Source organism: Neopsephotus bourkii, unplaced genomic scaffold (assembly GCF_033783945.1).
Source record: "Neopsephotus bourkii isolate Nb327-2 ecotype Australia unplaced genomic scaffold, CSIRO-AGI_Nbou_v1 NB_107, whole genome shotgun sequence".
NCBI lineage: Eukaryota > Metazoa > Chordata > Aves > Psittaciformes > Psittacidae > Neopsephotus > Neopsephotus bourkii.
This window is the reverse complement of record NW_026900624.1, coordinates 15,495,372-15,566,967: the sequence shown is the minus strand read 5'-3', so window position 1 is coordinate 15,566,967 and position 71,596 is coordinate 15,495,372. Positions and strand designations below refer to the sequence as shown.

General features: G+C 44.6%; 2 protein-coding genes across 3 annotated transcripts in view; one reads left to right on the top strand and one right to left on the bottom strand.

Moving 5' to 3' along the window:
• The window catches only part of SGSM3 (small G protein signaling modulator 3), a 20,689-nt gene extending 9,285 nt beyond the window's left edge, over positions 1-11,404 (top strand). Inside the window, exons 11-21 of the mRNA XM_061364345.1 lie at positions 3,863-3,990; positions 4,290-4,445; positions 4,980-5,034; positions 5,500-5,549; positions 6,793-6,945; positions 7,043-7,113; positions 7,454-7,502; positions 7,809-7,894; positions 8,241-8,363; positions 9,783-9,843; positions 10,193-11,404. Coding sequence (XP_061220329.1) covers positions 3,863-3,990; positions 4,290-4,445; positions 4,980-5,034; positions 5,500-5,549; positions 6,793-6,945; positions 7,043-7,113; positions 7,454-7,502; positions 7,809-7,894; positions 8,241-8,363; positions 9,783-9,843; positions 10,193-10,276 — 1,016 coding nt within the window. The 3' untranslated portion in view covers positions 10,277-11,404. The remainder of the gene's footprint in view (positions 1-3,862; positions 3,991-4,289; positions 4,446-4,979; positions 5,035-5,499; positions 5,550-6,792; positions 6,946-7,042; positions 7,114-7,453; positions 7,503-7,808; positions 7,895-8,240; positions 8,364-9,782; positions 9,844-10,192) is intronic.
• A 2,399-nt stretch (positions 11,405-13,803) lies between these two features.
• On the bottom strand, positions 13,804-61,063 carry MRTFA (myocardin related transcription factor A). Of its 2 annotated transcripts, none has more exons than XM_061364253.1 (14): positions 60,420-61,063; positions 42,847-42,912; positions 28,513-28,568; positions 26,906-26,981; positions 26,088-26,249; positions 24,498-24,673; positions 23,876-24,031; positions 23,159-23,409; positions 22,661-22,832; positions 21,269-22,384; positions 19,994-20,125; positions 17,518-17,691; positions 17,054-17,114; positions 13,804-16,599 (listed from the first exon to the last, which is right to left on the bottom strand). In XM_061364253.1, exons 1-14 carry the CDS (start codon positions 60,544-60,546, stop codon positions 16,100-16,102), a joined length of 3,225 nt encoding a protein of 1,074 aa, XP_061220237.1. In that variant the 5' UTR covers positions 60,547-61,063; the 3' UTR covers positions 13,804-16,099. The 2 variants fall into 2 exon arrangements, with proteins under 2 accessions (XP_061220237.1, XP_061220242.1); XM_061364258.1 differs by lacking the exon at positions 60,420-61,063 and adding an exon at positions 43,047-43,067.
• Positions 61,064-71,596: the final 10,533 nt, after the last annotated feature.

Sequence of the window (71,596 nt, the reverse complement as noted above, 5' to 3'; positions counted from 1 at the left end):
TCCTCTACCTATCATGTGGTGTTGATGGGGGTAGCAGCCTAGGAACAAGAGAGCAAGCAAAGCAGGGAAGCACTGGGGCAGAAGAAGAGGATAGAAGGGAGCCAGAACTGAAGGAGGAGAGTGAAGAAATGCAGATTTCTAGGTGCTTGCTTTGGTCTGAGCTCAGAAAGTAAATTTGAGGTTGCACGGTTAGTCCTTGAATGGTGACTAAGAGTGAGCTGCAGCTCAGCCCAGCTGTGATGTCCTTTTTGCACCGACCAACAGGTCAAAAGCATTTTCTGGCAGACTGTATGCAGTCCACAGGCTGGCAGTTATTCTCTCCCAATCTTACTCTGGAGCATCTCTGCAGATCTGAGACAGGGGAAGATGGTCTAGTGTGTCACCATCGGAATTTATAAATGCAAACATCACTGGTGTTCCCCCTTACTTTCTTTGAGAATTCAATGTTATGAACATTTTTGAGGCTTAATTTTCTTTGCTTATGAGCTAAGCCATCATATATTCAAAAGGCACAAAGCCAGAATAGGTTTTGCATGGGTTTAATAGCAACTTGCCTCTTTGACTCCATAATAACCCTTTCTATTTCAGCCCTCACTGTCATCACCTTCCTTGCAACTGGTTAGTGTTCTTGAAATTGCCACATTTCACCACAGAAATTCTTTTTCCAGAGGAAGGCACCATACTGAATTTACAGGGTTCAGATAGTGTTCCTGTTGTGGTTGAAATAGCCTGACTAAATCTAAAACTTGGCTTACTGGTATTTCCAGAGAATAGCTTTTCTGATGTTCTCCAGGAATGTGATCTATTGTCACAGGCTTGCTACAAGCACATACAGCATTACATATAAAAGTTATGGTAGAAGACTAGCGATGCTGTAAAGTCAAGCTGCAGAAGTGAAGAAATGCAAGGAAGTTGCTTGTGCAACCTGATCTCAGGCCTCCTGTATGTAATGTTATCATACACCCAGGACAGATTGAACCGGCAGGGAACTGAACTGCCAGATGCATCTTTCTTGTGTCTCAGATAGTCTCCTTGACCAAGTTTGAGTAGCTTTATGAAGGTGATAGTGAGTTGTACCACACACAAAGATAAAAGTTAAGTTCAAGCTTCAAAATGTATCAGTGGTAGAAGTGAGATGATTGATAGTGCTTTCTCATTCTAGTGGGGTTTCTAAACAGTGACTGGTATGTTTTTTACATAGTATTCTCCTTGGTATTTAAAATCTTGGTTAGAATAGAGAAGATGCAGCAGATAACCAGAATGGAAAACTTCAGCCTAAGAGAGGGGAAGGAAAGCTGGGATGTGATAAATTCACCTTATACTAGAACTATCAACCTTAAGGGTAGAGTCTGCTGCCTGTGATAGTTACTGTGTAGAGCTGGTATATAGACCTCATCTGGGTGGAAATAACAGCTTCCCCAGAACTTGGTTGTTCTTTCTTAGAGGGAGTGCAGATGCTAGTAGGGTCTTGGACAGGAGTCGTAGAATCACAGAGCACTGCTTGGGAGGGACCTCTAGGAGCCTGTGGTGCAACCTCTCCTGCTCAAGGCCAGTGTCTTGCTCATGCTACGTGAGTTTGGCTAGGGCTTTCTCTAGCTGATAAGCAAGCAGTTGGACCAGATTTCTAATGGAGGAATAGAAAGAAGAAACAGGGAAAGGTAGTTTGGCAGAGAACATGATGTGCAGTTTTGCCCTGTTCCTGTTGGATGGTCACTGCAACAAGGAAATGCAGGACAGCTAGTCCTCCTCTGCACAACTGTGCAGCTAATCAGTCTCTGCAGACTCAAAATAGAGCCTTCTCACACACTGCTGATCCCACACTGGTTTCCTGTTTTGGAAATGTACATGCAGTCGTGTCAGGTGCAGTGAGGTGAATCTGGAGGAAACCTTTCTTGTCTGTGATGTATATTCTGAGGTAGGAGGGTGTGGAACTTTGCTTCCCGTATCTCCTGCTTGTGTTTGGGTGGGATTGACCTGAGTACAGGTGGAGGAGCACAGTATTTTGGCCAGAACAGACTGAATGAGTACAGAAACAATCAGTGATCTATGTAAGTGAGGGCAGCCCATGGAGCTACTGCGGCTGTGGTTGAGGTTTCTTCTTTAGTCACAGTCTGTTTTAGCAACATGCAGTTTCTGGAAATCCCCACTGTCTGCATGATCACCTATGTGTTTACAAGCTTTGTATATCTGAATCTGTCGTGAGGCTTCTTACAAGCTCTGTTTCTTACCCCTGGCCGCTGAGGAGGAGGTTTTGTTAATTTTCATTGCTTGGACTGGAAGTAAGTCCAGTGCCTGCAATGCCCTGCAATTTTTCTAGCCAGAAACAAAGTTCTGTTTTCTCTTAAGCTTTGAGCATCTGATTCTCAAGTCATTTGATTTAATAAATAGAAAACAATTACGAAAAATTATTTTAAATCTAATTTTGGGCTTCTATTTGTATTCTTAAAAGTTTGGGTCTATTTAATTAAGATCACTTATGATTAAAAGATAACATTAATCACTTTTCAGTAGGCAGAAGCTTCGTGTGTACATAGCTGTTGCAGTAGCTGTATGGCTCGGGCCACAGTATTCATTTTGGTTTCTACAGTGCTGTTAGAGGATAAGCAGAGTACTAATTTGCTAGCCAATGGTTTACTTGGGTCTTGCATTAAAGCTGTGTTTGTATAAGAATTAGACATTGTTTAAATGTTGATTTTGTTACTCAAGCTACCACATCTTCAGTATATTAGAGAGAGAGAGAAAAAACAGATGTATGAAAACACATTTTTGAGTTTAAGCAAAACGTCATGTACCAAACATCATGTACCCAGTTTTCAAGGCATTCAGGTACATCAACTGTCTGTAAAGAATCCATCCCATTAGGTATCTATCTGCATAAATTAATAGAGGCAGGCTGTGAAAGCTCCTGGGGGAAATTAGTGACTGTTGAAAGATGCTTTGGTAATTTTTACTCTGTACTCACATCCATTTCTATATGCCCAAACCCTTTTGAAATCTGGGTATTAGGGAGGTTAAGGTCTTAAGTAGGTGACAGCTTTTCTCTTGTGGCTCTGGCTGCTAGGCTGACTCAGCAAAGTGGGCTGGTTTGGCTTTTCACGTGTTTTTTGAGACTTGGGGAAGAGAATGCTCTCAGCCTGTGAGGTGTACAGAAATCAGAAGCAGTTCAACTAAAGTGACGAGACAATTTCAGTTGAAGAGAATTTTTGAAAGTTCCCAAGTTTTGTGTCACATCATGCAGCTCCCTACAGAGAAATGTCTACCCAGTATAAAGGAGGTACGCAGCACGCAGCTCCTCGGTGTACTGAGTTGCCCAGATGACAAGAGATGACATCTCTATGCATGGAGACCTCATAGCAGCCTTCCAGTATCTGAAGGGGGCCTATAGGGATGCTGGGGAGGGACTCTTCATTAGGGACTGTAGTGATAGGACAAGGGGTAATGGGTTCAAACTTAAACAGGGGAAGTTGAGATTGGATATAAGGAAGAAGTTCTTTAAGGGTGGTGAGGCACTGGAATGGGTTGCCCAGGGAAGTTGTAAATGCTGCATCCATGGCAGGGGGGTTGGAACTGGATGATCTTAAGGTCCTTTCCAACCCTAATTATTCTATGATTCTATGACATCTTCCAGTTCCAGATTTATTTTTTAATACCAGCTCCTTAAAATTTGAGACAGTCAAATTGGCATAAGCTCTTTACATCATGGGATAGATTGGCAGTAAGTACCTGCCTTAGTGCAGGCACTTTTAATGTCAGACTTTTTTGATTTCTACAGAATTGATGATTTCTAATGTTAACAAAAAAATAAATGCCTTTTGCTTGACTTCTTGCCTTGCCTTCCCTCTGGCTGTGTGGGCTCCGCTAGGGGATGATGATCTGGAGGCACTGAAAGCCAAGAACATCAAGCAGACGGAGCTGGTGGCTGACCTGCGTGAGGCCATTCTCCAGGTGGCACGGCACTTCCAGTGTGTGGATCCCAAGAACTGCAGCATTGTGAGTGGGAACAGTTGGGTCTGCACTGCTGTGTGTTCCAGGCATGAGCGTTGGGTGTCCACCACAGGCTGTTCACATGCTCCTGGAGCTAGGCTCAAGGAAGAACATGCCAGGTGTAATGGGTGGAGAGGGAAGGTTGCTCAACCTATCCCTGGTGGAGGAAGGCTGTGTGGGGAGGTTGTCTTCCAGGTCGGAGCAGGAAAAGCTTTGGGAAGAGAGGCATGCAGGCCTTGGCCCATCAGCTGGGAGTCATCTGTTGCTTTTCGTTCCTTTTTGCTCTTCACCCACACGTGTGCTAGGATCTGACTCCAGACTACAGCATGGAGAGCCACCAGCGGGACCACGAGAACTACGTGGCCTGTTCCCGCAACCGCCGCCGGCGAGCCAAGGCGCTGCTGGACTTTGAGCGACACGATGACGATGAGCTGGGCTTCCGCAAGAACGACATCATCACGGTACCTCAGCCCACGAGACAGGGACCAGGGCAGGACCGACTTGTTGGGGTGCTGCACTGCCTCTTCTGCAGGGAAAGAAGGGAGGAGATCAGCTTAGAGCCCAGTTAGGAGCCCGAGGGAAGCAGTTGGTGTTCCTGGGAGCTGCCAGGGGATGAGGCAGTGTGTTCCCGTGAGTGTTGGCTTGTGGGTCATTCTCAATGCAAACACAAAGTCCCTTTCCTGGCTGCCATGCAGCTGAGTAGAAGATTGATTTGGTCCAGCCTAAGTCCGAGTTTAACACTACACACTGAGCTGTGGTAAGGCTGTAAAAGAATGCATTTGCATTTTAGCTGTGGGTGTCCCATCCAAAACTGGGGAGAAAAGGGGTAATGTAGTGTTTGCAGTACCTTTTCAATCTTGAAGGCCATGTGTGAGAACAGAACATTGACAAAACAGCTAAGAAAGCAGTTCCTCATTGTGCACACGTAGCCAGGTAGCTGTAGCCCTCCAGGCACTGCACTCTTTAACCAGTGTTTTCCACTCTCTGTTTTTCAGATCATTTCCCAGAAGGATGAGCACTGTTGGGTGGGAGAGCTGAACGGACTGAGAGGTGAGAGCAGGATGGGTTGCACTGGGGAGAGTGGGACTGGATGCAGAGCATCCTTTCATCCACAGCAACTGCTCTGGCACATTTGTAACAAAGGCTGTGCTGATTACCCAGAGCATCTGGCAGGGACAAGGGAAATGTTAACGCAGGGTATGAGAGCGGTGGTGCAGCTGCCTGCCTACTTCTTGCAAACAGCAACTTTAGGCTCCATCCTCCTGGCACAAGGTGGTTGGGTGCGTGTCATCTCTGCTGCTTGCAGTGTCCTATAGTTGGCTTCTTTGTGCAGTTGCCTTAAATCTTGTGATTTTTAGGATGCTCATGACTTTCTTTGGGATGGACCCTTCTTTTGGGATTGGACCCTTTGGGTTTGAACTCTGATTTATTCTCAGCTTCCACTGGGCTCTGATCTTGTCTGTGTAAGGTTTTTCAGTGTCTATGTCAGGCTCACCTCTTTGTCACTCTTTGTAGGTTGGTTTCCTGCAAAATTTGTGGAGATCTTGGATGAGCGGAGTAAAGAGGTAATTAAAAAGAGACACCACCTGTAATGTCATAACTGAAAAACAGTTGAAAAGAGCTGTCTGTTTCCCTTCCTCAGTCTGTTTGCTCTCTGACTGTTGAGCACTTGATGATGTGATCAGGCAGCTTATCTCCCTAAACCTCTTTGCACAACTTCTTCAAGCTGAATGGTTGGAGAATGAGGGCCCCACAGGGCTGCAGGGCATAGCTGAGTATGATGCCTGGGCTTGCAAGGGCCCTAGAGGTGAACTTTGGGCAAGCTGAGAAAGCAGCAGGCAGGTGTGCAGGAGAATCCTGTGGGCAGTGTTTCTACTGGCTCCCCGCTGCCTGTGCTCTCTTCCTTCCTCCTTTGAGGCTGTGCCTGTGGATCCTGCTCATCATGCTCTGTGTTCACTACAGTGAATTCACCCTGAGCTGCTGTGCCCAAGGGGCAATGTCTCAGTTCCTCACCACCTGTCTAGAATGGATACTTCAGTATGGCCCCAAGACTGGGGTAATGGACAGGAAGCAAACATCATTGGCTGTTGGCCTGGCCAATTTTCAGGGGAAGTGGAGAAAGCCCTGTTCTTCCTTCTCCTCAGCATTTGGAGAGTGAAGAAGGGCTTAAAGGGTGACTTGAGAGCCGCAGGAGACACCCCTAGAGAGTTCACTATTGACATTTCACTTGCTACCTCGCTCCCTTTTCAGGGCTAGTTCCTTAGATGCAGATCACTTCTGTGTATATAAACACACCCTGTATTGCTGAGCAGTTCTCCTCCCAGCTGTGGAAATTGGATCTCTCTCATCCTAATTTTGGAATATCTTTCATGGAACAGTGTGTCAGGGTGATACCTTGAAGTGAGGTACCAGCTGACCAGGGAATTCCTATTTTAGCCCCCTTTGCCTTGTTTTAAAATGTCCCAGAGACCCTCAGTGCAAGTCAAATCCCTCACCTTAGCTCAGTCAGCATTACACCAAACCACAACAGTTGCTACATGCTGAATGCTGCCAGCATGGTGCTGCGGTCACCTGTGTGGTCTCCTGGGCACCACAGGCACAAAGGTCCTGGTGTCCCAGCAAATACCCAGGGACTAGCACTGAATGTGGTGCCTTATGCCAGAGCCAGCAAGAGCATAAGGGGTTAAGGGAGGAGGGGCTGGTGGGCACCTGAAGTGGAAGAGCTCTGTGCACAGAAGCTGTAGGTGAGTGGCACCTCCATGCTCTGCCCCTCGGCAGCATGCTGAGCTGCTTCTTGATGTTCCTCAGTACTCCATCGCTGGAGATGACTCGGTCACAGAAGGGGTGACGGACTTGGTGCGAGGAACACTCTGTCCAGCCTTGAAGTCCATACTTGAACATGGATTGAAGAAGCCATCCTTGCTGGGGGGGCCCTGCCACCCTTGGCTGTTCATTGAAGAGGTGAGATGTCTCAGTTCCCTTTGTGGCAGTGTTGCCAGAGGGCTGGGATGAGGGGGCTGTGGGGCAGAGCTTGCTGACTGTCCCTTCACTCCACTAGGCTGCAAGCCGAGAAGTGGAACGTGACTTTGATTCTGTGTATTCTCGCCTTGTGCTCTGCAAGACTTACAGGTAAGGCCACTTTAGTCACACAAAGTAGCTGGGTCTGTGCCCTGCTCCTGCATCCTCATCAAACTACTGCTGTTCTCCACTTCGGGAAGGCTCATGGGCTGCCTCATCCTCCTGTGGGTATAGTATCATTAGGCTGCTGTGCCTGTGCTGACTTGGGGTAGGCAGTGGCTCTCATCCCCTTCTCTGGACTCCTGTGTTTGCTTCTGGATCTGTATCCTGCTCTTTCATGGCTGCAGGATCACCTGTGGGCTTAGCAGTAGAAAGAAAGCTGTTGGGGTACAGAAGAAAAAGGCCTGCATGAGCTCCAGAGCTAGCTAGGTCTCTCCTGTGATCTTTGCAGGCTTGATGAAGATGGCAAAGTCCTCACCCCAGAGGAGCTGCTTTACCGGGTAAGTGCTGCCCTCAGCCCAGGCAGAGCCCAGCTCCTAATATGAGGAAGTTCCCCATGGAGGCTGCTGAATGCCCATCTCTAGGGAGATGCTCCACAGTCTCCCAGACCTTCTCTGATAGGGAGCAGAGACTCCAGGTGTGCTGGGGGGGGGGAAGCAGAAAGTGAAGCCGTTGGGAGGGCTCAGCTCCCCTGGTGCTAGCTGGTGGCACTGGGTAAGGGTGGGCAGCTGCACTGCTCAAGTGGCTGCCCTGCCCAGCCTAAGGTTCAGCTGAGGAGGTGGTAACCACATCTTCCCTCCCTGCAGGCGGTTCAGGCTGTGAACATGACACACGATGCTGCACATGCACAGATGGATGTGAAGCTTCGCTCCCTCATCTGTGTGGGACTCAAGTGAGTCATCCGGTCCTGATACCCTCAGCATGGTGGGTGCAAGGAGCTTGGGGCAGAGTGGGCTAAAGGGCAGAAGCTATTTCAATCTACCTTAGGCCACAGGGTCTTTATCTCACTGCAGCCAAAGAGTGAGATCTACTCCTTGTTCATCATGCTGGTCTCGCTCTTGGCTGGAAGAAGTAGCTCTTATTGCATGAAGTGGCTCACACAAGTTTAATTGGGTTATCCAGTCCCACTGGGACTGTTGGTTGGGGTCAAGACTTGGGCTGAAAACAGCTTGTCCCAAAGGGATGGGGCTTCTTTCCCTCCTTCAGCTTAGTAATACCCCTCCACCCCATTGCTGCAGTGAGCAGGTGCTGCATTTGTGGCTGGAGGTGCTGTGCTCAAGCCTGCAGACCGTGGAGAAGTGGTTCCATCCCTGGTCATTCCTGCGCAGTCCCGGCTGGGTGCAGATCAAATGTGAGCTGAGGTAAGGCCTCACCAGGGTCTGGCATGGATCTCCCCCTCCCCTGCAGGAGGTGGCCCTCTCCAGTGAGTAGCAGCTTGTGCTCCCCAGACATCCCTGCTGCAGAGATTTCCTTCTGTGTGCTGAGGCAGCAGCAACTGTCTAGACAGTTTAATGCGATGCAGGGTGCCTGCCTAATCCAACGGCTTGGCTTTTGCGTAGCTGTCTTGACAAGCAGGGAGCCCCTGCCTGCCAGCGACCTCCTGCTGTGCCCTGCACCTACTCTGATGGAGAGACTGCCTTTTCTACCTGTTGCTCTCCAGGTCCTCTACCAGCCTCTGTGAGTGCAAGCAGGCAACAGGGAATGTGCAGGGGAGACAGTGGTTGTCACTGACCAGGAAGGTGTCAAGTCACTGGCTCACTCCTGGTTAAGCGGGGGAGCGATGTCAGGGGCTGAATGTGGCTTGAGTGCCTGAGCTTGCATAAAGCACATCACATGGAGCCCAGGGCACATGTCACATGGGATGCTCCTGGCCCTCCTGCGCCTGCAGAGCCACATCCAGTCCCAGGGAGCCACAGAGCACCCACCATTCCATCCCTGTTACTGCTGCCGTCCTGCGGGAGCTGTCTCTTGTCCTCACCACCGTCTGGCCCCAGTGGAAGCATCCGTAGCCAGGATGTGCACACCTCAGGGTGCTGTGTCCTCCCTGTGCTGCTGCTGAATGGGGGGACACCCCTCCACCTCTGTGCTGTGGACATCCTGGGGCTGCCTTCCCGCAGCATGGGGGCAGTGCTAGTTCAGCACAGCCAAAGGATCGAGTGGGATTGATTCATGGCTGGGCTTGGGTTTGTGTGGAGCTGGAGCAGAGGCTGATACTGCATTGCTCCCAGCCAGCTTCCTGTGGAGAGCCTCGGCTCCACCGCTGCTGCAGGAGTCACAGGAGACCCCCACACAAGATTTCACCTGAGCTGAAAGGACCGATGTGCTTGTTGCCAAGAGGTCTGAGCTCTGCATCCATGTCCTGAGGACAGGGTTAAGGCTGTGCCTGCAGCCCCTGCTTAGAGCTGGGGCCAGCGAGAGACAGAGAGGGGACTGCATGAACTCCTAAGTGCTACTGGCAGCGGTCTGCTTTCTGGAGAGGAACCCGCCACCCCTTTTGCCAGCTGAGTGCAGCGTAGCAGCATCCGAGCCTGCCCATGCCTCCCTGCACTGCTGCATCAGGCTCTGTAGGGGTTGCACTTGAGTCACATCTTCCGGCTTCTCTTCCCAGCCTGGGCCTGGCAGGATGTGGAGCCCAAAGAGGAGGGGGAAACAGGGAATGAATGGCTGGTGATGCCTTTTCAACACCAGCAAACATGCCTGGGGGCAGCAGCTGTAGGCCCAGGCTGGGAGTATGATCTGGGGTTTGTGCGTGTGTTACCATCACTCTCTTCCCATTGCAGAGTCCTCTGCAAATTCGCCTTCAGCCTCTCTCAGGACTGGGAGCTGCCGGTAAAGAGGGAGGTGAGTAGGTGGCGTCTCTCATTCTTTCCTTTAGCCGAGGGTTTCACTTTCTGCCTCTTCCAGCTCTGTGCTCCAGCCTGTCCTGTGCCTCCTCTTGGCCCCGCACAGAGGCTGCTTTCCCTGCCAGGGCAGGCTCTGCCTGTGATGCTGGCAGCAGGGACAATGGGAAGTGGGGCAATGCAGACTCCTCCCTTCCCCAGAACCCTCCAAACCGCAGGGCCTCTCCCTGTTACAGCCCTGCGGAGGTGGGAAGAGCAGGAGGCTGCTCTGTCTGGGTGCCGCAGACACAGCCTCCCTTTTCTGGGCGCAGAGCACTGACCTGGGTCTCTGTCTCTGTGTTGCCCTGCAGGAGAAGGAGAAGAAGCCACTGAAGGAAGGGGTGCAGGACATGCTCGTGAAGCACCATCTCTTCAGCTGGGACATAGATGGGTGACCCCCGCCCTGCCCCATGCTGGGGAACCTTCTCAATGGCGCACACTCCTCTCCCCCCTCCCCATCATCTCACCCCCTGCCCTCCCCAACCCCCCCACTTGTATCTGTGACAGAATCCTCCTCGGAGGGCTGCCAGGCCACTGGGACAGGTGGCAGCAGCACCGAGAGGCTGAGCTGCAGACCTGAGGGAGGTGATGGTCAAGGGCAATGCTGCAAAGGGACAAGTGCGTTCTGGCCACAAAAACAAGTGTCCCCTCTCTCCCTCCCTCTCAGCCTTCCCCATCTCTGACACCCCTCATCTCATGTTTGCCTCAGCCCTGCCTCCCCCCAGTGCCTGGGGAGCAGCCTGGCTCAAGGGCCCCTTATGCACTGCCCCATGGGCTTACAGCCATGGGGAAGAGACACAGCCCTTGTGGGGTGGCTTTGGTCCATGAGAGCTGGTGCCGTTGGCAGGTGGCACTGCGGTTGCAGGTGGATTTGGGCTGGTGAAAGACTCATGGCTCTATGGGAGCAGGGGTGGCAAATCCCCCTCGTGCCAGTCAAGAGCTTGTCTTTGCTAGGGAGAGGGATGGCAAATCCTGAAGCACTTGGACAAGTTCCTCTGATCTGCAGCCAGGGTTGAGAAGGGACAACCAGCATCACCCTCATCCCACCTCCCTGGCACTGGTGTGTGGGGTGTTGACAAGAGGTGCCCGATGGCACTGGCCTGTTACCAGTGTGACAGCCTTAGGGGATGGGCTGTGTCTCCTCTGGGAGCAGACAAAAAACCACCTCTCCCCTAAACAAGTGTTTCTTGCTGTCATTTTAGTCTCTAGGTGATTTTTACTGTTAACCAAAAAGCTGTACATGAACTCCAGGAATGTGTGTATATTTGGCACCATTGTAGCTCAGGATGAGGTTCAGGTTGGAGCTGGCTCAGGGAGATGTAACTCGTCCTCCTCGCCCTGCGGTGGCAGCGGGGACGCAGGTCGGGAGTGGAGAATTGCTGCTTTGTGGTGGTGGCTCTGGATATGGAGTCTGTGACTTTCTACTGAAAGCGGTTGTCTGTGAGCACAAACTACTCATGGAATGACACTAGATTCTTACTCTATTTGGTGGGTTTGTAAATAAACTGCATCTTGGGAGAGTGCTGGGCTCTGGCTTTCGTTTTTTGACAGGGCCAGGGTGAGATTTAATTCTTCGTTTCTGCTCTTTGATAATTAGGACCCCATTTCTGTGCTGGCTGCCCTTAGCATCAAGTGGAGGTCTCCATTCAGCCTGCACTGGCACTCTGGGGGGCTCCTCACCAGCCTTGCATCAGACCAGCAGCTGGGGCAGGAGCAGTTGTGCTGCCAGCAGTGGCCTCTCTGCCACCCGTCCTCCCTGACGTGCAGCACCAAAGCACAAGTAGAGGGTGTAGGGACACTGCAGGAGGAGGGCCCAGAGGGAAGGGAGCGGGGCTGGCAGGAACCAGGATGGGCAGTGGTGGGTAGCAGCATTGTCTGTACAACAGCTAAAACAGTCTTGGCTGCACCGTGGGATGGTAATGACACAGGGCCTGGGAGAACTGTGGGCAGAAGGCTATGGGAAGGTGGAAGTTGCAGCATGTTTATTGATGTGAAAATGAGTGGTTTCAGTCAAGGTAATTGGATTTGATGGATGGACCACTCACTGGATAAGGAATTGCCTCGAGGAGTCCAAGTGGAGACTAGTGAAGAGTGGTGTCCCTCAGGAGCTGGTACGGGGGGCAGTGCTGTTCATCAGTGACATAGACAGTGGGATTGAGTGCACCCCAGGCATGACTGTGTGGTGGAGTTGACAAGCTGGAGGGAAGGGATGCCATCCAGAGGATCCTGGACAGGTTGGAGAAGTGGGCCAGATAATGGATGCTCAGAGGGCTGGAGCACACCTCTCGTGTGAAGGCAGACTGAGAGCTGGGCTTGTTCTGCCTGGAGAAGAGAAGGCTCCAGGGAGACCTTAGAGCAGCTTCCAGTGCCTAAAGGGGCTACAAGAAGGGTTTTTTCACAAGAGAAGGTAGTGACAGGACAGGGGTGATGGCTTTAAACTGACAAGAAGGGAGATTTAGATTAGACGCTGGGAAGAAGTTCTTCATTATGGGGGTGGTGAGGCACTGGCACAGGGTGCCCAGAGAAGCTGTGGCTGCCCCATCCCTGGCAGTGCTCAAAGCCAGGTTGGACGGGGCTTGGAGCAATCTGCTCTAGTGGAAGGTGCCCCTGCTTGTGGCAGGGGGTTGGAACTGGATGAGCTCTAAGGTCCCTTCCAACCCAGACCGTTCTATGACTCCGTGGTAATTCCAGTTCGCCATGTGGCCAAGGAAGACTGCGGCATCACCTCACCACCACAGCAGCTGTGGTCCAGACCAGCCTGCTGGGCTGGGGTGGAGGCTGTACCAGCTGCCCATACTTCTAGTTGTAGGGTGGGTAATTTCCATGCATGGGGGGAATCTCCCTGGAGCTGAGAAGGGATGAGGCACCACCACTCAAGCATGTTCTTCTTCAGGATTGAGAAAGGCCTGGAGAGTTCATCCCCCCTTATCTGGAAAAGGCAGAGTGGCCCCAAGTTGTGTCCTCCCCGAAGGCAGAGCAGAGACACCTCTGAGCATGTGGCTGTTTGGAATTTTTTTAATAAAATGGATTTTTTTTTTTTTTCAAATATCTGTAACTGAAAAAATAATTCAATTTAAAGATCCATTCTCTCCCCCATTAACTTGTCACTTTGAGCCTTTTCCAGTTGAACACTCGCTCTGGATCTGATGCCCCAGCACCACCTGTCTCCAGCGGTGCTGACCACCCCTCGCCGCGTGCTGCTGCATAGTGGAAGGGAGAGTGCGCACTACTCAAATACACGTTACAAACAAGTAGTGGTTACAGCAGAAAGATTCAGGATTACATTCAAGGTAGAGGCAGAACATCAGACTTTGTGGGTTTTCTTTCCCAATGGGTGCAAAAATGTACGTCCGGGGGAACACCTCTTCCGACAAGGAACTATTCAACTATTATTCAAACAAATAATAGTAAGAAAGCAGAGAACTGGGCTGGCCTGCACTGGGCACTGCCTGGGGAAAAGGCTTTCTAATCTTTCCTGGGCTGAGGTACCGTCTGCCCCTCTGCCCCGGGGCACAGGGTTAGCGCTCGCTCCCCTGGCAGAAGCCCCTTGTGCAGAGGGGCTCTGGCAGGTCGGCTGGGATCCTCAGGAGGTGAGGGTCAGGGTGCTTCTGTGTCTTCTGGGTTCCCTGGGGGCTCTTCAGCCCATCAGCCAATTTCAAGTAATTAAACTGGGGTCATTAAATCCCTACGGCGTTTCACAAATGACAGTGGGTGAGTGAAGGTGAGTGTGAGCAGCTGGGAGCTCAGCCTGGCCCCAGCAGCCCTGGGCAGGGCTGCATCAGTGACAGGCACTGGCACCTCTGCCACAGGCCAAGAGCAGGCTGGGAGTGCACTCTCTGCCTCTAGGAGCTCATTGCACTTGGGTTAAGTTCATTCTTTGTTTACTGGTTGCAGCTTTGTGTTTGTACAAAGAAAGCCCGCAGCTGGGTGGTGGGGGGGCTGTGGCTCACTGTGGGCTACAGAAGCAGCTGATTTCGCATGAGTTCGTAGCCTCCCTTTTCCCCCTTAGCATTTGAAAGAGTCCTCCCACTACTTTCCTCCTTAAGCAACCGATTACCTCCTTCGCTCACCTGGAACCAGGGCTGGGCAGATGCCCTGGGGAAAGCTCTGTAAGGCAATTGCCAATGCACCTACTGCTCCCAGGGAACACCAGAAGAGAACTGAGGGAAGGCTCAGAGAGGGCTCAAGGGGGTGTCCACCAGTCCCAGTTATTCTGTCTTTAGGACATGACACTGTAGCTTGGACAAAAGAAAGCAGGCAGTGTTCCCCGGACAGAGGGAGGCAGATAAGAGGCTCTGCCTTGCTTACAGCTGGGGAGAGAAGGGAGCAGAGGGGGGCAGAAAGGAAGGAAGCTGCCATCAGGCTCCCCCTGCAAATGATTAAGAAAGTGGCTCCCCATGCAGTTAACAAGCAAATAGGGCTCAGGAAAGCAGGAGTTTCTCCCAGGCAAGGCCTCCCCCTAAGAAGAGTGCCAGGTACCAAAGGTGCAAGGGTGCAGCATGTGCCTGCTCACACCTACTCCTCCACAGCAGGGAAAGGTGGGGACAGTCAGCATCCTCAAGGACACATTAAAAAGGATGGCAGTTTATCCTTCCATTGCCTGAGCAGGGTCAGCAACTTAGGCTGTATGATTTCAATAGCCACCACCTCCAGCTTCACCCTCCCCAGCTCCCCCAGCCTGGGCCCAGCTCAGGGCCCAAGCAGGGACAGCTGCCTGGTGAGGCAAAGCTAGGCTCTGTCTCCCCTGGTGAACGTGGCAGTGAGTTATTCCTAACCAACACAGGAATTCCAAAGGGACAGGTGTAACAGCATGAGAGAGAGCCAGAGGTCTGGGTTTCCAATGCAAAATCCTGCACAAGGACTAGCATCACCATGGCTCTGGACACTCTGGAGTACTCAGCTGCCCTCACGGCAGTCGGCAGCTGCCCTGAGGCACCAGCCCAGGGCCCTCCATGGCAGCAGCTCACAGTAAACAGCCATTTGCTCTTGCCTTTTCCCCTCTGTGGGGCTGGAGGGAAGGAACAGCAGAGGTCAGCTGCCCGTTACCTGCTCCCACTTCTCCCCCAAAAGGGGCCCTCACAGTTGCACCACTAAGCCAGGACTCTCATGCCACACAACAGCCCTTTTGCAGCACCACTTTCCCTTCCTTGTCCATCAGGGCTGACATCCCCAGCTGTCTCTTTCCACTGGGGCACCTGCTGTAGGGAGGGAACAGCACAACTGAAGGCAGGAGAGATTGCACATGGCCCCTAATGATATGTTGCTCGTTGCCAGCTGTGCCCCATGCACCACAACAGGATACTGGGATGCTTTTTTGTCCCTAACCCCCACCATGAGTGCTGTGGACGCTAGGGGTAGCAGGGTGCCTGTAGACTGTGCACAGCCAGAGGTCTGGGGCAGCAAAGGACAGATTTAATATGTAAGGACCTGGATTTTAGCACCTTAAAAATCTGCTTTGCAGCCCAAAGCGAGTGAAGCAAGCAGGTGTGCCTCTGCCAAGCTCAGCAGGGTTTGGGAAACCAGCTCAGACACTACCAGGTTGTTGTGGAACCCCAGTTCCCTTTGGCTACATTTGGAAAAGGTGCCTGTTCTGCCCAGCTCCTCACAGCCCCGCGGCAGATCAGACCCTCCCTGACAGCCAGCCAGTGGTGCAGAGGGCAGCCACTGCAGCCAGCACTCCTGCCTTTGTGTCCTGTTCCAGAGGTAGAATCCCCTTCTGCAACCGTTAAACCCACCGTGCAGGGGCAGCACAACCCCCTTTATCTGCCCATCCAGCAAGGTGAGGGGTGCTTGCTTCTGGAAACAGCTCATCTTGGTCATGCCCTGTCCCGCTGCAAGGTGTGAGGGAATGCTTGCCCAGCAACACTGGGCTCCATGTGCTGCCATCACTGTTCCTGCCTGGAGGAAGAGGGGCTGCCGGCTCCCTTCTCACCCCGGCTGTGTCAGGCTGCACAGAGCAGGTAGGAGGCCACCAGCCCCACAGCTCCTACAGCCTCTTCTGCCCCCAGCAGCCGCTGTCCCTACTCTGGTCTGGCTGTGACTTGAGCAGCAGATTTGTCTTTGCCACCATTGATGGCTCCGTGCAGGAAGGACACTGTTGGGGGAGGAGTACAAATACTCGGAGCTCATCTCTTTTTTTTCTTTTTGGTTGAGAGGCCTCTTCCCCCTGCATGCCCCTGCCCTCCCATTCCCATTCCCTTCAGTCTCTGCTCACACAGTTACAGGCAAGAATCCCAGTGCAGCTGCAGATCGTGTCCATCAAGGAAGTCTGTGGAAAAGAGACTGGGAGCCGCAGTGCTAAGGGGAGCCAGGCTCATGACGGGCCCCCCTGGCAATTCCAGCCAGTCCATGCTGTCCAAATTAGCCTCAGCCAGGTCCAGGGCTATGCCCCCAGATGGCTCGTGAGCAAAGTGCAATTCTGAGGTGTCCATAGGTGAAGGCGGGTGGTCCAGGATGGCCGAGCTGCTCAGCATCTCACTGTGGAGGTCATCAATCAGGGACAGGGGCTCCGGCCCATCGTGGCCTGCTGTCAGCAGTGGGAGGCCGGTGCTGCTCTCCAGGAAGTCCTCCAGCCGGCCCACAGGCACCGGCTGCCCCAGGGACACTGGCACCGCCAGCTCTGAGGAATGGTGGCTGCTGGGTGGTGGGGAGCAGGCTGGAGCCACCGGTGGGTCTTTCCCAGCGGGGGATGACTGATCCTTGAAGTCAGCAGAAATCTCTACAGGAAACAAACAGGCAGGCTGGGGTGAGGAAAAGCCTGGCCAAACACCAGAAGGATCAGTCCCTCCCTCCCTTCTTCCCTTCCACCGACCACAGCAACAGGGACCTCCCAGACTGAGCCATCACTGACCACCAACTGCAGTAAGGAAACTCCTCCTGTACCCAAGCTTGGCTTGCTATGGGGAGTTTTCAGCCTGCCTTCGGGGAATTCAAGCTCTGTCCAGTACCGCAGAAGAGATGTGCCCAGATCTGATGTAGAAGAGCCATTGAGCAGCTTTATATCATACCAATGCCTGACTGACATTTCCCTCAGTGCCTTACTGACGGACAGTGCTGAAGGCACTGGCAAGGACACAACAGCAAAGACCTAGGTCATGACAGACTCCCCTCAGTGCTCTATAATCCCCAGGCTCAAACGCAGTCTCTGGGAAATGCTGGCTTTGCCTTCTTACCTCCACTTTCAATGAGAATGTCGAACAGGTCATCCATCTGCTGGCTGGAACAGCCGTTCTCCTGGGGAGAGCGAGTGCAGGGTTAGCTTCCTATTTACCAGGGGAGCTTCCACCTCCTGCAACACCCTCAGCTGCTGGCTCTCCTCCCTCACCACGAGATGGGTCTGTTAGCTAATAAGAATCAGCACATGGAGGCACCACCATAATCCTCTGTAGCCTCAGGCTGTTTCTGGATGGGAAGGTAAAGTCAGCATCTGCTGTACTACCACTCACCAGACAGTGAGTGGCTGGGGAACTACCTACGGTTTAGGGTCTGCCCCAAACCCTTCAGAAGGAACTCAGCTAGGAACCTGCAGTTGTGTCTCCATTCTCTGTCACTGGCCCAGATCAGGAATCTAAGCAGATTCACAACAGCAATGTTTCACCTGCTCTCCAAAGAAACCAAGGAGAAGAACTGCTCTGACCTGGGATTTTGGCTGTTGTTTCATGGCCTCCTCGTAGCCTGGTGGCTCTTTCATTGGGACCGAGGGAACAGAGAGAGGAGATGGAGAAGTTCCAAAAAGCGACGTGTGCTGTTGCTGCTCCAGGTCCATCTGGGATGGAGAAAGGGCAACAGGAGAGCCGGGCTGTGATGAGGCCTGTTTAGAAAGAAGGCAGAGGGAGAGATCAGGGGAAAGACCACACCAGCTCCTGTCTCACAGCTGCTTTGATAGACTATCATCCTTTCTCTTGGTGAGTGCTGCCAAGAGGTCTGCACTGCTCTGCTCTGCTCTGCACCGAGCAGTGTGGCTTCTTCTGTGTACTCTATGCACTATGGCTGCAGGGGTGGAAGACAGATTTCCCCTCCAACTCACAGCTGGAAATCTTTTGCTGAGGTTTCTAACGCTAACGCAATGCCACAAACCGCCACGGGGCTGCTCCTGGATGGGGAAAGCCTCATCTGTCCAAGTGGGGAATTCCTCTAGCACTTTGGAGAGAGAGGGCACTTCCCCTTTTGTGTTCAGCCTACTCTGCACAATATATCCAGGACTCCTTTTACCCACCTCCTCCTGCAGTGCCTGCTTTGGGGGCACAAGCCAGCTTCACTAGCAGCCAAGTTTCACAGCCTGATGGTGGGTGGAGGGCCCCAGAGCACTCAGCAGCACCAGGGACCTCCAAAGGAAACCCCAAGTGTTGCAGGAAGTGGTGCTCGTGACTCAGCTTTACCAGATGAATCAGCACACAACTGCCCATAAGAAAAGTTAAAACAGGGATCAGGTCTTTGCCTCTACAGCAGCTATGTGTGATCCGCAGTGAAGCTTGCTCCCTGGAGAGTGATCCCCAGGTATTAGATGAACGCCAGTTCCAACACTCATACATGTTAATGCTCTTCCCCCTCCTGTTTTCCCTGGAAAGCTGATCATCTGTTCCGTGATCTGCAGGTAGAGGAGTGACCGCAAGCCCTGGCTGGTAGAGCTGTTCTGGGGTCTGCTCTCTTCCTGGGAGGGGCTGGAAGCTGGTGTTGTGGCACAGGCCCCTGGAACGTGCTGGGAGGGTAACTTTTTCCACACACACTCCTTTGCCAGGAGCACCAATTTTCAGGGACCGTTTGTGGAAACCACTGGGGAAGAAGGGCTGTTGGTTTGGAGGTGCTGAGAAAGACAGTATGAATATGGTGTGAGACGGCTGCCCTGTGACCACCTGCAGGCCTGACTTCTGACCCTGCAGGGAGGCAAAAGGATTAGGAGAGTGCCACTGATCACCTTTGCATCTCCTCAAAGGTCTCAAAGCAAACCAAGGCACTGGCTCTTTGCAAAGTGGATATCCCACTCTAACCACACTAGAAACTACTCCTGTCATAGAATGGTTTGGGTTGGAAAGGACCTTAAGATCATCTAGTTCCAACGAGCCTGCCATCTGCAGGGACACCTCATAGTATACCATGTTACCCAAGGCTCTGTCCAACCTGGCCTTGAACACTACCAGGAATGGAGCATTCACAACTTCTGTGGAGAACATGTTCCAGTGCCTCACCACCCTCACAGTAAATAACTTCTTCCTTATATCTAACCTGAACTTCCCGTTTTAGTTGTCATATTCTTTCCAAGATCTGACACAGAAATGATCCTAACAAGCTCTAAAAACTGTTCATAATATTTCTGTATTTTGATTACATGTTACAGAGACAGCTAAATCGGCTAGAAAGGGAGGAGATGCACAACCATCCCCTGGAGAAGGGATAAAGCCAGAAGTGCTCTCTTTCCTGAACTAGCATTGCACTTCACAAAGAGATGATTAACAGATGTGCTCAAGGTACATACAGGAATGGAAACCACAGCATGTTCATCAATACCAGAGAGTAATAGGTCCCATCCTTTCATCCCTGTCAAAGCTCAGATGTCACCTTCAGCAGCAGACATACTGCCCACACCACCCTCTATGTAATCACCTTTTCAGTTCAGTAGCAGTCCTCAAGAAGAAGGAACACCACTGTGAACCAATTCTGGCCTCTCACCATTTTTAACTGATAGACAATGCTCGTTTGAAACACCAGCTGGTATTCTGCCCAAATGTAAGACCAAAGGGCAGAAGCTAGGAAATTGTCACAGTTTAGCCCAAAGCTCTTTGCTGTAAAGCCTCCACAACTCTTCCAAGCATCCCCATGGACACTCAGTGTTCCTGAAACCTCATGTCTGAGGAGCAATCTCCCTTACAGCTAGTGCGGGAGGAGGAGGGTGAATGGAGAGGCTGTGCCAGACACCCTTTCTGCTGCCATGTTCAAACTCAAAACCAAACACCTCATGCAGCTGCAAGCTGTGGCAGAAGCTGCTGTGAGATCTCACCTGCTGTGATGATGGTATCTGACCAGGATTGTGCACGTGTTCCCTTCCCGGCACTGCTACAAACCCTGGCAGCAGGCAAAGAAAAACAAGGCAGAAAAGGGAGCAAGGAGTGAGCTACCTTTCTGACAGGCTGGTTTAGTCCTCTGGGCTGCTGTGGCTGCTTCTGCTGCTGTGTGGGCTGCTGAGGGGTGCTCGCAGGTAGCTGACACGGTGGTTGGCTGGAAGTTTTAGCGGGCGATGATTGTACTTTCTGGAAAAAAAGGGTATCCATGAGAAGGGTATCCATTCCCCGACACAACGTGGAGCAATGCTTGTGTTTCTCAAAGGATTTATGAAGTTTGGTTTTCCCCCACTCGCTATTCTTTAGGGAATTCAGTGATTCGTTCTGTTCCACCAAGCAGAGAAATCAGACTGGGATGGGATTCAGAGTCCCAGAAGAGGAGGTAGCACCAGTCTAAATCCCTGGGCTCCCCATGACATCCCTTGAGGGCTAGCAGACCTGACACAGGACCTGGGCCCTTCTGGAGGAGTGGCTGGAGTTCAGGTGAGATACCCCAGGGTATCAAGAGTGACACTGGATGCTGGTATTTAGACAGCTGCCAGCTACACAGCAAATGCTTACTGCCTGTCCCTGGTGGCAGACACTGCCACTTGCTCTTGCAGAAGGTGCAAGAAATGTAGCAGCACAGAATGGAAATCATCTCTGCCATGAAAGATGCTGGGGGTTGACTTATGCCATAAAACCTAAGCATATTTATTCCTTCCTGGAAGAAATGCTGGGAACAATTCTGGTAAGTGCTGAGCTCATGCCAGCCAGGGAATAGTAGATCATCTCTGATGAAAGACTCTGTTAACACTGAAATACTGACATGCATTAAAACAAAGAGCAGTCAAAAAGCAAACAAACAGACTGCTCCCAGGGTCTGGTTTCAGCTTTCAGTAGATAAGGTGACCTATCTATCATTCTGACTACACTCTCCAGTAAAGGACAAGAGGTGAAATACACTCTGCTTTCTTTACTACCACAGGCATAGTTGTTCTGCCACACTAGTGAAATGTGGCAGCAAACCCTTGTCCTCCAAGCTTGAGATCCTGCCTGACAAAAGGCAGAAGAGTTTGTGTTTGGAAGAATGCTGAACAGCCTGTCATGCACACAGTCCTGCATTGCTGTACACAGTTCATCACTGTCAAATTCCAGGCTTTCTGCTGAAGATCTGCTTACACTGCTTTGTTTTACAAAGCCATGATCTACCAGCAACTCAGCCATTTTAGTACTTACTGCACTGAATTTCCACCATATTAAGTCACCCTATGCTTGACTTAACCAGGATCAGGAAGAGGGAGAGACGAACCCAACTGCCTGCAGCAGGGATGTGATCTAACCCTTGCCCACCTGCAAGGTCGGGCAGCTACTCCCTGCCTTCCCGTGGGGCGAGAGGCCCTGCCTCTCGGTGCTCTGCTTGGTCACGGTGAGGACGATGTGGGTCCCTGTGGAGTCGGTAATGAGGGTGGGGGGTGGACTGCCCTTGATGAGGTCGCTGAGGGAGCTCCCTTGCTGGCCAAGGAAAAGCCGAGGGCTGTGGGACTGGCACGGTGGCTCTGCTTCTGCAGCTGGCATCTCCTGCTTCACCATCACGGCTTTCTTTGGCACTGGGCTTGGATTTGAAGTGTCCATTTGGCTAGCGGTTGGTGCAGGGCTGAATTGGTCTGTTTGGCCACTGGATTGCTTTGCAGACTGGCAACTCAGGAAGCCGTTTTCACTCTTGACCTGAATGCCAAATGCTACTGGGTTGGAGGCAAGGGCTGTTCCTTCTCCTGCAGTCGCTGGGGCCGGTAGTGACTGCTGAGAGCGCTTCTCCTGCTCTAGCTGTAGTCTAAGCATCTCAACCAGCTGCTGCTTCTGCTTCAGCATGCGGGTGAGTTCCTCGATCTGCTTGTCCTTCTCCTGCAGCATCTGGTCTTTGTCCCTAACTTCTGCATCTTTGCTGTTACCAGTGCTACACCGCTCCGACCTGGATGCTGCATTTACACTGCAGGAGGCAGACTTGGAGCTTTCTTCCTTCACCAGGAACTGCACTGGAGATGCCTGCAAGGTGAGCTGGGTCAGGGGTGAGGTCACCATCTCTCCAAAGGTGTCTCCGGTGGCTGAGTTCTCATCCCCTGTGCTCATCTGCGAGCGCTCAGAAGGAGTTGGAGAAACAGGAGGAGTCGAGCCTGTGCTGCCAAACTTCATCACGCCGCCACCGGTGACTGTGGCCACAACTACTTCTGCTGGTGCAATGCCAGTGGTGACCAGGGCTGGCCCTGTGCTCAGCCTGGCAGCTGGGAAGGCTACCACCACTTCGGCAGCTTTTGGGAGCATGGCTGCTGTGCTGGGCTTGGGAGTGGGGGTTGTTTGGCCAGCTGCACCGTTCTGCTCCTGGTAAGCTCTGAGACGCTCAATCAGGTCCGTCTTTGTGCCTGAAACAGGCAAGGCCCTCAACTTCAGCTCTTGCTTCAGCTCTGCTACCTGAATCAGGGCAAAAAGGGGAGCAATATTAAGAGAACATACACTCTATCCAGAACAACTCTTAACAGTTACCAGAGCCACGAGGCAAAGGACTAAACTGACCCTCCTGCAGGCCAACAAATCTGTACTACAGATACAGATTGCAGGGTAGCAATACCAGCTGCTGTCACTAAATCCTGTCAGCCCACTTCAGCCCTGCTCTGTGGCAGCAACATTGTTCAGTGCTGCCCTCCGACGATGGCAGAAAAGGGGCTATGCACCTTCACAGGAATTTACCTTCATCTCATCTAGGTTAGCAGGGAGAGGGCCAGGCTTGCCCACTGCAGCATTACTGTTTTGTCGCATCAGCCCACTGGAACCAGAGGATACTGAAGATGCGCTGCTGACTGTGGCAGAGAGACTGCGTACAGCAGGGGCACTGGCACCACTCTGCTGCTCTCCTGGAGGCCTGCAGGGAAAGAAAAAACACAGGCATCAAAACCAAGCTACATAGGCAATGAAGGCCCTTAGTGTCAGCAATCACACAGTTCAGAAACATCTGGGTCACTAGTGCCATCCTAGACGTTAAACCACACCAATGCCTTTGACTATATCCATGACCCTTACTCTGGCAACCGACTCACTTTAGGCCCTTTTTGAGGCCTGCTGCAACCTAACAAGATTTAAATGTGTTACACCCAATCACCACACCTCACCCCAGAACACATTGCCTCTAATAACAGTACTGGGAAAGCAAGTGCTTCCTAAGAGAGAGCTGCCATTTAGGACCCATACTTTGGTGGGGCTGGCAGGATGGTCTGATAGTTGTAGTGCTGCTGTTGCTGGTTGAGGATCTGAAGCTGGAGAAAGAGCTGCTGCTGCTGCAGTATTTTGGCATAGGATGAATCCATGGGAGGAGCTCCCTTGTCCTGCTTTTGGTCCGGGGGAATATACTGATGATATTTAAGCTTCTTGACTTTTGGCTTCAACTCCTTGGCTTTTTTACTGCGCTGAGACTTCTCGCTAGCAGACTTGGGCTGGCTTTGCTATTTAGAAAAAAAGGAAGAAGCAAATAAGAATGGAAACACTGAAATAATATAACATCCCATGTAAAACAGAACATACCCTGGAATTTTCATTTCAGAATTATCCAGATTTGACCTCAGCGTCTTTCCTTGCCTCTCTAACTTAGGCAACAGTACGGTCACAGCACCTGCAGCAGCTTACACTGCACCATAATGCAGGTCACCTTTTCCAGCACACCAGATCACTTGCTCATCCAGTGTAGACTCACTCAGATACTCCTGATCATTTCAAAACATTCTGCATTCAGGACCCATTTTACAGAATGTTAAATATGTTGCAACCAGTGTCAGAGGAAGATGCCCACATGAAATAGCTCTCCCTCCTTTACATCTGTCAACATAGTATTTCCAGCTCCAAACCTTCTTCAGAGTAGCAATCTTATCTTCCTTCAGACTACAATTATGAAGAAATCAGCCAAAATAGTACCTTAATGAGTGTTGGTGGGGGCTTGGCAGCAGTAAGAGCTGTTCCATTGGTAAGACTAGGGGGCAGAAGAGGCGGAGGTGGCAGAGGTGGGGGTGGCTGTTCAGGTAGGAAAAGTGTTTCACTGGAGTCTGCACTGATCTGCAATTGGGATGTACCCTGCAGACACAGAAGAAGGCATGATGAATACCCATACAAGGAAGGTAACAGTTTAAAAAGAGTGCAGGAAATGTCCACTTACAGGGAAGCAGCACAGGTTTCAAGTCATTAATCTGACTCCTTTAACTCACTGCTCCAGTTATCCCTGAGAAGCAGCACATCTTCTCAGGGGAGAAAATGAATCAAACTCCCACACTTGTACCTCCCAGCTTTGCCCGCCAGAATCAGTCACACACAGGCTGTATCACCAAGTGATGGTTGCTCCCCTTCCCCACATGGCACTACTATGGGGGCTTCTGAATAACCAGAGGACTTCACGAATGCCACACAGAGTAAAGACCCCTTGTGAAATCTCACAGACTGTATCTTGTAAGGATCCCTTGGTCTCGCATTTTAGGATCCTCTGCCAAAAATCAGCAGTAGCTGTGAAGCTCCAGGGCACTGCAGGAAGCCACCACATTCTCACCTGAGCTAGTGATGTGCCAGTGGTGTTAGGGAGAGGCTCACAAATCCGGGAGTCCATCGGTGATGGGACAGACCCCTGGGACTCATGGCTGGCTGGCTGTTCTGGGGAGAGGGCATCACTGCTGTCCTCATCAAAGGAGGAATTGTCTGCAACCTTTGGGTAGTTCACCTGTCCAACTGAAAACACAAACATCAACTGTGGTCTCTGAAGTGGAATAACAAATTATTTCACTTGACACTAGATGTTTCATAAAGATTAATGAAGACATGGAGAGAGATGTGTCTGAGCTGCGCTTAAAGCTCCAACTAAAAATGACAGAACACAGCCCAAACAGAATCAGTTATGTTTTCATTCATCTCCACTACCAGGAGAATAAAATGATGCAGACTTGGGTGAATCAATTCCCTTGCTTCTTAGCCAGACAAGCTCAGGACAAGTGCTACTTAACTCTGCCCAAACCCAGTTCTGTGGCATGGGCACCACAGAAGGTCAGACATTGTAAGGTTGAGTCATGATTTCTTTGATATTCATCCTGTGTGGTGGAAGGCAGAATGCCTCTTCAAGACAGAATCCCAAACTGTCCTCTAGTCTTCCTAGCAAAGCAACAAAGGCTATGGATTAAGTGATGGCTCTGACTGCTATTAACATTTCTGTCTATCTACACGCCCAGGAGACAAATTCATGTGAGTGTACATTTGTGGTTTTTAGATGACATTATCTCAAATTAACTCCGGTAAGCATGAAAATACTATCATTTGCACCTAACACAGAAGCAACAGAAATCCAGAGAGATGTTCTTTGCTCAGTCAGAAGGAAGCCACATCTCTAATGCTTCAATTTAGAAGTTCATTCTTTCTCTTCCTCAACCACTTCTTGTGCAATGGTGAAGTCAGGCTCTCCCGCAATACTGTGCTTTTCCTTTTTCATGGAAAGTATTCCATCTTTCTCACAGTTGTGTTCCATTTGTCTTTAAAGTAGCCGTGCGTGTTTAAAGGGATGAATAACCACAGACACACACAGACTGCTCAGTCTGGGGAGACAGAAAAGAACACTGCTGAGGCAGTGGGAAGGCTATTCCTCAGCATTCCTTTCAGCCCTTGGAATGGCACTGGCATGATTTACATCTGTTCTGGTTTATTTTTAAAGGGGTTGAATCCTCTGAAGTTTTTAAGTTCACAGACAGCTTTTGTTTCACCACACCTGTTTATATTCTGTCTCCTCTCCCTGATCTGAGTAAGTCAGTAGGTTCTCCCTGACCAAGGTTGCTGACATGTCAGACTGAGAGAAGGATCTCTAATGAGAGAATCTATGGAATGCAATCTTCAACAGTCTTTCAAGTCTTTAGGGTATGCAATTGCTTTCACATTATTCTGAGACATCCATACTCCCTATAATTTAATCTCTTCATAGCACCATCTGGCTGGAGGGAGTTCTGTTTTTCAGAATCCTTGGGGCTGAAAGCTTTTGATTCTGAGACAGGAAAACAAGACCAACCAAGGGGCTGCACTCTCTTAGACAGGCAGAAGGATTGATCGGAAATCACAGCCGCTGTGGGAAATGCCCTCAACATAGATCCTCCTCAGGCCTTACCGATAATAGCTTCCTTCAGGCTTGATTCCACAGGCAAGATGTTCTTCTCCACCAGCTCCATGGGACCTGGCCTCTGCGCTATCTTCTCATTGAGGTCATCTGCCAGTCTGGCTCTCTTTAGCTTCAGCTGCTTAGCCTGCAAGGAGGGTTCAGCCGAGGTCTCTGTTTGGGGGAAAGTAAATAAAATTGTATCAATTCAGTAATGGTCAACCTATTGCACTTCAGCAGGATTTTACTTCTATGGAGAAACGTTACTGTAGATAAACAGTAGGTAACTACAGAAAAATAGTTGCAGATAACAACAGACAACTATGCACTATAAAGATATGATAGTTATTATGTGTATTTAAGTTATAAATATAACTATAGTAGCCCTTGTGACTCTATCATAGGACAATTTCATTGTTCTCAAAATGATGTAACCCAATTCCGGTCCAAAGATGTGGTACTCAGCAGTAGCACAGTACCCCCTTTCAGAAACTGAGGTGCTTATTACTAATTTCATCAATTCTGTCGTATTCCCTCTTGGGTATTTTGTAGTGCCTTCCCTCAACAGAAGAGCAATCCATGGTCATTCTCTTACATTGTTGCTCAGCTACACAAAACTGCCCAAGTTGAGTTCACATTACAGATTCTTCTAAGAACCTCCATGTAAGCAGAGTTGAATCCTGCCCAAGAAATCATGCAACAGGCATGATCTTCTGCCTGCTGTCAACTGAAAGAAAAACTTGGGGATCAGAGGTGAAATAGAAAGCTGATAAAAAAGTAATTATGATAAAGTTTATTGTTCATGTTTTCCTGTTTACCACATGCTATACCTTCCAGAATGTGCATCCTAACCAGCTCTGATCTCTCCGGACGGGACCGGATTTTCCGTTTCAGATAGTCCTCTGTCTGCAGCAAAGATAGACAAGCAATAACCAATTTCAGGAGTGAGGTAATCTTGGACAGCACAAAGAAGAGAAAAAAGCATCTTTAGTTGTTGCTGAGATCTAAACAAACACAGAACAGAGAAGGGGCATATCTTCTGTTCCAGAACACCCAGATAATGAGCTTATTCTAAAGATGACCTTCTACTGTAATTGCTTCAGTTAAACTGTGCATGCTGGCCTGCAGAACAGAAACTGTAAAGGACTTCCTCAAGAGCTAAAGCTCTCTTTTCCCCTTTTGTGCAACACCACTAACTTCTCAGGGTGAAATTCAAGACATTTCTTTTTACATTAAAGATAAATGCACTGGTTCCACTGCTCACAGCAAATACTTTCATATACTGGTGGCTGACTTGTGGTTTGGAAATACTTTTTTATTTGTTTAAAGATATGTTAGTTGTTAAGTCAAAGACCCTATTCAGTCCCTTGGCAGGCAGCATCTAAATGCTACAACAAGACTCATTTAATTTACAGAGCTACTTTTAGCTGTCTTTGGAGAACATGCTACAGAGCACTGCTCCTGGTGACCCTGCCTGGGATGAGCACATTACCCTTTACAGAGGCCAGGAATGGGAATCTGGGAGCAGTGGGTAACTGACTGGTAAGTACTGGCCATCAGGATTGGCCTTCAGAGAAACTAAATATTAATCAGAAAACTGCACCATACTTGCTCAATTGCCCCCACCAAAATATTAAATTAATAAAAAGATTTTAGAAAAAAAAAAAAAAAGAGAAAGAAGAAGGAAAAGCCTTTGGGACACTGGTCTTGATGCAAAGTCCTCTGTCCCAATCCTTCCACTGTTTAAAGTGTTAACGCTCTTTTACAGATGTTAATCACAGCTGTAATTTATTATGTTGCTTTCACTTTTAAAACAATCATAGCAGGTTTTGCTCCCCTGCAGGCTAATCAGAAAAATAAAACTATCCCCAGAGGCTTTCTGAGGAACAGAAATCATCAAGAAACCCCCCAGTTAGCAAAGGTATCACATGAAGTGTGACGCCTGGCTTCCTCTTTCCATACAGCCAGAAGTCTGTGTGATTTTTTTTTTTGGCGGGGGTATCCTCTCCATTAAATTTTCCATGTCTGATGGCCTAGATAAACAGGTGCATGTGCAGGTAACAGAGAAACTATACAGTTTCCTCAAAGGTGGAACTGAGCTACACATGATAGGAGCATTTAAGGGCAAAACCAGACACCATAAAAATAAAAATGTAAAGTATATGGACAGTGCGGAAGAAGAATATCAATGACTTCCAGAAATAAGACTCCAAGGGAAATCCAGGCATCGTATTCAATGGTTTTCAGGAACAACTCAGGGTTAATCACCACTACATACAAGCTAAAGAACATCCCACCCAATACACCTCTGACTACATAGCGCTGTATCACATCCAAAACATGGATGATTCCCTTCTGCATCTCATTTATAGCTACAGGATGCCCAAAATACTATTCTTTACCTCTCCAAAACATTAAAGACAATACTGGATCTTACCCTGGCCCGCTCCAAACTCCTTCTTTGTTCATGAAATGCAGCTGGACTTTTCAGAGCTGTTGAGAGGAAGACATTTGGAGAATTAGTGAGAATGACGGAACTGCACATCCTTTCGGGCCAACTAAGTTAAAAACACCGCGGCAACTGCCTCTTGCATCTTTCAACACACTGGACCAGGTCTCCAGCTGGTATAAAGCAATGTCAATTAACATATTCCATTTGGCAGCACAGGAGCTACAGGAACTGACCTGCACTTTATGTGGGCTGCTGAAGAGACTAACATGTGTACAATTCTAGTAGAACTAACCACTGTTGACAAAGTTGGGTCCAAGAACCTGAGTCAGAAACAGTACCCCAACAAATGCCTTTAGAAGTCTCAACACAGAGTAAGATTATCAGGACCCTTAAGTAAGGGAATGGCATTGAAACATTGAAGAAATACATGAAATGGTTAGAAGGCTGGGGGACAATCCTAATGAACTGATAATTCTCTTTACTACCTTTAAATGTCAAAGGAAGCTGCAAGTCTTCCCTTAATCTGCACCTGTACATGCAAGGGCTGGTTTCAAATTCTACAGGTCCACAGGACATACATATTGCTCCATGTCAGAGGAACTATACTGAGAACAGGAACACTTAGACAGGAAAGTACATCTGTCTGTTGACAGAAAACCAAGACGTGAGGAATTAACAGCAGCTCTCCATATAACAGACCTCCTCACCCCCTCAGACTCAGTATAAAACCAGAGCCAAAATGGATCATATTTTAGAGAAACTGATCCTCTGCTGTCCAGGACCGTATTAACCCTGGAGGAATCTCTCACTCTGCCTCTCTGCTCTTCTGGAGCACACAAAGCTCACGTCCCACAGTAAAACAGGACAAAGAGGGTGACCCTGGTGTCACTAGCTCTTCATGGTCTTCCCGAATCCGCAAGTAGCTTGCTTTTAAAAATGGTCACATTGTGGTTTGCATTCAGAACTAGCTGCAGGGAACATAGTGACTTCGTATTTCTGAAATACTCACTCAACGCATTCAACTGCCTTGTGAAGTTTCTAAATTACCATCAAGTTAAACCAGCTAAATTAAAAAGCTTCATCTTTAAAGATAAATTGCAAGTCTTATGAAGACAGAAATCTACACTTGTACAGACAGTAACTCCAAAGTATTGCATCTAAGCCCTATGAAACACAGTCTATACATTATTTTTCACTTAACACCAATGATTAAATACTTCTCAAATGTAACTTCATAATGAAATTTCAAAAGATTACAAAAAAAAGCCCTTGCATAAATGTAATGTATGAAACTATTTCTAATGCACATGTACACTCCCAAACTCTTTCCTAGAGAATAAAATGGAATAGTCAAAGAGAAGACAAACGTTCTGTCCTTCTAAGTTCTAATGGGGTAAAAAGTAGAATTTAGCCCCTACGCCAGGAATTCTGAACACATCAGGGCATCATAGAAGGGATTCAGACTACAGAAATTAAGAATAATCTGTAGACTAGAACAACAATAATTGAAAACTAACCATAGTGAGCACACAGACCCCTACAATGATGGGGTAAATAGTTCCTGTTCAGATTAAAGATAGTTGCGTACAGTATGGTTATGGACAGAAATCACCAGGGCAAGTTATGCAAGCTGTGAAATGGGAGTGCACTGACTGCATTTTGGGATAAACCAAAGTAAGAATAGAGATATGGTTTTGCAATAACTGCAAATATAATACAAAAACCTTCACTGGCTAGCTGAGACATCAGCTTCTGGGCAACCTCACCATCATACTTAGATTAGGAGCAAACAACAAATAATACTGGGAAATATTCTTTTCAAGTGGCATGACCTGCTTCTGAATATGCACGTGCTTAACTTAAATACACATTTCTTTCATTGTATGCATAACATAGAAAAGTGAAATAAAAGTTCAGTTACACTTGGGCAAAGACGCCATGCAATATATAAATTGGTATAAAAATCTATACTGGGAAGAAGCGAAGTAGGACTCATCTTGAGTCTTCAAAAGCTCTCTACCACCAGAATGTGCAGACATGGCAGTAATTCTTTACTCTCCCTTTCCTGCTTACCTATTCCGTCAGTTAAGAGGCAGCAATGAACTTTAAGTGACATTTCCCTGACCGTAGCAAATGGTCAGGAAAATCACTGCAGGAGTTCAGCCGATGTGACAGGTAGTCCAGGAAAACCCTTGCATGCAGAACAGCAAAGCAAGAAGAAAAGAATCCCTGAGCAATAAAAAACAAACAGAAAAGAAAACCCCTCCTTCCAAACACACACACATTTAATAGTAAGTAATGTAAAACTGCCACGGCAAGAATCTTGTAAAGAACAATTTCAGTCTCTCATGACGAGTCCTCTGGAAACAAACACTGGGTTGTAGCTATCTGGGCTGGCAACATGACAGAAGACTTCATATTCGACCTCTGAAAATGTCAAGAGGGCACAAATCCTTTGCTGCTTCCCTCAGCAGTCTAGGATGGGGCTGACATGTTAGAAGAGCGTGCCTATTGTAGATCATTATCCTGCAGAAGTTAACTAAGCCTTGCACGTTTCAGGCTTTGAAATGACTACATAGCCCAGAGGTGTGGAACAAGCAATTCTGTTAACTGCATTATAGCAAATGGAAAAGAAAATAAAGATCCTATCAAGAAATCTGGGTAAACTCTACAGGAGACCCACAATGCAAATATGCCCCTTCTCCAGCTCCTTCCACTGCCCTTCCCAGCTACTTGGCACTGATCCCTGCAAAACTGTTCCTACTCCTGTACCCTTGCTCAACCCAAGTGCTGCTCAAAATGGCCCATATTGACAAAGCTCTACTGTTCTTAGCTATAACAGCTCTTCTGGCTCATTCTAATGGTGTATGCAAATGAGAGTCTTAGCTGGTGGAGCAGAAGCAGCAGTAACCAGGTAGGAAAGGGGTAGCATTTCTACCACTGACACAGAATTTGTGTCCACAGAATTTGGTACCTAAAGGAGTAGATACAGCCAGCTACAACCATCACATAGGGATGAAGGAATTCCAATCACCTAATGCCTTTGACCTCTCAGGCTGGATAAAATATCCTGAACTATTCCTTACAGTAGTTCGTCCAACCTGTTCTTGAAGACTTCTCGTGAAAAAATGTGATATTTCTGCAAAGAAATTCTCCCAGTGCATAGATGTCTTTACTATGTAAAAACCTTCCTGAAGGTACACAGCACTGTACCAGCCACTAGGCAGAAAAAAACTACCCCAGCTGAAACCAGGGCAGTGTCTAACTTAGGTTTCTCTTCTTATAACTTATACTCATTATTCCCTGCCTTACCTGCAATTATTACAGAGAACAATTCATTCTCTTCCTGTTTGCATCTATCCCTCTATATTTAAAAACTTTAGTTTTCCTACAGCCTTCTGTTATATTAAATGACCAAAGCCAGTTGCTTCAACCTTCCCTTACAAATAACATTTCCCAGACCTTTGCTTGTTTACTTACTTTTGGACTCCTTCCATTTGTTTTCTATTTTTCTTGAAGTACAGTGTCCAAAATTTGGTACATATTCGGTACATATTTGGTACATAAAGGCTTTATCAGCTTTTATAAAGATAAATGATTATTAAGTAACACTTTTCAGGCATATGATCCAGACAGTTTGTCTTTTTTGTGTAAATAAAGTGCATTAACATGTTCACTTGTGCTTGGCTCACAAACCATGAAAGGTTTCCAGTCCTCCTCTGCAGAGCTGCTATCTAGCCAGCCATCCTCCATCTTCAATTAATGCTATGGACTAGACATTCCAAAATGTAGAACTCTGCATTCTTTCTTTGGTTTTGTCCAGTACTTCTCAGCTTCTCCAAATACTCCAAGTACTTCTCAGCTTCTCCAAATACTTGGAATACTCCAAATACTTAGCTTCTCCAAATTTGGACAGTCCCAAACCTGTCCTCCTCGCAACCTCCTAACTTGCAAGTTTAATAAATATGCACAGTTCTCTTGTTTAAATCAAATTATTGAAAATACTGAATAGTATCAGACATTGACCTTCTCTCTCTCCACCCCACCCAAAACCCTACTCAAGACATCCTCCCAGTCTATCACCAAGCCTTTATTTCAACACTGTTCTCTCACCAGCTACAATCACAGCTTCAAGTTGTCCCATCTTGCTTACAAAACCATCAAGTAAGCCTCTGCTAAGCAACCTACTGAACCCAAGAAGTGCAAAAAGACGTTTAACACCCTGACTTCCTCAGGAGGCAGTTCAACAAATATTTAGTCTGGTGGTAGGTAAATAATGAGCTCTTTATCCCCCTCCCCCATCTGCCAGCGTTTCTGCCTTGCCACTGATGCTCCAGTTGTACTCATACTGCACAAGAAGCTATAAAAGGGAACTGTCACCATGAAGCATCTCCAGCATTTCCCCATGGCACTTGCCCCTCTAGTTAACTTGGTTCAGCTTTGCCAGCAAAACTTTGGGCTAGCCCCTGATGAGAACAGAGTGCTGCCAGAGAAAAAACAAACTTGCCAAACTAAAACAGTAGTCCTAGCTGTTGAGAGTTTTTGCTTTCCACTGTATGCAGAAAACAATTCCTTTATGTTTCTCTTCTACTGAGATATTGGCACATGCAGAAGTAAATTCTGCAATGTCCAGTTGCAGTTAGGTGTATGTTTTGCCTGCCTTTCTGATTTTGTTTCTACACTGTATGTGCATGGTATTTTCATTATCAGTGAACTGCGGTTATACTTTCTGCCCTTGTTGCTGTACCTAGGCCTGGGATGAAGCATGTCACTCCTCAGTTATGCTGACAGAACCTTCTGTGAACGCAGATCACAGTTGTTTTGAAAGAGTTATTTTAACTTGTATTGGAATGCTGGTTTACAGCACAGTTCCACAAATAATAGTGTCAGCAAAGCTGAGCACAACTGCCCTGCCAAAGTCAGAAACAAGAGGCTGGGTTTAAGGGCAGTGCTGCAGTAGGGTCCCCACATTGCTGAACCATGGCTCCTGTGTCTTCAGATTGCCCCATCCACCTTAGGAAAACAGCCATGTTACAAATGGCTGAAGAAGCACTGAAAATGGCATAGTGATAGAAGGGATGACAGCATCATCAACAGGGTTTGGGACAGCACAGGCCAGAAGGTGCCCTTCACTGAGTTGTACATACTTTTGTCCCACTTGGACAACCATCTGTCAGTTTGCAGCATTTACTGTTAGGAGGATTAGCTTGCCCCTCACCTTTAGATGACTGACAGCAGGATGTGATTTTCCTGCCACAGATAGGCTGGCTGTCAAGGATCTCATGAAATTCGTATGACATATATCCTATTTTTTTCATCTCTCTGATGCTTGTGGACCACTTTGATGCTTCATCACCAGAATTCCTGAAGCATTAGTATCTTTGTGGTCACACCCTTAGCTACCATGAAAAATCTCCCTGGAGATCAATGATGCAACTGTTTTGTGCCTCCACCCTGCTTCAAAAATGTTTGCAGCTATACACTGCAACTATTGTCCTTCCATCTAATCCCCAAAGGCTGTGCAGCAGCACACAGGACCATCTACAATCACGCACACCTTTCCATGCAAAGCACAGGGATGGAAGTTGCCACTCTTCACTTCAAAGCAATGTATTACTAATTCCTATAAAACAGGGTTCAAGACTGCAATGCATGAGTTCCACAGTCCAAGCATTATTCTGAAGACGGCAATGTGTGAATGAAGGAAAATACTGCTGCAAAGCTTCAAACTGGTGCTGCTATAAACAGACTGAATCAAGGCCCAGGAATCAACCCCAAATTTCCGGTTTAACATAAGAGACAAAAAGCCAGGCAAAATGGGTCAGACATTTCTGTTCAGGGTTACCCTACAATGTACAAAAGCAAATTTTAGACTTGCAAAGCTTTCCAAGATACTCATATGCAGATCTTCAAGTTCCTGTTACCTAGTGTGAGAAGCAAGTGGAATCAGAACTGAATTTAGTCACTCTTAAGAACGAAACACAGCAAGGGAAGGGGACTGATGAAACTGCTGAGAAAAAAAGGTCAAAATGTCTGTCTGTAGTCCCTGCATTTGCTTATGCAGCTGACAGAAGACACCAAGGCTTGCAAGGAACCAAATAAAGGGAAGAAAAGAAGGCAAAAGGATCTTCACAGGTCATCATAGCTCAACCGTCTGGTTTAGGAGAAGCTGCAAAACTTTCTGTAACGGGTAAGATCATGATTGTAGGCTATCAGACACATAGGCTGATGGAGGAGAGACAGCACATGAGCCATTCTTGGCCATATTATCTACCTCATCATAGACAACAAGGTCACATTTGAACTGCAAATCAGTTGGTCAGATAACACACAGTATTTGTAGAAAGGCTACAGCTAAATTTCAAATACCGAGTCAAGCATTCTGCTCTTCGGTTAGTTAAGTGTCTGAGGGAAGGATAAAATCTTTCTTTGCTATGACAAAGAGAAGCTCGTGTCCTGTCCAAACCCAACCTCAGGCAGGCTGAGTTAATTCAGTGGCAGAAGGCTTTTTGCTGCAGCTATTCACCCCAGCTCCAAACAGAATTCTAGTTTCTCTCTTGTTTACTATGCTTTCGTAAAAAGATGAGATAAAGAGCTGCAAATAGGCTCAACAACTTCCTCTGTCGGTTCAGGGTGGAGCTCCCACCCCATGGCATTTGGTGCATAACATTTGGTAAGAGACACAAAACTTGAATCACAGAGAAAGGCAGTTGGCACTTTCTTCTTCCCTTCATCTTCACTCCACTTTCAAAAAGCATTTCTCATAGCATGGAAGAAGAAAGTATTCAAAAAAGACAGTCACATGTACAGAAGGATCTGTCATCTTGCTAGTTGGGCAGTATCAGAAAGCAGTATGCTGTAGAAATGTGAAAATACACAGGTGAGAGGAGAGCTCCACCAGCACCTTTTTCTCCTTACATAGGTACAAGGAGTTTCACATCTGGTACACAGACCTGATCATACTTGAGAATTCTTACTGATGTAACACCCCTGGCATTGGTAAGCCCACCACTTGGATTAAGGCTAAGATCTGAGTATCAAGTTAAGGATATGAAAAGAAGCTATAACTGGTAAATTGTGATTATTCACACTCCACAATATATAAACTCAGAAAAATTAACACTGACCTAAAAATAACAACCCAAATATTTTTATTAAGGTGAGAAACACATCTCTGGGCCCCTAACAAATGCAGCTTTGCACTTCTATAAAGCCCTTCAATAACAGTGTCATTGTGATTAAAGAATTACGAGTATTTCTAGTCTCAAACAGAAGAAGGCTGGATAAAGTTTCTCATCCATGTTGCAAATGTTTGCCCTGCCAAACCATGACATTACAGTTACAGTGCTACAGCTTTATCAAGTCCTCCCTACTACATGAGCCTGTACAGCGTACTGGCTCACGGAGCAGCTCTTCCCCAAAACTACTACTTTCCAGCTCCCTGAACTGGGCTTGACCTGGCTGCAGGACTGTGGTACCCCGCCTCAATTCAGCTCAGCTCTCTATGGAGCCATGCACCAGCTGAGCTGCTTCCAACACCTGAAACAAGCACCTCTCCACAGCCCAACCATAACTCAGCAAAACTGTCAGTAACTTGATTACAGCAGTATCTCCCTTATGATGCAGCTGACGATTTTCATTTAACTGTGTGAAAAGCCTCAAGTGTAGGTTTGTCACAGCAAACATGCAAAATTATTGACAGAAAGGGCTAAGATTTTTTCAGGGCCCACACTGAGTTAATTTAAACTCCAACAGATGTGTGTAATTTCTCAGAAAGTTCATCCTCTTCAGGAGTAAAATGGAAACTGTCACCTATGGTAACAGTTATCAGATCTATAGGTGACTATAACTTTGTGTCAAAGAACATTTACAGCAAGTGCAGATAATGTATAACCCACTCTGCCCATTGCCATTAACTCTTAGCATTCAGAAGACATTACCTAGAACCTGAAATGAAAAATAAAAAAGATAAAGCTTCATTACAATTAGGACTGTGCCACCTCCAAGCTGAAAAGGACAAGCTAGACAAGGAACTTCTACCAGGACCCATTTGATCCATGCATTCCTAAACCAGACTTCATGCCTGCTTCTTGGATGGATAATCACCCTTTGCAACCTCTTCTGACAACTTTATGGAGTGCCCAGGCTGGGGGAAGTGTGGGGCCATGAGAAGAAAAAAGAAAGACCATTCCCAGCCAACGAATGAACTGTGGGAACACAAAGCGGAAAAAAGGCTGTTATTACATACCAGATTTTACTCCCCTGAATTATTATGTTTCTCTTGCAACTGGCAGAGTTAAATCTTTTGTCATTGCAGGGATCAAGGACTAAACGCAGTCTATCAAACCCCTAAGCACAGCCTTTTCTTTCTGCAACTTCACAAACAGCACACTTCATTACTAACACAATGAACTTTCCTACTCCAACCATGTCTTATTAATCACAGATGTTATAAGCACATGGAAAATAATCACAGACAGCTATCTAAAAATATAAACAAACCAGGTGCAGTTATTAGGCCCCAGACAATAAGGCTGTCCACTCAAATGGAGAGACTTCTCCATACAAGCTTCAACGCTTTGAAATTGTACTTCAAGAGATCAAAGTCAAAAAAGCACCAAACAATTTATGGGAGGCAAGTTACAGGTAGATGATCAATTAAAATAAAACCAGTTACAAATCTTTGTGTTACATGCCACAAACAGAAATACATCTGCAAGTGCCCTCTACAGCTTGTCTATTTTACAAACAAAAGCAGGTTTTACAATACCTGCTTAGTGCTCCAGCCTTACTCTCAGAGCATAACATCAAGTATATCAAAAGTCTCACTGTAGCCTCTACATCTGAGGTCCCATTTTATACACAACGAACCAGGAAATAGCAAGGTTTCAGAGGTTATGTGGAATATTAAAGAAAAAGTGTTATTATTTTTAGAACTAAAAGACTTTACAGGTTTGGACACTTTATTAAACAAGTCTGGGAATAATGACATTTATGGTCCACAACTCCCTATCCTAAATGAAAGTACAGTTTCAACTTGTTTTTTCAAAAAAAAGGTATGAAAGTAAAGCAACTACCAATGGGCTGAAGAGCAGACACTAGATGGCAGGGAAGTAAACATTCATATTTTTGTTTTGTTACCATAAGTATATTCCAAAAACTATAGGGAACATCATTCTAAAGACCTGATACGTAAAGCAGTGAGAGAATGACGGGAACATGTTACGCAGCAGAGAGCAGGAAGAGCTCTTTTGGGGTGTTAAAGCAAGTGGTTTATCTGCAATTCAAATATAACACGAAACAATCTTTATATATCAGCTGTGCAGCCATTCTGCCACACTTGTGAACCAGTAAGCCTCCACATAAGCATAGCAGTTCACCTTCTAACCTAACCTTTAGGTGGAAGATGAAATATTATTGAGACATTAAGAACTGCACCTGAAGTTAAAAGTGTACAGATACAACTTTAGAAACTTTAGTTTATAACTTACAGGTGGTAAGCATTTTACTTCCTGAAATTAATACCTCGAAGATCCTTGTTTTCTTGTGATGGTAGCTGTGCTGGATACAGAAGACCAGTTACAAGCTTTGCCTAGATGATGATCAACACTGATATGCCAAAGCATAAACTGTGTTCTGTATCCTTAAATCACTCACAGTAAATGGCAATTCCTTTTGAATTAATTATAAGCAATGTCTCACAGACCCCCCCAAAAAGCAAATACTGTATTTTAGTTTTACAACAAATACTAAATTTTATCCATTAACCTGACTGCTACAAAACAAATCTAAAAATGCAGCTAGTGATATGAGCAGCCTAATAAGATTGTAAGCAGTAAGCCACCTACTCTATTACAGTCATTCTGAATTGTATGATGTGTTGCAATTAAACTATGGCACGCTCCCCCCATGTAGTCCAGAGATAAAATACACACTCCCCAGGAGGGTCTGAAACCAGCAGCACAAGATTCACAGATCTTGTATTCCGAAATATGCTCATGCAACCAACAGGCTGCATGCCCAAGCAGAAAACAGCATCAGAGTGGTGGTAATTCAGACCTACAGCATAGAAACACCTCAGCATCTACAAAAAGAGTCACATCAGAAAACAGCACAAACTCCATTCTTTTTGGATTCTGTGGTGTTTGTTTTCCAGGATGCAGTATATCTACATATATATTTTGTGTGAGCACAAAAACTGGCAAACACCAGATACACTGGAGCGAAGAAGAAGCTCCTACAAATTCTCTGTATCACATCCTCCCTCCTAGCTTTCAGTCCAGATGATGCCCTTTTCAAAGGCTGCCCTTTCAGATAGTCACCAAGCAGTGCTATAAAGCAACAGAAGACACACTCCCAGAAATTATCTTCTACTGTTTCACCTGCTTAGGTGAATCTGACGGCCACAACAACAGCCTTCCTGCTGGACTGTGCCACGTGACAACCTTTCATGCTTGCCTTTATGCTTGCAGCCAGAAGCCACAGATCACAATCCCAATGGAAAAAAACAACGGGCATGTGAAGTTTAAACCTTGCAAAAGAGAAAAAGCACAACAGCTTTTGCAAAGCAGAAGAGTGCTTCATTTCGTAAATGTCTCTTCCCCTAAAAATTCTTGCTGTTTTAGCTCAAGATACTTTCCACACATCTTTCTTCACTGATGCACATTTGTTACTGTTTTAGACATTCCTTTCAAGGGCAGAAAAGTGGGTGTTTAATAACCCCCCCAACAAAATCTTCAAATAGCTGTAACTTTTAAATTTGACACTGTAAAAACTGACAGCATCTGACTGTTCTTCTACAGCATGACAAAGAGTTGAGCACAGACAGCATAATTTGCTTAGCTCTCATCTTATGAGGAAAAGAAGATGAAAATCACCTTTGCATAGCTATAAAAAATGCAAATATAACAAAAAAAGCTTGTCAGTTTGCACTATCAGAAAATAGGCCAAAACCTGAATAAATATGAAAACTCATCTCTCCGTGCTCCTAAGTACAGTCCTTCTAGCTCAAATCACAGGTATGTCAGATGCAAGAGAAGATTTGCTTCTCACCTCTTTCCTAGAGGCAATTGAGAATTTTAATCTTCAACTAATGAATCCTGCTACTAGTAAAAGGTTACACAAAGTGATAACAGAAAAGCAAGAATTACTGAAGTATAAACCCCAATTATTTTGAATCCTCTGTCACTGCTTATAAATGATTCATTTCTTATTATAATACACTAATCTTTTAGTAAAGCAAGCTCTACTGTAGGTGGCTGGTGGGTTGGAAAGGTTATTCAAGCGAGATTAAGTGTACTGGTTAAAAAAATGTTGAGACATTGCCTTTCCTCTCTACCATATAAACAAAATTCCACATGGGAAAAAAGTAAGTAATTGCCAGCTCTGCTCTGAACAAGCAAAAGAGAAGTAGTGTGACTCTCATTTTAATATGACACAAATGTGTCTCCTTCCACTCCTTTACAATGTCCAAAAATCTTGCATTGATGGAAGCCTAAAGTAAAATTTCTCTTCCAGGACACCAAGCTGAATCTAAACATCATGTAAGACTTATACTGGAGTCAGGGGAACCAAAGGTACCAAAGTGAGTTTGCACACTAGGTAGCTTTTAACATAATACAAAAACTTTCACTTTTATCACACTTGGTTAATGGATTTTTGCACATCTGTTTGGTTATGAGATCCAGGAACTGATCTGTATTAAAGCAAATCTAAATGAACATGTAGGATAGCATAGGAAGACCAAATCTGCATAGAAAAAACACTTGATGCTGAGGAACTTACATTCACAGTCTATACGTAAAGGTGAAATGGGAGGGGTGGTGTCAGGCAAGTTACAGTCTCAATGCATGGACTGAAAGCCTATTAGCTGTAGGCAGAATACTTTCCTCTTGACTTTCATCCCAGTTTAATCCAACTCTCAAGCTTAATTTCATGGTGCAAAGCAACACACAGAAGGCAGGTGCAATTAGGAGCTTCACTTCAAAAGCACCTTCCTGACACAAGCTATAATGCTAATGTAGATACAGCCACAACTACCACAATTCTTTCAACAGTGTGAAGGATCTCCAGATGAAAAATTAAGCCTAGAAACCAATCAGCATTTCACATGGACAAAGTGATCCAGCTCATTTATTTCGACAACAAACCATCCTCTGGATTCCCACTTTTATATTTTTGTTCAGTCACCATGAAGGGCTGTGTGGGGCTTGGTTCCTAACGTACCCAAGGAGGAGACATAGGGCCCAGTACAGCCATGTTTAGTAGTAGATGGCAGAGAACAAGACTATGTACCTACGTGTTTCCACGGATGCGGGTAAAGGGCAGACAGATGAATGAACAACTTGCACATTGCCAGTAGTAAGTAAAAATGTCTATTCTGAACTGCTGAAAGTAGAAGCAAAGCTGTTGTGGCTCTGAGATGCCTTCAGGAGGAATATGGCCCCTAGTCATCCTATGCATTTCTCAGGTTAAAAAAGGGACTTCTGCTTTAAGTATCACAATCATTCTCACATCTGATCTTCGCATTAAAAATGGCCCAGACAAATAATATTTTAACTATTTCCCTATGTGTAGTTATTTCCAATTGGCAGGTATGGGGAAATGATACCATGACTTGGAAGAACTAATTCCAAATCATGGTTAGAATAGATCTACTAAAGTGTTTTTTTCTCCACTGCAGAAAAGGTCTTTTCATCTGTCACCAGTATTTTCACAGTGGTATTTCACTGAGCATTCTTCCTTGGTCCAACATTTAACCTACATGTAAGAGACTTAAATAAAGCAACAAAGGGCACAAGTCTGCAAAGACTAGTTATTTAGGCTGTATTTTAAGCAAATTTAAGACTGACTAATTACTCTGGGTGCCTTTCTTGATTTACTTGCAAGGGCCCCATTTTCAAAGGACCCGTAAAACAGACCCCTCTCAGGAATCACAAGTTTGGCCAGCCACACTTTGAAGAAAGCCAGTACTGAACATACAGTATTTGCATACATACCCACCTAAAGCAGGAGACCACAAAGAAGTCAGGAACATTTTCTTCTGGTAAGTATTATTAAAAGGGTACAGGCGCTGGGACACTAGTCTTTCATCCAAAAGTAAGTGTAATCTGTAGAAGCACGTATACAAATTCCCCAGGCAAAAACAAGACAGGCATGATGTACTATATCTAGACAGGACAGCCTTTCCTTTTTTATTTCTTAACAGAATTCTAAGTAGGGGTCCCAGAAACATCTTGAGCATTTCAATGCCTTCCAGTGAGCCACTTCAGCTGACAAGAGTGCTGTTGACAGTTTTTCTTCATTCAGAGGGAGTTGACAGCCTAACCTTACACCTTCAGCAAAGCCTAAGTCACATCACTGTGTCATATTACAGTGTGCACCCCAGAAATAGAAGCAATGAGAAACACCTCATTACTATGCTGTTTTCAAGTAGAGCTTGTGAAATGGGGGAGAGGAAAGGTTTTTGAAAGAAGAAAATATACCTGATCCATTGCCTTTTACTAAAGCTGTTCAGTGAAAATGAGAGGACCTCAGAAATAAAACATTTGCTCTTTGGTCATATTTCAAGTTGCTCCCTGTAAGCCATCTAGTCTGGAGGTTCCACACCATGACAAAACTATATGTCAGATATCCTTTTGTATTCTGGGGGAAAGGAGGAAAAAAAAACAAACCAAACCAAATCCCTCTTCTCCAACACCAACATTAACATTAGGGTATGTGTCCACCTAGAAATGTAAAAGTTCTCTGGCTCCACAGATTTTGCCTTCCCTTGCAGAAAGGGGAATGGCTGATGCCCCTAGGGCTCTTTCTAGATATGTTTTCTAGCTGCAAACATGAACAGGGCCCCTTGTAGGTTAATATCCTGTACCACTGCCTGTTTTCAGCTGGTTTATGGAATAAGTATGTACTGAGTTAAAACTGGCGAAGAGGTCTGCAGAGCTGACAAACAAGAACAGAAACTGCAGAAGCAGGAAGCCTGTTAGAAGACTGATTACCAGCATGTGTCAAATACATAAGGCACTTCTAACATAGCATGCTCTTCATAGGACTGTTGTGCACTGTGACCAAATACAAATATTGTTTTCAAGTACAGTTATGTTTACAGCCATTACTGTTTTCCTCAGGTTGGTGATGGCCCTGTACCTAGTGCACCAACACTTCAGAAGGACCAAGTCGGGTGGGACAGGGTGCGGCTGTTACATACGATGTTTTTCATGCAGAAACAGAGAACCTGATCTTTCAAATCATATGTGAAACCGTTCTCTTCTCAAAAACATGTATAAAACCACTAAGACAAAGAGTTTAAGTGATACTTACGCGGCATGATCCCTTGGCTCACCAGCTCCTCCCGTGTGCGTCGCTGCTGGAGCTTCAACTGCAGCACTGCAGGACAGCAGAGAGAGGGAAAAGAAGGAAACCCATCAGTGCAAGAAACAACTGAAAAGACATCTTCAGGCGCATCATGTTTTCCCCTTTGGATGCCAAGGCAACAGCAAGCAGCAGAAGAAAGAGCCCACCTCCCAGCCCGCTCCCCTGCCCCACTGCAATTGCAGAAGTGGCTGTCAGCAGTCAGGTTTCCGTATTCTGCTGTGGGTAACGGAGAGGAAGTTGCACAGAGTCTTGGCAGGGTGATAAAAATCCACAAAGCCAGGCCTGTTTCTCAATTCTTTCTAGAGCATCAACTTCTTTCTAAACCATTAAGATGAGAAAACAAACAAAGAGAAACACTGGCTGACAGTGCTCCAATAAACACCAAGTGACGCCCCAGCTGCTAATGCCTCCTGAAAACTCTAATTACCATGTGCAGATTAAATTGATATGACAAAATTATTGGTCATTACTTTAAATTACACGGCGGATTTCCTTCCTCAACTCAGAATCATCTCTTGAAAGTGAAATATCACGGATGTATCTAGAAGCGCCCTTGTTCTGTAGCAAAAGGAATCCATCATCACTAGAATTTTTCCTATTTATTTTAGCATAACAGAACATACGTATGTCCTGTGTGAAATGCTTTTTTCTTTTTTCTCTAATGCAAATCTCTGGAATAGTCATCATTTTAACATTCAGATTATAACAGCAGTTTCCCTTTAAACTATACAATCAAAGCAACATTCTAGAGATTGTTCTTACAGCCAAAGACAGTTTCCATATGCAAGGGACCTCTCAAAACTGAAGAAAGAAAAACATCACATGCATGTGTGGACACACACATGTATCAGTTTAGGACAACTGGAGTGAGCATTAATAGATACTGAATCCCATTTGCAATCAAGCTCAAGCTCCTAAGTATTCTCAACATAAAATAAAATTAATGGCATGGCATCTTCCCTGTTTTCATTTCTCTTATGTCTGTGGTGCACTCAGCATAAGAGAAGCCCACACAAAAGTAGTAGAACCACCAGAGCACAAAACTGCTCTAACGTCTAACTATGCAATCTCGTTATAACCCTAATGCTTCCTTTCTCAAGTACTTTGTTTGTCCAATACATTAATCTCATACATTACATCCAAATTTATACTGACACTCCCTAACATAGGGATCAAAGAAATTTAAGGAGAAGATGCCACTTCGTCTGCTTACACACACCATCACATTTTACCTGTTTGTTTCAACCTCCCATTTGCAGTTTGCATTTGACTACATCTTTGAGTGACTGCTCTGGTCTTCGTATGAACTTAACAAGGAATCCATGCTCTTCCTTGGTGGCCTGCACAGCAGCTAATCACCCTAACTTAAATGCACACTCAAGTTCTCACTTGGATTTTTCTAAATTACACTTCCATTGGCTCTTCATGTACTGCTTATGACAGAATATACTTCCTACCTGTGGAGGGACTTGGGTGTGCACAGTGTACAACCAAGTCACCCCTCTTCTGTTTCTTAAACCAAACCAGGATTTCTTAATATATGCATCCTGGGCAGAAAACTACTGCCTTTAGCATGCAAAAAGGAGAGAGGGAGGGAGGGTGTGCAGAGAGCACCATGCTAATTCTGTGTAGGATCAGCTAAGAGCCAGAACGAGGAGGAGGGGAACACAGGGGAAGGAACAGGCCCTTTGTTTGGCCATGAAACTGCAAACAGAAGTGGCAGTCCCACACTCTTCCTCTCACCCAGCATGCAATCACACTCCTACTTCTGTGGTAGTGTGAGGGCTAATACAGTCTCATAGCTGGCCTGTTCACAGAGCTCTTTATTTGCTGGATTTGTTTGAGGTGATCAAAACCCTCATCAGGTGATGACACATCTACAAAAGCACTTGATCTAACAGCTTGCTCCAAGAGTCAAATCTCTCACTCACCACATCATCTCTCATGTTCCCTGACTGGTGGCTGGACTCAATGACACAACAGACAGCATAGCCCAATCAAAACAGGGAATAGCTTTCTGTCTCATTAGTGAGTTGAAGAGGATGACTGTATATCCAGGTATTTGTTAACACTAACATAAGGTGGGTGTGAGACATCATCCTTTCAGCAGCTGTATGCCACTGATTTCAGCCCTATTAGGTAACGGCACATTAAATCTCTGGCTGTATGGCATTATTTCCACTAGTGAGCCATTTCAGGGACCCATTTCCATACCTTAAATTAGCACATCTCGCTGAATTTATACAGGCAAGGCACAGACCTATAGCATCAGGCCCATCTCCCCAGCTTTAAGTGGAGATAATGTCACCATTACTCTTACTTGCGTCTTCCCATTTACACATCTAGCAACAGATGTTAGCACTTTTTGCCACTTTGCTGTTTACTCACTAGGACTATATTTTCTCTTCCATTTCCAACTATACCTACTATTTACCTTTCACCTCACAAAGTCAGGGATTTTCAGCTAAAAACTTGCTAACATGGGTGTGGCTGATATTTTTGTCTCCTTGTACATAATTCTGCCCTCACCTGTATTTATGCACATTTTGCCCAAACTGACAACAGTTTGCCTAAATTATCTAAACAATTTTCCATTTTTTAAATGTCATTATTTATGCCTTCACTAATCTTTGCTCCATTCACACGGTTACCATCTTGAATTTGTTTCCAAACTCCACTGGGCTGATCCCAACTAGAAACGCTTTTCTGCTTTCTTGGATTACAGTCAGTTCTTAATCCACTTGAGCAGTCCTTCATTAAATTCAAAGGTACGTTTTAAACTCAAAATAAATATACCATGCTACTAAGTTGAAGATGTTATAAAGTCTGATAACACCCAGACAACACCTCTAGCAACCAACTTTCATGTATCCAAACTGCATTTGATTTGTATTTCATGTATCCAAATTGCATTTGAGCAGACCTGTTTTCGCAAACTGAAAAGCTGAACAGTGTGATTATACTGCTATTCTTATACCATCTAAATTATTTATCAAATTTTCCATAGTATTTTTCCTGGAACTGATACCAGATGAGCCACTCTTTACTCACATACCCTTCTTCAGTAGTGATGCAAAACATTGCTGGTCTTCAGCTCTTCTGAAGTCCCTCCCAGCTGCTCCCAGATTTATTAGAAATCAGTCTCAGCCAGACAGCTAGAGACTTCATCAAATGACTTTAAATTCCCTTCCTGACTTCAGCTTCCTTTATGAATTTTCTAAATATATCTTATTTCTGTATCAGTTACCATTTACTACCTTTTTTCTCTAGCCATAATATGCACCTTTTATTTTTAAACACTGTGTCCCTTCACAGCAAGAAACTAGCAACTGTCCAGAGAACTAAGCTGGAGAACAGGAAAAAGGTCATTTTCAGGATACTTTTCATAAGTAGTAAGTAATTCCTGGGATTTCTGAATACATGTACAAACATATTAAACACAAATTATAATCAGCACATGATGCACTTTTTTTCCAATACAGCTTACTTTTGTGGCAGGGAGGAGGGCAACAAGGATTACCTCAGTTCACTCCTGAATTCATTTTGGCTTAAATAAGTACTTGGAGTTCCCAATGCCATTTCATATATTTAGGAGATCACCTGTTTACGTGTGCAAGTGTGTGAATCCTATATATAGATTAACAGATGTCCCAAGCGCCAATCCAAGGCTGTTGTACATGGAGCTCAGCCAAAGGTTTAGAATGACCAGAGAAATTCAAAGTTACTCAGACTGGAGCGCCTTTCAGTCACAAACCAACAATTTTCTGCTCCTTTCTCCCTGTATTTGACCTTAAAAATAATTTTCAAATTAAGAATAAACCAGGTCACACAAAGGAAAGTATACGTCTGCAGGCTTGAAAGTAAGTTCCATACTGGTACCCTTCTACCCATCTCTTTCATTCAACTTGTGACACAGTCTGTGTAAATTCTGAGGGCTTTGTATGCCTGTTTGATTGTCCCACTTGAAATTGAGCATTATTTATTTCACAAGTAAGAAAAACTCTGAAATACAAAGTTTGAACAACGTTTTTGTATCGTTAATGAACTGTTCCAAGAATTAATAAAATATTCCAGAGAAATGTGGAAGCTGGTATAAAGGGCTGCAGTCAGCAGTTTAAGAGGAGGGGTAGACAAGTGAGGAGGGGCAGACAACTGAGGAGGCGCAGTGCTCTAAGAGACAAATAACATCAAAGTACAGCTACTATCAACAGAGTTACACTGTCAGTGAGCTACAGCAAGTCATGATTATTTTTTATTTCTCTTGTCATAAAACTGCCTTAATAGAGAGACCACAGATCTGTTCCAAGACCAGAGCTTACTTCTGCCTACTAATGGCTGGTGGCAGCTCACAGCAGTATATGCTTAATGCATACAGAGGCTGCATGCATATGGACACTTTCAGGACACTTTAGTAGTAGTCCAGGGGTGCAGTAGTAGTAGGCAGTAGCAAGAACAAATATTTACGATGAGCTAAGTTGTTTTTTGCAGCTCGTCATCTAAATCTGCATTGGCATGCTTGCCCTTCCACATACATCTCTGAAAGCCCTTCTATTTCTAAACCACACTTCAATAGCGTGACTAGACCTACTACAAAAAACCTAGACTACACCCTCTGCATCTCAGCACTTTAAGAGAAAAAAAAAAATAAATCTCATTTTAAGACTATGTCACATTTCAGGACAGGTTTATGACAAAAAAAAAAAACACCTTAAATATTCTGCATTTCTTGTTTCTTGAAAGCTCGTGAAAAGAAGCAAACAGCTTTGAACTGCAGCCTGTGGTGAGGCTCTATGCATGTTATATTGAATACAGACTTACTGCCAAAGGGGCTCTGCTCACATCTCTACAAAACCTTTTCTTCTCAGGAATCCCAAGTGCTACTCAAGGTTGTCCAACCAAGGTAATGATTAAGCACAGCCATGCGGTGGATTACAACAGAGACAGAACAGGCAGTAGTGCAGAACAGGAAGGGAGGAAGGCTGTTGTAGCCAAATGAAACCCTATAGAGGAGCTGAGGGAGGCAGAACTCCCTGGAATCTGGCCTGGGATACCCATGCAAAAAAGCCAAGCGCAAGACAAAAACCACATATTAACTAGATAGGCTGTATGCTCAGACATGATTTATTGATTTTGTAAATTCAGTGAAAGCAGTCTGCTTGACAGAGACATTAATCCTTGCAACCCAATCAATAAGCCATGTGATTAGAAAGAGAAACTACCAAAGAACAAGTGAAATTAGCCTAACTTCATTATCTAAGCTCAGGAAAGTGCAAGCGTAAGTAAAATCAGTAAAAAGCAAACTATGCACTCTATACTTATAAGGGGTCACGGTCATTTCTTTGTACACTGTTCAGCACCTCTGCATACCCCATTTGAAAGTCCTGTGCTACAGCATCCACTTAATTCCACAAGAAAGCATGAATACAGTATAAGCTGGCATGGAAACCTGCCAGTTAGTTCATAACTCCTCTACCTTTCAGTAGCAATGGAGATTTTTTAAGAGAATTTTCACTGGCCTAGCACTGAGCAGGTCTGAGTGGGTTTACTTTGTGAGGGTCAGAGACCACTGCCAAGGAAACATGGCACTAGGCCACCATTTGCAGCTCACATGTATTTTTCAGTCTTTCATACAATGTGTATAACACTACTAGATGAAACCAACAGCCTATATGGAACCAACTTACTTATAATATGCAGCCATAAAAGACAACTTTGACAACATGGGATACCGCTGAACAAAATCATCACAGCCGTTTGTGGAGAACTGGGGCCTCTAACTGAAATGTCACAGTGCCATGTAACTACTGCTCTGGTGGGTGAAGCCACCTTTCCGCTTACCACTTGGCCAGCAGCAGCCCTTCTAGTTACATTGAGAAGATAATTTTTTCCTAGTTTCTGAGTAAATAGTCACATTTGACTAGTATCAATGCCAAATTCAGCTTTGGAATATGCAGCACATCAGCCATTGTTTTAATTGTTTCAGTTATATCCTACATTTATGACTGAGTTCAGTTCCTTGGAGACGTGGTGTAAAAACCCTTCCCTCCCACTAAAACTGGTTTGTGAGCATTTTTTAGCTATGCCTGCTTACAAAACAAATGTTGACTCGCATTAGCCATTTCATGCTTCAGCAAGAAGCCAGATTAGATTCTAGTTCATACACCAGCAAGGGCAACATCTGCTAAACTCCAGTTGCAACACCTTTCTGTACAGAAGCAGCAAAAGGCGGTTAGGATTACCAAATCTTTTGTAGCATATACAAGATGCTGTAAGAAAAATTTAGTTCTCATCATCTGTGATCAAGGAGCAAGTGACTATACAGTGGTCAAAATTAATTTTGAAAATAACTCAAATTCCTAAGGTGGATGACTTATTTTTTTCAGAGCTGTGGTTTTCTGCCGCCATCAAAAACACCCCCATATTGCACAGAATGTGCTAGAATGGGGTTACCAACAAAGAAAAGCCAACTTTTCGTGCCCTTTTTAAAGGCAATTTTCTGAGCCTAACAGCATTTTAATCCACTAACTGCTGATGGGGAATACGTGCTGGCTTTGCATTTAAGCAGACTGTGCAGTTAACAGAGAAGCATTTAAGTGAAACAGACTGTAAATGACACCCAAACTGCAGGGATTATATGACAGTTTGCTACCCTGGGAAGGGGATGCCAAAAAATCATGTCCCTCTGTGGGGTGAAGGAGAGGCAGCGGATACACTGTTGATCTTCACAATTTGCAAGTATCCACTGCATTGTTTGTCCAGCAGCCATACGGCTCTATTTATCTCAATGCATTTTAAAGAACAGCTTGGAGCAAGCCTGGGCAAAAGGACAGTTAAGCAGAAATTTATTTATTTACTATTTGAGACTATCTCACATTCCACTACCTCTTTTCTCTACTGCAGCTGCTATTAAAATGCAGGCTGTTTCCCCAGCTCTTCCTTAGCAACCATACTACAGACAAAATGGAGTTTGAGAGGGTAAAGAACAGAAAGAAAATTTATTTTGGTCTCTTAAAGCTGTTACAAGAACCTTTCACACTAGCGGCAAAAGCCACTTACTTATATTCATGTTGTGGTCTTCTCTTTGTGAGAAGTAGGATTGGGATGACAGTCCCTACACCCAAAGACGAAGTCTGTGGAGCAGATCCTGAACAGGAAACAAACCAGGACCAGGAGTGGTTCCCTACTGCAGGTCACATGAATGATGAAAGTGGATTTCTTGAAAGAAATCTTAGCAGAAATTTGCATGTTCTGCTGCAATAGGTTTAGATGTGCAGGTGTCTCACACCAGTTTGAGGAGCACTGATAAACTCCCTACCCAGCTATGTAAAACAGAGACGAGTGCAGGTACAAAGCCAAACAGGAGGTTTAATTAAAAAAGCCACACAGCCGCATCCAAGGCAGATCCAGTAGAGGGGACTTGAAACTTTTTTCATGATCACCTTTTATTTCTTATCTTCTTAGTAAGTTTTTGAGAGCATTAACAGTTTGTACATGTGAGAACAGCGATACAGTTCTGCCTGATGCAGGCCTAAAACCTCTATCAAGAGATCCTTAAAAAACTGAACAGGTCCTTCACCTCCAACAACTTTCAAAATATTTCACAGTAGACATGCTAGTAATAATTCCAGGTTGTCATGTGGTCACATAATACCAGGGTTGTTTTTCTCCATCCAGCAATTCCAAAAGCCTTTAGACTCTCAAATGCCCAGAAGCTTTTAAGAGCAGCTGAAAAGTACAGAAAACATTACAGAGCAACTGGTCATTTAAGAACACAAGAAGTGGAAGAAGAGAAAAAATTAACTGACTCTCACCCTCAGGACAACAAGGGCTTGTTTCTTGATAAAATCACACTCTTCAAAGCTTCTACAGCTTAGAATGCTCTTGGGTCATATAAAATCATTGACATGACATACAGCTTATGACACATGCAGGCATGACACACGCCTCCTGACAGACAAGATGCACTGTCCATATGACTGTGTTCCAGGAGACTAGTTTTGGCTACTGGAAACAAAAAAGAACCCAAGGTACAGGTCAATAGCACCTTTTTGCTGGGACAATGCTGCTGGAAGAGAAATGTGAAATAGGATTTTCTTTTTTAATATTCTCAAAGGATGATGACATAGTTGCATGTATTATCTTTTAACAAGCCAATGTTACGAGGCATTAAATAGCTCCCTTAGTGGAGACAGATAAATACAGATTCTTTGATATGGGTAATTTAGCAGAATCAAAGATCTCAACCTACAGAAGAGGCTGGTCCCCAGAGAATAAAGAATCAGAAGCAAATACACAATCAAAAGCAAAAAGATCTACTTCCATCCTCACATATTACCGAAATGTTGCTGGCTCACACCAGCTTTGTCTTCTTTAATACTAAACTTTTAAAATCAAATAAATGTATTACTCTTAGTACATAGGTCTTTCCATTGAATGCATAAAAACCCACTCTTATAATGAAATCTTACTACATCTAATAGTTCCTTTCAGCACTCACTGAAACTGTTAAAACAGGACTTCAAGAAATTAACCTGAAACACATCTAACCTGGTATATTTAGTAAGATACGCGACACGAAAAAAAGCTTGCCAACAGGAAAAGTTGGTTTGCTTTCTGTGCAGGGTACTGATTCTTATAAAACCATTTTGCCCCAGTAATACTGGTTAGATGAAAACTAAGCACGTGAATAACTAGGCACATACCCATATCTATGGAATTTGGCTACCACGCATGATTCAACAAGATGACCTGTAACAAAATGCCTAGGTGGAAAGGTCTATCTAAAATTGACACACCAGTGTTCACAGTAAATATTAGCTGTAATCAGCGCTTGCTGATGCCACCTATACATCCATTGTTACTATGTATAGCTGGAAGAGGAGCTTTGAGGGGGGGGAAACAGAGAGAATATCCCAACTCCCTGTGTAAACTTGAGTCACAGACTACTGATTTATACATTTCCATGAAACAATGAACAAGGAGGAACTAACACTGCCCTCAACCACCTTGCAGGGAAGACCCTGGGAAGAAATTCTCCCAGATAATTTAATACGATGTGGCAGATGGGGACAAATGAAGGAAAAAGAAGGAATGGGTAGACCTAACCAAATAATCAGATCTACAGCTATCTACTAATGTGACAGTACAAAAGGCAAGATACAAGCGAAAAACAAGTTTGAACCTTTTTCATTTTTTTGCTAGTAAAGAAAGAGGTATCTCTGCCTGCAATAAGAAAGAGCTCCAACCTTTTAACTCTCCTTACAGATGAGACATGAGAGTTGTTTATATTTGTTCTGAAAAATTATATAGAAGAAAAAAGAAAAAAAAAGACATGTTTGAAGGTACGCCAGAATCTGAACAATTTTTCATTTTATTTAAACCTCTGAGTTCAAGGGATAGTATGTTTTTGTGTGCTTCTAATAAGCAGAAAAATATCAAGTCTTGAGACACTGCCCAGACACATCCATAAAACACATGACTGGACATGTTTATAATACTAAAATTGATGTGGAAATCCTTCCATGCCTCTTCCATCAATAAGAGACATGGTCTAATGTTTTTCCTTCATAACTCACTTCCCATACTGCAATTTCTGCTACAGCACAGTGCTCCAGCGTATTTCACATCAAGGCCAAAAACTTCCTCAAATATATCTCAGAGACTGTGTTGCTGGCCCAGTAATTCAGCCTTCCTTCTGCCACAGGACACCCTCTGCAGATAGAAGAGTTCCCTTCACAGAAATCATTTAATGGTCAAGATACCACAGAACTTCCGTGGTAACAGCTGGGGCACCTTGACATATGAGCTCTGTTTCTGGGTTTCCCACTTAAATGTGGAATAATTCTCTATTTCCAAGACCATTTCAGATTCTTAACCACCTAAGATGTGTGGTTTACTGAAACTAAATGCAAATGGGAGCAAATGTGGTTTTCTACAAATGGTAGAAAAAAGGACTCAGAAGTATGCAAATTTAAAAACAAAACCAGCAGTTCTTTAGAAGAAGTAATTAACCAGTTATATAGAAAACCTGGAAAGCTGGCCCTTCTCATTTTAATTTAGCTAGCTTGAGAATCAGCCAGCTTCAGCCAGTTGATTGTGCTGACAGTTATTTCAAGAGACATGGAACAAAAGTAGTTTCGCCCAACATGCATATTATATGCAAAATAAAGAATAAGAGCACTGTCTATCCAGTTAGCATTCCTGCCACTAGCTTCTCTCCAAGCTACAGCATCCTCTCTTAGCAAGCATTCCAGGTGGATGCGACAAGGAATTTCTTTAGTTCATGGTAGTGAGAAACATCTTCGCTGTTTTCTCAAAGACTGTGAAGAACACATGCCACAGTCATGGCAGCTGAGGTTCAAATAAACATCCCTGCCTCGGTACTGCAACAGTCCGGTACCTTCTTTATAGTTTAAGGACAATTTTATTACAATTCCATTTCTACTTGTAAAAAATTTACAAGCTATGGCCATCATATCCCTCTACATTAAAAAACAGTTCCTTCGCAGCAGCCCAGTATTCCTATTACAAAATTCTGATCCCCAGAATTCCTATTACATACAAAAACGCACATCAAATTCCCTCAAACTCTTTTAAACTCTGATCATACAACACTGACTTACTACTTCTTAACTTTCTCTTTGGATATTTACTTTCTCTCAAAACTCTGAACTAAAGATCTCCAGGACCGACTTTCTTGGGTTTTTCTACAAGGGAAGATCCACAGCACTGAAAACAAATTTGGCTATGAGGTGTAATGTGGTTCTTAAGTGCTATCATAGCTATAAATATCTAAATAATATAATTCTGTGTAACAGGTCAATCAGCAAACTAAAAAAACCCAGCAGCCCAGAAAGGCCTGCATGACCACTGACTTCAGACTGGTGGACAAATTCTGCAGATGTTTAAAATGCTACTGCTGGCTCACTCCTCTAACTGAAGGACACAGAGGAGACTGCCAGCAGCAGCAGGTACTCCCATACTCATTGCACACAGTGGTTCTTTCCAACTGCTAATAGAGGTGGGCTTTTGCTAATATACTGAACAAAAGCAAGTGAAGGGCAGACTCATTTCCTTTCTGTTGCTCCCTCCAGCAGAAACGCAGGGGAGATAGCTACGTGGTGATTGTGTTTGCAACCTCTGTAGTTAGATTCACTGTCACATGTCAGTCCTGAAGATACAATCCTGGTTTTAAACTGCCTGCAGTCAATGTGACAGCTATTATTAGCAGCAGTAAAAGAAGTCTCTTACTGAGGCACAAAAGTACTACTAGCTTAGCATCTACTTCTAAAATGTTGTCTTCCACTTCTGAAAAGGGACAATTTGACATCGGAGCATGAAAAATGGTGTAAACTGCAAGCAGGCTTAGAAGGGCTTTCACATGTAAGTATAACACAGAAACAGGCATGAAAGTGTAGGAAAGCGAAAGTGAAGAAAAAGAGCATTAGAAAGAGCACTCACTAAAATAAACAAGAAAACCCACAGCTGTTCGCAGGGACAGGTTACATGCTGCTTGTAATACTGACCAAAACACTCAAAGGGATTGTGTACATCCTGGCTTCCAGCACTGCTGTGAAATGTGCAGAGATGAGTAATCAAAGAACAGAGCCACTGCCATATTCAAGTCCTACAAAAAAACACCACTACAGTCTCCATGCCTTTAATACTAGAGGAACATGCAGCAGCATTAAGCTGGGGAAACTTCACACAAAGAAAGGCTGAAGCAGATCTCTTCTTTCTGTCACCCAGAAAGTACCACTCAGACCCGTCTCCAATGTTTGTGCCCTGACAAGTGTTTCAGTGAAGAAGGTTACTAAACAGATGTTAAATGTGCGGCAGAGACGTTATGGAAAATACCCTCAGAATGGTGTCAGGCCCATGAGCTGTCTTTGGGAATGGAGACCATGGAATGAGGTCTTTATAAGCATTGCTGCAACAGATGATCCCTGAACCTACCATGGAGAAAAATCCACTATGGGCACTTCTACTGAAAACTTTCAAACAGGATTGGGGTTTTGGTTTTGTTTTTTTTTTGTTTGTTTTTTTTACACAATATTTTCTTTACAGCTGTTTACTTCTGAAAGGTATGAAAATAAGATTGTCCAGAAAGCCTGGATTTCACTAATTTTCACTGTCAATTTTGGAAAGAATCCATGTCTGAAAGCAACATATCCTCCTCCTTATTACTGACCTTCTTTCATATTTCTTGTTAGCTTCATCAGCTTTGTTTTCTTGGATGAACACTTACTATATTACATACATAATGAACTTTGACAGTAGGTCACCTCCACAGTTCTTCTACCCATCAAATTGAACACTGATAAGCAAAAGACATTTTGTAGTTCTTACTAGTAATTAACATTTTGAATGTACTTCAGCTATTGTAGGTAAGCTCTTCATTTTGAGAGATAATAGGTAAGTAAATTTTACATACCACCAGGAAAAAATATTGTATCTACTTGCACTAGCCTAGATAAAAGAAAACCATGAGTTTTGTTGCAGGTTAATGCCATTCAGCAGATTACGCATCCACTTACAGGCCCCCTGCAAGAAAAAAAAAAACACAATTTTCCCTATAGGCTCTCTTTCATTTGATAAACCTAAGCTATGTCAGGACCCATATCCCATTTTCTACCACAGGCTGCAGAAATTCTTGCCAAGAAATGTGCTGCTTTAACATTTTGGATCAAAATTTATTGATGTAGCAGGTGACAAAATCAGTAATTCAATGCTCAGAAAAGACTGGGTAGATGGGAGTTGGCTCACGAAAGGAAAGACCTAAGCAGGCACTTATTTTTGGTATAGATATTCGATAAGTGTTGATCAATGACTTGCAGGTGTGACAGAACACTGAAAAATCTGAGGTGACTACTGACAGACCTTACAGACGATAGAAGTACCAAGATAAGATTTACAGAGGCAACCTGATGTGGATCCAAAAACATGAGCAGAAACCACAACTGTCATTGACCCTTATCTTCTTTAGGCAGGAGAGTCTCAGTGACATATGTCTGGCAAAGACTTCGAACAAGCATGTTAACTGCAGAAGTTGTTTCTGGATGCAAAACAGGCAATCTGAGCTTAACTATCATAGTTCTGCTTTCAAAAAGGCATCTGCTTTTCAGTTCCTGGGAAACATCAGTCATTTGCGTTTAAAAGTATAAATACAGATATTTTCTTCTAAAAAAAATTAATAGCAGATAATTATCAAATAATGAATAATTAAAAAGCCACACAAGTTTTTACAAGCTTTATTAATATGTTTCCCAATTGCTGGCATTACCGCTACCCCAGCATCACTGCCACTGAATATGAAGCTCAGTTCAACTGTGAAAAAAATTCAGTTGACAGAACAGGAAAGTACTTGCTTCAGATTTTACTTGGTATCGTTACTAGTTCAAAGCATTGCCTGCATAAATGCTATTGACAGCTGTACTCATCATACCACACCCAGTTTCTATTCTTTTTGTTTTCTGCATGTGTTGAGTCCTTACATCTTCTAGCTCCTGCAGACCTGAATCCACAACTCTTTTTCATTAGTTTGTGCTAAAGAAAGTATTATAGTAGCTGGGTTTTGACAAATAGATCACGGTATGGCAAACAAGCTAGCCTTTCTCTGTCCCTCTCTTCCTCTTCCTCCTCCTCCCATTCCCAGAATGAAAATAGCTAGGGCTAAAGCAACAGCTGGGGATCATTACACTGACAGGAATAGTTCAGTAAACTCCAAGAGAGAAAAACATGTCATATCCAAAAAACCAAAAACATATTAAGGCAGCAGGACTCCAGGGATAATGCTATGACTCTCCTTCCACTGATAAGGACTGACTTATAAAAGCCGTGGTCATTCAGTGTTAACCCTTTTCCTAAGCTTCCCACTCATGCCATAAAGTTAGCAAACACCCTGAAACACCTCTACTTTTCAGTTGAACGAGGCACACTGGGAATTAAGCAGAACTAAATTTAAATTGCCATCTTACTGCCAACTTTGATCCACCTCACATTAATATATCATTATGTTTCCTTCATAGCACCACCTAACTTTTAAGCATAGTCACAGTCACTGTGCCACACATTTGCAAACACTAGTTGAAGCACCAGGCTACATATGTCTGGTGCACCTCTCGATTTGCCACAGGAAGTGCCAGCAGAGTAGCTCTCCATACTTTCAACATGGTTTTTATGTCTTTCCAAATCAGAGCACTATTTATATAAGTAATTCTGAATTGTGGGTCATATCTGGCCATAATACAGACATGCGTCTGTTACATTTTGTGACTGTTTTCTGACCTGCGTTACCCATGCATTTGCATGAGACAGTGCTTTGACATCCCCCACAGTACCTTCCGGTCCACTCTGAAGTAGAAAGACACAGACCAACCTTACAGGAAAAGGTCACCCTATGTTCCTGTGCAGATGCCTCACAGGCAGGGGCTGCTCTCTTGTTGGGGATCTCCTTGGTGTGGAAAGCTTCCAAGTCTACTCATGCCAGTCCTTCTGCCCTCTACTGGAAGAGGAAAGGCCACTGACCAGCTCCAACTGGTCAGTGGCATTTGTGACAATAAGGTCTAGGTCACTCATGAAGAAAGCTGTATGTTAACAAGCACTTGCATGACTCTTGATCTCTTCAAAGTACTGAACAGATATTAATAGTTTAATCAAAGGCTAAGCTAACTCAAATTACCTCACATTTGCTGTGGACTAAGAATGTGCACACAGCTACAACAGATCGGATGGCATGCAGGAACTTGTTCGTGTGTCTGGCCCCCGAGACACAAATCTTGGAAAAAGACAGGTGAGTTTCAGTGTCACCCCCTGAATCACATTGAACATTTTTTAAGGGAGGATTTGACCCCTAAAATGTGTTTCATTTAAAAGCAATGAATGAAGGACTGAAGTGGAAAACTTCGAATTTACTGTTGAAATTTACTTGTGGAAGTACTTAATTCTAAGCTAGACTCACATGAATGCTAACTGTTTTTTAAGCAACTTTCTGCAATTCTCTCTTTGTATCTCCTATGAGGGGCTATCATACTGTTGTGTTGACTGGTCTAGAAACTGCAAACTTGGCTCTGGTTATTTGAAAACTAAATCATTCCAAGGCATTCTTGAATAGAAAACATGTTTATAGATTCCTGAATTCTAGGAATTTTACAAATAACTGCCCCAACACATACTTTTAAAAATACAAGCATATGTTTTTTTGACTTCCCCATGTCAAATCCATTTCTGTGTGGAAAAGATCACCAGTTCCCAAACTCCAATGTCAAGTCCCAATTAAAAAAAAAACCATAAATTATAAATCCGATTTAGGAGGCCATCTGTTTTCTAGAAGCAAGGAAATAAAGTCTGTTCCAGATAGCTGCTTCTCATGAGATTCATTAAGGTATGAGCACTGCTAGTGTAATACAAACATCCCTTATTTGCCTGGCTTTATTAAGAGGAGAAAGCAGACCAGCACTAATTCACCTGTGTGTGGTAAAGAGTGAGGAAGATGTCCCGACTGATAACAAAACTAAGCCGTCCCATTTTTAGGGTACTACAATCATTATAGTTTCAGCTGAATGCTAATTCTGGACTTGAAGAGCTTCCTTAAGGTTTTACACATGAGTGCATCTGCTTCTCCAATGCCTGTAAGATCTGGCTCTGGAAAACACAGTGCATACTACAGCATAAATATAACAGGCACACCAAGACTGCAGGAGACTTGAATGGAGCAAAGCTAAAGAGTTATTCTTTTCTCTTCTGAAATGAAAGACGCTGGAAGCATCTATTTCTCTTCCCTACCTTTCATTTGGCAGCTGGTGTAAAGCCGCTTTCCTCATCACATAGAGTACCATGCATTAGACATAGGGTAGGCTGATGATATTGCTAGACTTTGCAGAGTCAACAGCTTTTTCAATACTCAGAATTATACAAGAATTTAATTATCTTAATTCACTTCAACTTGAGACACCCACAAACATTCTTTATAATAATGGAAGTATGACAGAATTGCATGTTTGTAGTTCTACATGTTATCCCACTGTAGAGCCTGTGGATAGTGACTGTAGAGACTGGATGAAAGTTGTATCCTGGCACATCCAAATGCAGAGTGCTCACCTGTGAAAATTAATGCCTTGCAAATACAAGACAGACACAAGTTCTGACTTCTTTTATTTGGTTTGGTTTTTTTCCTCTGAAGATTGATGTGCTGCGGTTTTTTGCCTCCCAAGCAAAGTAATCTGGGAATACTGCCTATACCAATGGATTTATAACTCCCAAACTTGACTTTGAGGACTGTGACTTCAGTTTTCTTTCATTTTTCCATATTTGTTCAACAAACAGCATTCCAATGGGAAAAAAAAAAGAAAAAAAAGAAAAAAGGCAAGTATATTTTAAAAATCTAATAACAAACTAATGCTTGATATATATAAAAGAGGCTTGGTAGGGGGAGTGACAATAGCGGGTAGAAACTTCACAGTTTTGTTTGGCAGCCTCAGCAGGCCTGGAGCTGCATATGAGAGAAAAATCTTCTAAACACAATCATCTTCCACACACTGGCTATCTTTCCACAACAAACACAGCCTTATTTTATCTGGCTTTCTGTCCTCAACTCCTATCACCCTTTACTTTTCTGTCTCAAATGCCACTGAAAGCCATTTTCCACTTGTTTCAGATCACAGTACATGAAGCTGAAATTCCATATCACCTTATTTCTGAGGCCACTGAGCACAAGATCCTGGTTCACTCCTGCAGGTTTCCATTCAAATTTCACCTGTAGCTAGATGGACCCAGTGCTCCTGACAAAACATGAATCTTGTCATATTTGCCACTGGCATTTTATTATGTTCTGCCATTCTTCTCTGCAATCTTTTCCAGGTTTCCATTTGTTGCTATTTATTATGCTGCACACTATGAATAGACCACTGTCTGTTTTCATCTTCTCTTTCTTTTTCAATCCTTCCAGATCTTCTTCCTCATAGATATCACTCCCTTAAATCTGACTTCTAACTATCCATATAATGTTTCAGAATTGTCATACCCCCATTGAAAATCACATGTATCTGCAGGAGAATACCACTAACTAAAACAGAATCACACATATACACACCCCACTCTTTTCACATTCTCCAAACACCACCACACTGAAACTTAAACATGACATTCTATTTCTTTCAAGGCAGAGTTGCCACTCCAGAACAAGCCTTTACACCTTCAATGAAACAGCCTTAAGACATTGCTCACAAGAGCCCTATAGACACAGAGGAGAGGAAGGAATTTAAATTCTGAAATTAAAACTTCCAAATGCAAGTGGAATTGTCCCAAGGTCCAGCACCGCAAGTCACTACATACAGAGCTCCAACCTTGTTCAGTGACATGCTTATGAGTGCCCTCGGGGACAACAGGTCACAGGAGTCAGTGGGAAACCCATAGTCTGGACTACTGCCCAGAAAAGAAAAAGCAGGCAGGTTCAATATGCAAACAAATAAACCACAAACCAATTAACAATGTCTACAACAAAGAAAGCAGAGCCTGCTAACCTTCTCGTAAGCTGTGGTATGGATCTTGATACGTGCTTGAATAGCTCTTCCCTTGCTTTGACACAGTCTCTGCAAGCGGCACAATCCCAACATAGGCAGGCTGCAGTGTCTTGGCTTTATCCAACATATTAGAGGAAATCCCTGGACCTGAAGACAGATGCTGTAACACAGGAGGCGTCCCGGGATAGTGGAAGGGGTGCTTAATCCTCACAAGAAACCCTTACCACAGTCCCTCTCTACCAGGTTTCGGTCACTGCACCAAGTGGTAAAGTGAACAAAAAAATCAGTTCACTGCTAGATTCCAAGGCTGTGCTTGCATAGGAACAGAGAGGTAGTTGAGGCACAGACAAATCCTGACAGCCAACATCTAAAGATTAAAATCAGCAAGGTTCTTGGCAAAACTTTTCTTCCTACTATCTCAAAGCTCAGTCAGAAACTCCACTGTTTCAGCAAGCGGCTATAAGCATTCAGGATCCCAGTATGCAGAGCGGTGCTTATCAACAGATGCATGGACTCCTCCATGGGGCCACTTGCAGTAAGAGCCAACCTCATTTACCCAAAATAGTGAACAGTTGGTTTCTCTACTCACACTACAGACACCTGCCAGACAGGCAATATCATGTGATTGAGCACTACCCTCTCTCCCCCTGCACCTCCCAACTGTAAAAGCATGCTGTACACACATCTAGGAGAACACCACCACTCCTGGTGCACAAGCCATGCTGCTTTTTCTCCCTTCCTGATTAAAAAGGAAATAGCATTTCAGCTGTGGAGAAAACTAGACCAATAATCTGAGAAACAGAGTTCTTACATGCATTTGCTCTGAGAACACATACAGATAACAGCAGGCTACTTCTATACAAGCACACATTCTCACCTCACCTCTTCTTAAATCCTTTCTCCCTACCTAGTAGAAACACCTACCTGAAGATAATCAGCTGCACCCAATCTGTAAGCTTCTACTACAAGCACTGCAACTTCAAAATCTGTACTTGCATTGAGGCATTCGTCTCACGTAGAGCTTATTTAATGTGTATCATGAAGAGATGCCATAGTGTTGGCAAACTCTGGTTACACATACTGCCCAGCACAGTACTGGAGTTGGAAGTGGCCAGAAAAAACGTCATGCTCCATCTGAGCAACAGCCAGGAGATACTCTCACCAGTACAGTTGGTGGCATTATTGGTTTTTAATGTCACTAAGCATGTATCATAAAAAATGCAAAAATAAAAGAGTTGTCCAGTGAATACACATACCTGAAAAATGTATTCTGGCATCTTTACAGGAAAAAAAAAAGATGAACAGAAATTTTTGTCATCCTGCAAGCAGGAAGCAAAGACAGCCACATGGACATCACAAAAATAAAAAAGGTAAATATTCTAAACAGTGTAGGAACAGTCTCCATTTCACCTTCTGCCCCTGCCCCTGTCCCCAGTCAAGACAAAAATTTCTCATCTCCAAATAGTTTGGGAGGTATCCAAGTCACTTCACAAAGCAAGGCTGGAATAACAACCACAAGGAAAAAAGTCTTCAATAACAAAGCTAATCTCTAAGAAAAGTGGTGTTCAACCAAATCTTAAAAGCATGTCTTCAACTCTGCCATAAGCTGCATTAGTGGAACAAAACAATCTAATGTGTTTAAGTTAAAAACTAAAAACTAATATACAGAATTGTACATGTTTACTAAATAATGATGCTAGATGGCACCAGTGACATTTCTGAGTACTTTCAACAGGACTCTTCTTACTTTGACATGTTCAACCTTCACTCAGGAAAGAATCCAAACTCTAAAGTTCCTGAGGGTAAAAAAATACCTTGGGTGACAAGATCTGTAATGCCATTATTCCTAAATTACCAACATATACTTAACACAAACTCTCAAGCTTAAATTTCAGATTTGTAAAAGTCAGGTAAAGATTCGGTTTCACAATGAACTTTGGCCAATAAGGTCAAATTACTTCATAAATAGATGAGTTCATTTTTGCGTGAGCATTAGCAGTTGTGACTGTGGAAAGCTGCCTTCGGAAGCTGAGCTGGCAAACCACAAGGGTGCTAAAGCCAGGATGAAGGAGAATAGAAAGAAACACACTGTCCAGATCTCCTCTTTCAGCAGCAGCACAAAACTGCACATTGGATCAGATCTGGTACTCTGTGCAGACAGGTCCCACAATTACCACAATGACTAAAGGACAACTACCCTGTGCCAGACTGAATCCTATTTCTTCTGGCAATCAATGCACCATCTGGACGGTAGAAATAACAAGATTCAGCTGCAGAGGTCAAAGACTACTATTACTTTGCCAACCTGAAAGAGGCACCAAGTAGCTAATAATACATGAAATATACTGCCAGTTGGGCAGTTTGATCATATAACCAATCCTCTGCTGCTATAACTGACAACTGCAACTTGATGAAGATTTGATCCTCTCTTTTATTTGCTGAGTAAGATATTCTAAAATTTTATCCTTCAGCATCAAATTTGTCCTACAGTGTTACCTAGTGTCTGAAAGAAGGAGCAATTATTCTAAACCCAAAAACGTTGGGCCAGAACACTCCAAAAAGGACTTGGATAATGTCCTCCATGCTGTATGGAGACAAACTCCACGGGGCCCATGTTGGAGGATATCTTCAACAGACAAGCAAGCACTTGCAGGATACCTCCTTGCAAAAAATGGATTCTGATAGATGAGTAAACACCAAGAGCAAAACTGTCTTGCACAAAACACTGACGCTACTGCCAGATGTTGATGAGCATCAAAAAGTTAAACTAAAGTTTAATTTGTTTTGTTGGATCCTGATATACTGATAAGAGATCTAAAAGTCTGATCAGTGATCACATGGACAGAAATAGCAATGCACTGTAAGAAGTAAGGCCTGATGAGTAACTTTGACACTTTGGAAATCAGTAGGGGAGATGGGAAAGTCTGTTTCACAGCTGAGGCAGGATTTCCAACAACAGATTCAGATGCTTAACCACTCCAGAAAATAGGATCAACCCACACCAATGCATTGTCCAACATTCCATGTCTTGCACAACATTCACGCTGAAACTGGCAGCAGTGCTATTGGCAGAAAGATCACCTTTACCAAAAGGACCTAGACATTTGCCACACAGATTTCTGGTTTGGAAAACATCAGGCCCTGTATTTATAATCTGTCCATGAGACATCCGTTAATTCTTACATCCTTTGACTTTCAAGTATGAAATGAGACACAGGCTGTGGGGATATATTTTTCCTTAAGTTGCTGCATTACTACTTATACCCTCATACAGAAATAGAAAGAAACATCAGGTGTGCAGATGCTGCTGGTGGTTCTGAGGCCTGGTGCGCACAGAACGCAATACTTCTATTTTAATGTCAGTTCTAATTACTTACTATTTTAAATTAATGTGAATGAATTCATTAACATTTTCTCCTCTCATTTTTCTATCCTCAAAAGCCAAGGCAGCATATAAGCAGCAGCTTTTCCAAATTCCCATTCTGTGCTAAAAGAGAAATATGGAAGAGTGAGACCCCTCCAGCGTAAGTTCTAAAACCCTGCTGTAGGTATTTGACCTTTATATTCCAAAAGCACATAAAAATTTGCCTGTGCAAAGTTAGCATCAGAACTGTAAGGTGCTACAGCTTAAAGATTTGTACCATCAAAAGGATCACTACTAGTTCACCCACCCTCTCTTTCCCTTCTGCCAGCCATGGAGTTCTCTCTCATAGAATCATAAAATAGTTAGGGTTGGAAAGGACCTTAAGATCATCTAGTTCCAACCCCTCTGCCATGGGCAGGGACACCTCACACTAAACCATGTCACCCAAGGCTCTGTCCAACCTGGCCTTGAACACCACCAGGGATGCAGCATTCACAACTTCCTTGGGCAACCCATTCCAGTGCCTCACCACCTTTACAGTAAAAAACTTCTTCCTTATATCCAATTTAAACGTTCCCTGTTTAAGATTTAACCCATTACCCCTTGTCCTACCACTACAGTCCCTAATGAAGAGTCCATCCCCAGCATCCCTATAGGCCCCCTTCAGATACTGGAAGGCTGCTATGAGGTCTCCACGCAGCCTTCTCTTCTCCAGGCTGAACAGACCCAACTTTCTCAGCCGATCTTCATATGGGAGGTGCTCCAGTCCCCTGATCATTCTCGTGGCCCTCCTCTGGACTTGTTCCAACAGATCCATGTCCTTTTTATGTTGAGGACACCAGAACTGCACACAATACTCCAAGTGAGGTCTCACGAGAGCAGAATAAAGGGGCAGGATCACCTCCTTCGACCTGCTGGTCACACTCCTTTTGATGCAGCCCAGGATACGGTTGGCTTTCTGGGCTGCAAGCGCACACTGAAGCCGGCTCATGTTCAGTTTCTCATCGACCAGCACCCCCAAGTCTTTCTCCGCAGGGCTCCTCTGAATCTCTTCTCTGCCCAGCCTGTAGCTGTGCCTGGGATTGCTCCGACCCAGGTGTAGGACCTTGCACTTGGCATGGTCAAACTTCATGAGGTTGGCATCAGCCCACCTCACAAGCGTGTCAAGGTCCCTCTGGATGGCATTCCTTCCCTCCAGCGTATCAACCGAACCACACAGCTTGGTGTTATCAGCAAATTTGCTGAGGGTGCACTCAATCCCACTGACCATGTCACCAACAAAGATGTTGAACAAGACCCATCCCAACACTGACCCCTGAGGGACACCACTCGTTACTGGTCTCCAGCTGGACGTTGAGCCATTGACCACAAATCTTTGCTTGTGGCCATCCAGCCAGTTCTTTATCCACCAAGTGGTCCATCTATCAAATTGATGTCTCTCCAATTTAGAGACAAGGATGTTGTGTGGGACAGTGTCGAATGCTTTGCACAAGTCCAGGTAGATGACATCAATTGCTCTGCCCCTGTCCATCAGTTCCGTAGCTCCATCATAGAAGGCTACCAAACTGGTCAGGCAAGATTTCCCCTTAGTGAAGCCATGCTGGCTGTCACCAAGCACCTTGGTGTTTTTCATGTGCCTTAGCATGCCTTCCAGGAGAATCTGCTCCAAGATTTTGCCAGGCACAGAGATGAGACTGACTGGTTTGTAGTTCCCTGGGAACTCCTTAATACCAATTATCCTCCTTAATACCAATTATCCTCCTTAATACCAATTCTGACATTTATGCGGTATCTTAATGAGCCAATTCAAACTACTAAACACCAATACCAACAGGTGGGATGAGCACCACAGCTGGTGGCTAGTAAACACAGCTGAAAAGGGAGAGAAGTCTTGACACAGGCTAGACTTCGGATCAACTGAGCTAATGTTCTGTAACACAGAATTGCATCACTAGTTTTACCCCGCAAAAATAAAGTACTCTTTGCATTCAAGTTAATGAGCAGATAGCAAATGTGCTTAAATCATCCCACACCAACTTACAACGTGCATGTTTTTCCTCCTTCCACCTCCAGTCTTCCCTGCAGCTTAATTCAGGTTCTGTGTCTGTCTTCCCCCAATAATATTCTCAGATGACACAATGCCTGCAAGGATCTGCATGCACACAGTGTAGTGATGAAATATAAACAATGAACTGCTAAAAAATGGCAAACGGCTGGAATATATGCTCACTCTGACAACGTAAGAAAGATCTCGGTAGAGGTCTAAGCCAGATGAACCCTCAGGAAGAAATATGAACCCGCTATATTTAAGATGTCTCTGATATTTCTAGCAAGCAGATAAAAGCTGGAAAAATAACAGAATGCTGCACCTACACTGCTGTAAACCTTTGATGTCTTATGACTCTCTTCATTTTATCCTTCAAAACAAATAGAGACTTACGGTACACTGACACTTGTGTCACTTTTTCTCAGCTAAGGATCACATTATATGTAATGTGAGTTTGCTTTGTGTATTCCCAGGATCCTGCCTCCCACCAACAGTGACCTTGAGAAAGGGGTAGAAACTGCAAGCTGGGAGCACTGTGCATTCTTGGTTCTCCAGCTCTCAGGAAAAGGCTGAGGCTTACCCTTACTCTTATCTGTCCAACTAGCTGATGACAGCTTACTCTACCAGTCAGCATCCAAAAAACTCCTAGACATGACAGGTAGCCAAAGGTAAACCACCATGCAAATGTAAAAAAAGACAACAGCAGTGGGGATGCCTGAGAAGCTGGATCTTTGCCGTAGCTTCTGAGCGGCTATTCAGTCCCCCAACCCACTCTGGGATATACCACCACCCCCACTTTTGGCAAGTTGGCTGTCATTGAGCTGTAAATACCGTGAGTTGAAAGCACAAAAATAGCTGCTGCACAGGCTGGAAAACCTATCAGATGATGTCAAGGCGCGTTTCGAGCCCTCCCTTCCCCCCCACCACTTCCTTTCCTATGTCACTTTCTCATTACCTCACTGCCTCTAATTCTGAAAGTGCTTCTCTCTGCATCTTTCAGCTGCCAGCATGAACTTTACACAGCAGCTAGAGCCAATTCAACCCCCAGCACATCTATAAACTCTGCCACCCACCCCATTCCTTGGGATTCAGCCAAGATGTCAGTTTGCCTTTCCCTGAAAACACACACATCAAATCCATGATCCCTATCTGCAAAACACACAAGAAGAATCAGTTCAGCTCACAGAACGCAATGCTGATCTGCATTTGATTAACTGCAGATAAGCAGTTTCCAACCAGGAAGGCAAGTCAACATTATAAGTGAGGTGTGGAGAGACAGCAGCCGTGATGTCCCATACCCTTCTTCATAACATACTGAGTCACTCAGCCCTGCCACTCACCCAGGCTCTGCAGACCTGAGGAGGAAGGAGATGAAAAAGGATGAAGCCAAAACCTTTGCTTTTCCGACCTCTCCCCTCTCCAAAGCAAGAACTCACTTGGCCAAGTGTTGTTGGCCAAAGGTCATCTGCAAAACAACTACAGCAATATTGCTACAAGGGCAGACAAGAGGGGAAGGAAAGAGAGAAAGGGAAGCAGAGATGTTGGGCCACTTATGGTTCATGCCTCTCCTCCTCCATCCTTTCAGAACATGTGGTACTGGAGAAGCTGAGGTGATAAAGAGAAGGAAATGGTCCAGAAGTCTTCCTACTCAGAAACATACAAAAAAAAAAACAACAAAACATAGAATTATATAATCATAAAATAGTTAGGTTTGGAAAGGACCTTAAGATCATCAAGTCCCAACCCCCCTGCCATTGGCAGGGACACCTCGCTCTAAACCATACCACCCAAGGCTCTGTCCAACCTGGCCTTGAACACTGCCAGGGATAGAGCATTCACAACCTCCCTGGGCAACCTATTCCAGTGCCTCACCACCCTAACAGGAAAGAATTTCCTCCTTATATCCAATCTAAACTTCCCCTGTTCAAGTTTTAACCCATTACCCCTTGTGTCCTACCACTACAGTCCCTAATGAAGAGTCCATCCCCAGCATCCCTATAGGCCCCCTTCAGATACTGGAAGACTGCTATGAGATCTCCACGCAGCCTTCTCTTCTCCAGGCTGAACAGCCCCAACTTTCTCAGCCGATCTTCATATGGGAGGTGCTCCAGTCCCCTGACCATCCTCGTGGCCTCCTCTGGACTTGCTCCAACAGATCCATGTCTTTTTTATGTTGAGGACACCAAAACTGCACACAATACTCCAAGTGAGGTCTCAGGAGAGCAGAATAAAGGGACAGGATCACCTCCTTCAACCTGCTGGTCACGCTCCTTTTGATGCAGCCCAGGGTACGGTTGGCTTTCTGGGCTGCAAGCGCAACTGCAGCCGGCTCATGTTCATTTTCTCATTGACCAGCACCCCCAAGTCCTTCTCCGCAGGGCTGCTCTGAATCTCTCCTCTGCCCAGCCTGCTCCTAGCATTACTGTATGTCAGTATGCCCGCTCAGAACACATCATCTACACAGCCAAAGAAAGCAGTGCAGCTTTTAAAGACAAGTTGATTAAATTCACCTTTTGGTTTTAGCTTGGGGGTTTTTTTTTAGTTGGATTTTCTTTTGCAAACTGCTGGCAACAGTTCCGTCAATGTGGCTCTCTAGAAAGCTGCACATACACCCCTTGACTACAAAATGGTGTTGCCTATTAGGAGATTTCCATCCAAGATAAGAAATGCAACTACCAGCTGGATTTCTCTGGCTAATGTAGTGGAAGGACTCTACCTACAACAGAAGAGGGCAGAATGAAAGCAGAGGAATTAAGAGGAGGAAGTTTTATATCTGAACAACCACAGTCCACTGCGCATATAGCCCAAGAAAAACAAGCAAGTAAGTTAAAAACCCATGCCCCAAAACATTTATCTTTACCATTCTGCTTGATAAATTCTGTTTAGATGCAAAGACTGTTGCATACCTCTCTATAGTCCAAAGTTACTAGCCCTTCGTCAAGTTACCATCCCCTGCTGAGCCCCCAGTTGTTGATTGTATGAATGCTCTCACTCTGTTCCAGTGCAAAGTTAGAAAGATTAGCTCACATTACCTTTGCTAAGCCAACAAGCTTCACAGTGAGAACTCACACATCAAGTATGACAAGTCAAATGTGGAGCGGGTATCTCCAGTAGGCGCTTAACTGAGAGCTGCTCCAGCTGGAATTGCAACAGAATTCCCCTGTATTCATTTCGTTCAGCTATTAACCATCTTGCTCTAAAATAATTACTTAAGACCAAAGGAAGTAACAGTTACAGTTCCCTGCTCTTACCTAAGAGCCATAGCTTACCTGTTATAAAAAAAGTCAAAGGTTTCAAGCCAGAGACAGTCACCCAAGATTCAACAATCTGAATCTTAGCAGCCTTCCCACCTACAGTTAGGTCTGCTAATTCACCCACATGCACCCCAAATAACTTTAATGTCTCCAGGGGTAGGCAGATGTGCTCCAACAGATGTGCATTTCCCCACTCCCACAACTGCACAGAGGCAGAACATCCAGAAGTGCAGGAAGACTGACATGTAAGTAAGTATATACTATGCCCAGTGAAGAATAAGCAAGAGAACAGACTTTTCAAAACATTTCCTCTTGTAGATATTCAAGGCTTCAATTTAAACCACTATGAACAAGTGAAAACAGCAAAACCCAAAACATTTGGGTTTGCTTTCAAGAGAATGAAAAAAGATGAAGTTCTGGCCAGACCAAGTGGGGTAGTGAGCAGAGTAGAAAAGGAGGCAATTTGACTTTGTCTTAAAACACCCATTTCTTTTTAGAAAGGGGTAACTGGGAAAAGACGGGAGAAAGAAACCCTTCCCCTCATGCTAAGGCATGTCTAAGAGTCTGAGAAGTTACATCACTAATTCCTGTGGTTGTGGAGCAAAGATATCCCACACTTCCCCCTCCCACATCTTTTCAGCTCCTGGCAATAAAAGGTTTCGTCTCTATCAAACCCTCCTGCTGCACAAATGTGCTACCTGCAAATACTTGGAAATGCAGTCTGTTTTTAAACTACCTAATCAAGCAAGGAAACAGCCAGACTGCACTCAATGTTCATGCACTGCTTGTGAAAGGATTAGCAAACCCTTAATTTTCTTCTCAGTTCATACTAGCAGAACAGCTACCAAGTACACCCTCACTACAGGATTGCAACTTCTGCCCTGTTGCTTCTCCAGATACATCAGTAATATGGACAATAACAACATTGTTGAGGCACAGTATGACAGTTCTCCTTCGTTAATCTGATACAAAACTGCAATCCCAAAATCTAGATTTTTATTAAAGTCTCTATTTACCCTTTATGGTTGCAGAAGACTTCTCAACTGCTCTAATGGAGGTGTAATTCTAAAAAAGAACATAAAACATCCCATTCATTTAATGTTAATAGTCAATATTAATAATTTCAGATGTGGGGTTTTTTAACTGTTAATTTCTCTCTAAAAAATGGTGCAAGTACTTTGTCACAGTCAGGCAGTAATAAAGGCTTGGATGACATCAATTAGGAGATGGAAGTTGTACGCAACTTCTAAGCCAATTCTGTGTTTAGCTGTCACTGAAAGTGGTAGTCTCTTTTTCCACTGTCACAGATTCTCATCTCGCCCCATGGCAAGAAACAGCTATTGTCAGGATTATTTGAGACAGGAAATAATTGCATCCTTGGAATGCAAAATCCAGTTCTTGCATTGCCAAAGGTCTATAAATCACCCCCAATGTCAAATGCTCTAACTCCTCATTTAGTGCTGAAACTCAACTACTCCCTGGGTAGATGCCAATCTCAAGCTTTCATGGCAGCTTCAACAAATGAATTTATGTTTCCAATATAAAAGGTATAGCATGTTTGAGTTTTAATCTTTAGCTACAACATAACATAAGCCTGAGACAATGTCAAAGGAACACAACCATTCAATCTCATGGAACAGACTGCACTGATTCTGTAAAGTGCTTTAAGGACCTAGTATGTACTCATCCCCCACCCACATGTACAGACATTTCAGATCTTAAATGCAACATAAAGCACCGGAGAGGCTGGATTTGGGATAGTCTTTACCTGCATACCACTAAATTACTTAGCTTTTGATTAGTAGGAAAAATATGCTGGTTATGCTATTGTAGGAGAGTCCTTTAAGGCTTTCATGGGATTCACTTCCTTCTTGGGACTCACTTGCCTATCACTTCAGCAAGATGAAGCTGACAGTACTACCATTCATTCTCCATAGAGTATATCTGTAAGTAAACTGTATTCTGCATTAACCAATTCAAAGGTTTATTTTACTTGAAGCTGTTCAAAGTTATAACAGAAGACATCTCTTGGTATGGAATGTACAACTCCCAGTTCATACATCATTTGTACCTCTCTCCAATGATCTGGTCACAATACCCACAGGAACCAGACCAAAAGATAGTGGTTTTCCCAAACAACCTGAATTGACCTAAAATACAGCTCATGATAAACCCTATTTTCTAAGCATTTGAAAAGAACCATGTCTGGATGGAAAAAAAAGCTCACCCAAACTCAGGCTTAAGCAAGAAACAGTTATTTTGCACAGACAAAGTCATAAAGCCAAGAGCTCCTTGCAGCGAAACCCAAGGTGAGCTACCTTGATTTGATTACTTGGTACCTCAGTGTAAATTCACATGCACAGGGAATTGCTACAACACGTAACACTGTAGCTTTATGCCCTAGGCTTGGCCTACATGTAGCCATGTAACAAAGCTCTGCCAAAGACCTTTCACACATGTGAGTCTGCTATTTTTTTAAGCGTTTGTGGCAAAAGTTTAAGCCAGAAAAGAT

Excerpts from the sequence above, each read along its gene's own strand:
- MRTFA (XM_061364253.1), bottom strand. The coding sequence starts at position 60,546 with ATGTTGGATAAAGCCAAGACACTGCAGCCTGCCTATGTTGGGATTGTG. Across the intron at positions 23,410-23,875 it reads CCCCACCAACACTCATTAAG|CAAAGCCAGCCCAAGTCTGC; the intron begins GTACTATTTTGG and ends TTTTCTAAATAG. Across the intron at positions 22,833-23,158 it reads ATCCTGCCAGCCCCACCAAA|GCCTCCAGGAGAGCAGCAGA; the intron begins GTATGGGTCCTA and ends CTTTCCCTGCAG.